Genomic DNA, 60,948 nt, shown 5'->3' with positions numbered 1-60,948 from the left:
AATAATAATAATAATTGTTGTGTTTGAATTGTTTAAAAGATAAAGAAGCCTTTATTTCTGTACATACATTTTTTTTTTTTTACTTTCCTGTTCATTCATATTACTATATTATACTATAAATTTATTATTATTATATATATTTTTTTACTATTATTGTTTGTTAAGTAGTTTAATTTTTTTTTTCTAATGTTTAATTATTAATTCCATTTTCTATATTATATCCCGCAGTACAGAGTGCCTTATGGCAAAGGCCTCCTCTAATTCCTTCCAGTGTACTCTATTCCTTCATGTGTTTGAATTGTTTACCACCGTAAAAAGGGAGATGTAATAAATATATACATATATATATATATAATAATAATAATAATAATAATCTCAGGACAATTACATGTTACTTATTGACTAAAGTACGATATTAACATGACATGTTAGCATGATACTTTAGTCTTCAGGAATAGAAATGTACGCGAAATACAATGAGTATTAGAATAATCATGCTCGCTATAAAGTTCAAACTTCCACCTGGTGTTGTAGTGCAGCAAGACTCTTAAGGGTGAATTCCTGAAGTTCAAACTTGTGGAATAGAAAGTCGCAAAATCCTCGGCTATAGCAGTCGTGTCGGAATTTGAGGATGAAGCCTTTTGGAGACGTTTTTCAAATTCTTCCATCCTCTGTGCAAACTCTGCTCTGGTGTCTTGTAAGCTCAGTTTTTGATTATACATCGTGGATTTACGTGAACCAGTGAGAAATATGTGATAGTGAAAGTTGGCAGGTGAAGTGTACTCTTACTAGATTATTTTGCACATAAAATTAAAAGTTTTAAAATAGTACTACTATTTTTAATTATAATTTTAAGTTGGAGCACTTTTGAATGTATGTCACCGTTACAACCTCACCAGAAAAAAAAAAAAAAAAAGTACCATGTTAACATGACATGTTAGCATGATATTTTAGCTAATAAAATTCAAACTGATGGGCGGGTGGGCGATGTGCTCTCTAATATGGTTGAGTGCATGATGGCTGGCTCATCCGTCGTACTCGTGAACGGGTGCTGCTTGTGGGGACTGGTCTGTTCAGCTTGCGAACACTGATTACATTTTTTGTTTTTAGCAATAGCATATACTGGTGGTCACTTTATTCTCCCAAAAATGAATTTAAATGACTGTGGATTATTGTAAAAATGATCGATAATTTTTTGAAAGGAATACGAGTTGAGATTCTTGTCAGTTCTTCTCATCTCGAAATCATTCCGAACTGACCGAAGATTTGATGTATCATTAGAGTCTGTAATAGACCTACATGAATAAAGATACTTTGAATTTGAATTTGAATTTGAATAATAATTGTATATTTCAGATTTTTATCTATAGTATTAGCGACAATTTCTTAAAACTAATGTTAGTATGAGAAATACATAAGGTAACACTGTTCATAGACGACGGCTGGTACTCACCACCAAGAAGCCTGATATATTAGTCATCCAATTAAAAAAAAAACGTTCTTTTGGATTTACTAAATGACTACAGTTAGAGATTTTGTTTATAATACAGAGGACAATCGAGCATGCGGCTCACCTGATGGTAAGTGATTACCGCCGCCCATGAGCATCCACTACACCAGGGGAATTGCAAGTACGTTGTCGACCTTTTAAAAAGGAATAAGCTCTTTTCTTGAAGGTCTCAATATCGTATCGGTTCGGAAATACCATTGCTGGAAGGTGATTCCACAATGTGGTTATGCATGGCAAAAAGTTTCTAGAAAACCGCACTGTGGAGGACCGCCATTCATCCAGATGATTAGGATGTATTTTAGTTTCTGGCAGGTGGTACGGTCGTGGAACTCAGCAGCTGGTATTAATCCGAACAATTCCTCAGAACACTCGCCGTGATATATGTGGTAGAAAATGCACAGAGATGTAATATCTCGCCGCAGTACAGAAAATTAGATGATACAGAAACGCATGTAGAGATGACTTTGAACAAAGTCTCTGATAGACCAGAGGACAGAGGAAGACTTTTGTCCTTGGTAATCCAAAAGTATCCCCTGATACTTTTGGATTACCAGGGGCATTTTCTTCGGCAAATTTGGGCAGTCCCAAAGTACTTTATAATATTATCTCGATGATTTAACACCATCCTAATATGTACTTAGGATGGTTAAGACGTCGAAATATTATAATGCGTTCTGTGGTCAAAGATCAAAGGAACCTATACACTATCTAATCTGCCTCTCGACAGCCTCGATGGTCTAGCGGTTTAACACATCGCCTTACTTCTGATAGTAGCGGATTCGATTCTTTGCACGGTACTGACATTTGTATTCATGAGTATAATTGTTTGTATCGTTCTGGGTGTTTTATATGTATATGTATGTATTTACGAAAAAAAAAACAATGTATTTGTATCAGTTATCTAGTACCCATAACACAAGGTTTAGCTAGCTTTACTTGGGTCTAGATGGCTCTGTGTGAATTGTTCTTAGATTATTATTATTATTATGCGATAATTAGCTAAAACGGCCATTTTGCCAACCTTGTATATAAATATTTTATTTTATTTGTATTTATACATACAATATATAATACATACATATTGATATTTTTGTAATTGTTCTGCATGTGTATGTATGTATATGAGTGTATATATGTATATATATACATGTGTATATGTATCTATAACTTTATATTAATAATGGTTGGCAATAATTAATATTCTTTCTTATTCTTTCTTTCTTTCTAAAGTAGAGGATAGTTTTATACTCTTATACAGTTCCTAAAAAAATATAGAATTTTTTTATATGTTATTTGGTAAAATAAGCCCTTTATTTGTAAGTAAAAATAAAATATCATACGAATACCCTTAAGCCGCTTCTAAACAATATACTTAATTCCATCCATTAATATCAGTTTGTGAGATTTCAGCTCTGTTTATTTCCTACACACGTTTGTACTGTAATAATGACGCATACATTATTTATGTTTGTTTGTTTTAAATCTATACATATAAATAAAATTGGAGTGTCTGTTTTTAATATTGAAATAATCGTTTTTTACTATATGCATATGAATACGGTACATACACCAAAATAACATTTTTTTATAATCTTTGTCTGTCTTTCTCTCTGTCTATTTGTTTTGTTTTATAATACAGGGGACAAACAAGTATGATAAACAAGTACGGCTCACCTGATGGTAAGTGTATACCGCCGCCCATTAGGCTAATCGGCTAATTTCTGAAATGGATGGACCGATTTTGACGGGACTCTTATTGGCATTGATGTAATAAGGAATAACTATTTTAATTTTAGAAAAATAAAGTTAAATTCTATGTGGATAAAATCGCAGGTATAGCTAGTCTAAAATATACCTACCGAAATAAACTACATATATTAAAAAATACTCCTTACTGTTGTATGAAGTTATACTGTAAAAAGACATCGCCGTGCTCTGCTACGTAAAAGGTAAGAGTAAGGTACCCAACATGTCTACCATACCATATACCATAAGGTCTAGGGTTGCCATCCATCCGGGTTTCACCGGATTTGTCCTAGTTTATCCTAGGCATCCGTGGAGCATCCGGGGTAATATATTTTTTAGGTTTAATATTAAAGTATATTAAAAATTTGTATTTTATTTTAAGAACAAAAAAAATCAAACTGATTATTGACAATCTATTATAAGATCTTGTTGTTACAAACTGTAATAAGTTTCTTTTTGTTAGGTACATTTAAAATAGCAATAAAATAATACTACATTTAATTTTAAGGTCTGAAAATAAATTGAAAGATACGATTTATGACACACACTGACTATGTTTAAAAAAACCAGTCGACATAGCCGGGTTATGGAGTCTAAAATCCGGAGATTTTCACGCGTCTTGTCCTGGATTTTAAATTTTAGAGATGGCAACCCTACCTCAGTTTCATTTATTTCACCTGTCAAGCAGCTTGCTGTGTAAGCTATGTCGATTGGACAGTAAAATTACTGGATAACAGATATGTTATCTTAGTCCTTAGAATGCAACGCGTGAGTATCACAGGTGTCACATGATAACGTGATGTTCGTAGGTGTTTATCTAAGTAGGCGATAGTTACAGCTTACCGTCCCATCATCTGGTTTGCCATTGTATAATTGGACTTTTAGGGGTTCGATTCTCAGTTCAGGTTGTTGTCATTTTTATTCCCTTTGGAATGGGGATGAGGGATCGATTGGACGAGCTTTAGTCCAGTGCATCATTTAAACGTTCTGCAGTTTGGCTAGTCAATGTGTAAAAATAAATGTACTTATCCTTTTATTAAATATATAAAAAAATATATATTATCCTTAAAATTTATATGACGGTCTAACGATTCTGTACTCTGCTGTATTTCCGATGGTCGCGAATTCGATTCCTCGCATGGTGCAAACATTTGAATTCATGAATATATTTGTTTGTATACATACATTAATACAATACAATATGATTAAAATGCATCAGCAAATATATCTATCGGTTGTCTAGTATCCATAACACAAGCTATACTTAGCTTGGAACTAGTTGGCGCTGTGTGAATACACAAACATCTAGTCCCGATTGGACAATTATCCAGGAATATTTATATTAATATAAAAAAAATATATCTCTGTATCTCCGCGTTATATTTAACTAAGATATATATACAACCAGCCCGCGGTTTAAATTTCAATAAAAATATAGCCTATAAGCTATATTACTATAAAGTTTCATCAATATCCGTTCAGTAGTTTTTGCGTGAATGAGTAATAAACATCCATACTTACAAACTTTCGCATTTATAATATTAAAAAGATATATTGTGGATTCCTTTTCATATCTGTATCATTACATCTTGTCAGTGTATAACTGATTTTCCCTAAGTATAGGGAAAATCACGGGGATGTCTCAGTAATCCATCAGTCGGGATCAATGTGGATTGAAAGGAAACTCCTCTGTCAATTTTCAGGATTACCGTTATCTAATGATACTAATCTATACAGGTTTAGTAGAAGTGAATTGATTGGGTGTGTATAATGATATACATTCACGACTATTACCACAGATAGGGTAGACAGCGGCATTTTCTATGGACTTTTTGGTTATGTTTTTACTACTTAAACAGTTTAATAGTCAAGTGAGTTGTCTTTTATTATATATCATATGTCTCTGCAGATTTCGCCAAGCAGAAGAGGAAATGCCACTGCACATCTTATGTGGCTGTAGCCCTCTCATGCATAAACGAAATATCTCCTTTTGAAAGTATACGCTATATCCTGAGGAGATAAAAACCATCGCTCCTAAGAATATCCTTCAATTCTTGTCCCACCGGGTCTAGGTAGAATACTTTGAATAAGGGCGAGCACAATAGATCTATACAGGTCGCAGTGTTACAGGTAAATAAAAAAAATAAGATAATATATGTCATATCATAAGAGTCTGTAATAGACCTACATGAATAAAGATATTTTGAATTTTGAATTTTTGAATCTTTTCGTGTCTGTATCTGTCAGTCTGTCTATTTGTGTATCTATTGTTACTTACCTTTTTACCACCAAATGGTAAAGAAACCACCATCAAAGTTTTCTACAGACGAAGGAACACATTTTTTTTTTCATTTAATGAAATAGAACTTTAATATAATGATTTAACAATTATTATTTATTTGATTGTAATTTTATATTATATCATTAATATATACTAATATAATATTTTTTTTTTTATTATGGGATTTGGGCTATGATTCGGTGCTGAAGACATCTGTAATACTGCGACCTGCATGGATCTATTGTGCTTGCCGTTTTATAGAATTTGCTGTCGAGGCTCGTCAGGGACAAGAAGTGAAGGATATTCTTAGGAGCGATGATTTTTATCTCCTCAGGATGTAGTCTGTACTTTCCATAGGAGATATGTTTTTTTATTGAATGAGTGAACAACCACATAGAATGTACAGTGGCGTTTTTTCTTCGATTTGGCAAAATCTGTAAATTATTGTTAAACACAAGCCTAAGTTATTAATGATATATTTTTACACTACTTACTTGCTCATAAAAAGAAATTTATACTAGACGTTTCCGCGACGTCGTCCTTGTGGAATTTAACTTTATTTTTTAAAATAAAAGTACTCCTTACTACATCAGCCACCTGCCAAAAAAAGTCCGTCAAAATCTGGTCCAGCCATTTCAGAGATTAGCCGGAATAGACAGACAGTCATATAAAAATTGTAAGTAATGTTATTTTGGTGTATGTACGGTATTTGTATTCATTTGCATGAAGTAAAAAACGGTTATTTCAATATTACAAACAGGCACTCAAATTTTATTTATATGTATAGATGAAAAAGTGTTTTTTCCAACAGAACTAATTTCTTATATTAACAAAAACTGATGTACTTTCTTTAACACCGTATAACGTAATAATATTCACACAATCTTATATTCCAACACGAGTCTTGTTATAGCTTATGTATTTCTAAACAATAGCCTTGTTATCTTGTTAGGGGATGAAAGGGATGAAGGGATGAACGTAAACATTTAGTAATCTGTTTTGTCTGCACCCGTGTTATTTACCGTCGTAAAATGAAGAGTGATTGTTATATTTGTATGTATTATTTTTCTGTACTAATATATAAAAAGGACGCATTTGATTGTTTGTTTGTCTGCATTGAACTGGCTCCGAAACTATTGGACCTGTTTGAAAAATTGTTTCACCATTAGAATCCTACATTAATTTAAAATGTTAACCAAAAAAATAATTAAAATAATAATATCCTGACATAATTCATAACTTATATAATTAAAAAAAAAATTGAACGTGTGAAAATTTAAGTTATTTAAAATTTTTCTACAATTAACACAGCGCCATCTAGTCACACGGTAAGCTGAGCTTATGTTATCGGTACTACTAGGCAACTGATAATAATTACTTAGATATTTATTTTGTATATAAATACATAATGTACATAGAAAATACCCAGACCGATACAAATAATCATAGGCATGAATAGAAATATTTGCACCGTGGAATCGAACCCGCGACCATCAGAAGTAAAGCGGTGTGCTAAACCGCTAGACCATCGAAGTTGTCGAAAGCCGGAGCGAGACTGAAATATTGTCATTTTCCAATATATCTCTAATTGCAATTTATATGAAACTCTCAAGTGGCATATAGAGAGGAATCGACAGAGTCATTAGCTCCGAGCAGAATCAAAGTTTCTATTAAAAATATGGGAAGCAATTTGTTGCCGTCACACTGCTGTTAATTGCTGTATATAATAATATCTACAACTACATATATTGCAACAACCTCGGTGGTCTAGTGGTTAAGCACGCCGTTTTACGTCCGATGTTCGCGGGTTCGATTCCTCGTACAGTGCAAACATTTGTATTCATGAATATGATTGTTTGTATAGGTCTGGGTTTTTCTATGTATGTATTTACAAAAAAAAATATGAGTATTTATATCGGTTGTCTAGTACCTATAACATAAGCTTCGCTTACCGTGGGACAAGATGGCGCTGTGTTAATTGTTAAAAAAATTGATGTAGGAAGGGGATAAACATATAATAATAAAAAATCAGGACAATTCACACAGCGCCATCTAGTCCTAATGTTAGAAATGATTGTAATCATTTAACAAACAATATTTTTGAACAAAATATCAAATTAAATAACAAAAAGTCCAAATCTTAGAATTTTTAACTCACTATTTACTATTTTTATCAACCAATATTATCGGTTTTTATTTTTGGACATTTTGCATAGGATCATATATTCTCAAGCTGAGCACAACTCGTGTTATGGATATTAGACATCTGATAGAAATACTTAAATACATTTTTTATATAAATACATACATAATATACATATTAGAAAACACAAGACCAATACAAACAATCATAAGTTAAAATTTTTCTACTGTACAAGGAATCAAACCCGTGACTATTAGAAGTGAGGCGGTATGTTAAACTGAAATACTGAACACACAATAAAAACGAACAAAATAAAAAAAAAATATAAATGGATAATGAAATGAAGACCTGACCGATTTTAAAAACTCTTTCAATGCTATATGTATGTACTGAAGAGGAAACGCCACTACACATCCTATGTGGTTGTAGCCCACTCATGCAGTTTATACTCTTTCCCGATGAGATAAAAACCATCGCTCCTAAGAATATCCTTCAATTCTTGTCCCTGACGGGTCTAGGCAGCGAACTTTGAAAAAGGGCGAGCACAATAGATCTATGTAGATCACAGTGCTACAGGTGCTACAAACATCTGACAATAGCCCAAACAACCTTATAAAAAAATAAAAAAAAAATTGCTATGTGTATCATCAAGTAATCACGGTTTGTACCACGCAGGCAGCGGTTAAGAATGTAACTAGTTTTCTATTAAGACAAATAAAGAAAATCTTATCTTAATCTTATTAATATAATAATTAATGTTCTAAACGCGAAAGTTTGTAAGTATGGATGTTTGTTACTCTTTCACGCAAAAACTACTGATTTTGATGAAACTTTACAGTAATATAGCCTATGCATCAACACATAAGCTATATTTTATACTGAAATTTAACGCAGGTGAAATAGCAGGCACAGCTAGTACTTTTATATTTTTATATTTTATAAAAATCTTTGCTCAATAGTAACCATGAAGGATTATACTAAGAATTAATTATATCGGACCTTGTTAATGAAACCTTAAATTAATTTGGTAATAATTAATATTGTTTTAATTAGGGAAGAATCATATTCGTAATATTTGGACAGTAGAGAATAAAAACATTCATTCGTAATTAAAATATGTTCCATAAAATGATCATTTCAGCCGATCGGTAAAACAATATTGATGTACTCGTAAATTACTGGTTTATTTTTATAGGATTGATTAATTCAATATCTGCGTACGAATTGTAATTAATTATAAATATATAAATAATTATATATATAAACTGTGGCCGCGACTTTGCGCGCAATAGACAACGAATGACGAATTTCCATAGAAACTTTGAATGTAATGTTTATTTACATTTAATCCACAGCCTAAAAAAAATATGTAAAGAAACTTATTTAGACTTTAAATGATGACACATCTATACAACTTCTCATCTCTCATTTTAATCTCTTACAAACCTCTCGTCGCATTAAAATGTAGCCTTTCTCAGAGTCTAGACTACATGTGTACCAAATTTCATTTAAATTGTGTCAATAGCTTTCGCGTGAAAGCGAGACAGACAGACAGAGTTATTTTCACATTTCCAATATTGGTAAGGTTATTTATATTACCTAATTGTATTATATAATATTATACAATTATATAATACAATTAGAAATTAAATTATATATTGTATAATATATATAATATAATATATAATTTACCTAATTCTATTGTATTGTAATTATATGTCTCATCACGGCAGCAGGCCTATGCTGTCGTGCACTTATAACCTCATTGTGAAATCACCTTCCAGAAATGGTATTTCAGAACCGATATGAATTTGAAACCGGATGATTTTTTCGGACTACTCTAATGCTGTTGGCCGCAGCTGACTTTTACAGCTTTACCGGACGATAGGGGGCAAGATGGCATTCCAAACCCGCGGAAGGACTTATGGAGCGGCTGAAGGGTACAACGTTAGTCTGAGGGCACCGCTAGGTTCGAATCTTGGCACAGGCCGTTGTAATTTCGATCCCCGTTTGAATTGGACGGGGTATCGATAGAAGTTACAGACTACCTTTGGAAAGAGAGTATGAGTAGAAATAAAGTAGCCGTCACATGAGTGGAAAGAATTTTATTAACCATGACAATGTCACACATACACTTAGATTATGGAATGAACTACCTGGCTATATCTATGATCCCCAATGAGGTAGTCAGCTGCCAACTGTGGATGTTGTGGTGAACGCAACACTTGACAAGTCCACATTGCATATGGATATTTGAATTCAACGCGGCAGGTGATAGATCTATCTCTGTCTCACGGATTATATCTTTTTACTGGTGCGATATCGATGTTCCCTTCATTGGAAATCAGAAATCAGAAATATAAATTGACACACAAGGTTTATTGGTGTCAATCAAACTTGAACTCTCGACCTCTTATATGTCAGAAAACGGTAATCACTAAGCCAGTTAAATTCCCAATAAGCTTTGACTTTCTGAGCGTTACATAATGTATTTTGCTACATTTTCCGGTCCAAATCTGTTTTCAGTTTGTTCGGGTTATTCTGGCATGAAAATCCGAGATTTTGTGGTTCAAACATGTTTTCGGAATATTTAGATGTAACATAAACTTTACCACTAATTAATAAGTATTGTGCATTGATGCATAATAATAGGTAAGTGTAAAATTACTAACGGATATTCTGTTATATTGTACAGTGTTGCCAGTTTATGGTTTAAAATTCTTATAACAAAACAATATGGGTACATATTTTAGATGGAAATTAAATACAAACGATGTCTACTTCACATTCTGCCATTACAGCATCTATGTGTTATATATAATATAATTGTATTTAAATAATAAATAACTTGGTTAAAATAATGTTTGGTTAAAACTTGGTTAAAATATTTTAATTAATTAATAATTCGTCATTATAAAGTTCATATCAGCAAAATCTACTATATGTTCAATATAGAAGATTTTGCTTTAATTTCAATAATTTGTGTTTTATAATATTGTCTTTTAGTATTTTTGAGGTAGTACTGTTTGAGTGACTTTCATACGTGTCGTTGTAAAATATGTTTCGGTTGTAGGTTGAGATAAGGTAGTGAAACAACAAAAGATATGAAATTTTAGTTCTCAAGAACGCCGACCCATAAGTGGTATTGTGGATGGTCACATGACAACGTGATGCCATTAGGTGGGTAGTCAGTTTGTTGATTTTTAGTTTTGTGATATACGGATATTGAATCCTGCGGTGCTGCACGTTTGGAACATAGCAAACATATGTATGTAAAGTGCTTGTATGGATTTTAGTCTCCATAATTATCGGTACTTAGACATACACTACATTTCTCACTCGCCGTTCACAGCTTAATGACTTTATGACGCCAGCAATGTGCACTAGAGACGACATAATGCCTCCTTTTCTTTCCCACTTATACTTCAAATCTAATTACAAAATAAATGTTTCGAAGTTAAATTGATAATCCAAGAAAAAGTCACGTCCTTTAGAATCTCACGCTCCTGTCATACATTTGCACTACAATAAAAAATTACGACAGGACGCAAGCTGTGTAACTCAAAAACCAACCATTGTTGTACGGACACTGGGACTTGGGAACATAAATAAGAATTTTAGCACAACTGTAACACTGGTTATATCCTTTACACTATCATATAAGGGGGATTTATCGCGTTCTTGATCACGATTTAGGGTATTGATCAATTTATAAGCTCTGGCGATAGCGGATACTGAAGCGGAAAATTATAAAGAATAATATTAATTTCTTAGAACAATTTAAGTAGCGCCATCTAGTTCAAGTTTCAGTTCAAGTTCAAGTACAAGTTAAGCAGAGTTTGTGGTATTGATACTAGAAACTTGATATAAATACATTTTTTTTGGAAATACATAATATACATAGAAATGAACCAAAATAATGCAGTGAGGAATCAAACCCGAGACCATTATAAGAAAGACGGTGCGCTAGACCACCGAGGCGAGATAGATAAATACTTATATTATAAGAAAACGATTCCATGTCTGTAATAAAATAGTAACTAATTTAACACACCGATAATTGTTAATAAATAGTTGTTAATTGTTAGTATATATATATAAACTTCTGTAAACAATATCGCATGCCGCGGCAACCAGTAATTAAGTCAACACTATACACCTGAACTCTTTGCAAGTTATAGTAATTGTAACCTCATGGTCTATGTCTTATTGGTCGCTCAAATAAATATATAAATAAAAAATAATAATATTTCAGGACAATTCACACAACGCCATCTAGTCCCGAGCTAAGCAGACCTTGTGTTATGGGTACAAGACAACTGATATAAATACATGGATGCATTTACTTTGTAAATAAATACATATTACACATAGAAAACACCCAGACCGATACAAACAATCATACTCATGAATATAAATGTTTGTACCGTGCGAGGAATCGAACCCGCGACCATCGGATAGTAAAGCGGTATGCTAAACCACTAGACCACCGAGGCTGTCATTCTATTAATGTTTCTATAATTATAGCAGGCATTTGGGTATTTTGACTTCTTCTTAAGTTGCTTAGAGACTTTTGTAGCACAGTCGGTCGCCTTGTGCATTCTACCATTCTAATTACATAAGAGATACAAATGCGTGTTTGTTTGTTTTATGCCTTAATGACTTGAACAATTATTAGGAAATTTTTCGTATACACAGCGTATAGTTACAGCACCAGTTAATCATGGTTTAGTAATAAAATTATATGGAATATTTAAATAATAATTCTTATTAATATAGAAAAAAAATAAAAAAGCTTAAATATTTTACAATAGTAGTCTCTATATATATATAAAACGAAGTAAAGAAAATTTAATAATATTCAAAATAATTATTAAAATTTACAATCGCCAATTGCTTATACTTTGGACGGAAGTAAAGGGAAAACCAGATAAGGAAAGAAATAAACATGCTTTTTGTGACATTTGTGACTGGAATTCTTATAGTTTATCAGAGGTTTACTTTATGGTACTATATATTTCAAAAAAAGAACAATCAACTACAATAAATTAGTTTAAAAATATTTTTTTTTTTATTTATTTTGGTACAAACAGTCATTACAGTTATAATTAAAGGTATATGTATAGTTGATAGACAACGAGTACCGAAAAGTATTTAGTAGTATTATATTATATTATATAATTCTAGGTCTACACTATAAAACAAGGTTTGGCGCGGCTGTCTGTATTCATGATAATCTATCTAATTACCAAATATAGCAAACGAATTAATAATAGCAATATATTATTTACCAAATTAAAAAAAAAACATCAGGTTCTCAGGTACCTAAATTCAGTAGAAATCTGTCGTTTAGGAAACAGTTCCCTCTTCTTACAATTTACAATTATTGCAATTACAATATAATAAAATTAGAAACGAACATAATATGCTATGAATTAGTGAATTATTTAAAATAATTAGGTCTCTGTGACTGTGAAAGTGACCCAATTTAGTAAATTATTTAGTTACCAAATTACGCGAGGCTTTATTTTCACTCCAGAAAACTAAGGTGTTAAGCTAAAGTATCCTGTCATTTCACTGCTACATCTTAAACCAGAAAACATCTTGGTTCGGTGATTAAGACTAAAGTGTATGCGTGTAAGAGAGAGATAGAAAATAACATGTACGACAGATATACATTGTAATAGTCATCGAATACAAACATTTATTAGTTACAAGAACTGATATGCCTTTCTGTAACAGGATAAAGATGGCAACATTCCGCCATTAATATCCGAAGTACACAAAACAGCTAAGATTTATCCGCCAATATCTTCGAAATAAACAGATTTTTCAAGTCAAAGTACTTACATTGGAAGCAATCCGAGGAGGAAGTGAAAACTTTAACAATTGCCAAAGTTTAGTAAGTAATATAAGTACGACGGGAAATTGGAGACATCTTTCTTGTAATACGAAGATTAATTAAATTGCTATTTTTAAATATTCTCCATTTATTCAGACAACAGCTTGTTTTACAAGATAATGATTGCTACCCTGGAAATTCACACAACGCCATCTAGTGCCAACCTAAGTGGAACTTGTATTCTTGGTACTCAACAACTAATATAAATTTTAATTAAATTGCTATATTTAAATATTCGCCGTTTATTCAGACAACAGCTTGTTTTACAAGATAATGATAATAACCCTGGAAATTCACACAGCGCCATCTAGTGCTAAGCTAAGAAGAACTTGTATTATTGGTACTCAACAACTAATATAAATATTAATTAAATTGCTATTTTTAAATATTCTCCATTTATTCAGACAACAGCTTGTTTTACAAGATAATGATAATAACCCTGGAAATTCACAATGCGCCATCTAGTGCCAAGCTATGTGGAACTTGTATTATTGGTACCCAACAACTCATATAAAGATTAATGAAATTGCTATATTTAAATATTCTCCATTTATTCAGACAACAGCTTGTTTTACAAGATAATGATTGCCACCCTGGAAATTCACACAACGCCATCTAGTGCCGAGCTATGTGAAACTTGTATTATTGGTACTCAGCAACTAATATAAAGATGAATGAAATTGCTATTTTTAAGTATTCTCCATTTATTCAGACAAGCTTGTTTTACAAGATAATAATAATAATCCTGGAAATTTACACAGCGCCATATAGTGGCAAGCTATGTGGAACTTGTATTATTGGTACTCCACAACTAAAACTAATATTAATTAAATTGCTATATTTAAATATTTGCCATTTATTTAGACAACAGCTTGTTTTACAAGATAATAATAATAATCCTGGAAAATTCACACAGTGCAATCTAGTCCTAAGCTAAGCAGAGATTGTGTTATGACAAACAACTGATATTATATACATTGTGAGTACATAATATATATACAAAATATTCATACCGATAAAACACTAATGTTTGTACCGTTTGAGGAATCGAACTCGCGACCATAAGGAGTAAGGCTGCTAAACCGCTAGAACACCGAGATCGTATATTAAATGAATAGTCAATGTATGCACTCTATCTAAGTATATAGTTTTTTTAATCTTTCATTCATTTGGAATGCTCTTTAGTCCAAGATTAATGAAAAACTCCTTGATGCCTAAATCCTCGTAGCAAATGCTGCTGGCATCATTTAATGACGTGATATCCGCAGTCGTGTTTATATATATACTAGTAGAGATGGTCACGAGTTGCTGTAAGATTCTTGAATAAAATAATATTGTGACTATAAATTGAATATAAGCTATCCTATCTTTCAAGTTGGATTAAATCTCACACAATGTGCAAATCAAATTTGCAATCGGTTCAGTAGTTCAGGAGTCCGTCCCGGACAAACAATGTTACACATTATACATACGACCATCACCAATTACCGTCAGGTGGTCTTTTAATTAATTTGTCAGTCTAGTTATGAAACCACTATTTTAATATACCAATTCTCATAAAAGCGAACTTAAAGCCAGCATAATATAACCGGTACATAACAATACCATTAGCTAGCAATATGTTCCATTATGGTTGAATAAATCTAGAAATATTCCCGTAATTGGTTATAAGCTTACCACAAGCTGAGTAAGTGAAACGCGAAATCGTTTTCTTATAAGAATATTGTGGAGAATACGTCACTGTGAGAAATGTAATATAGTTATATGTAATAAGTAATAAAAGAGAGACCGTTACGGCGGAGTGGTTGATTGACCTGAAATTATGTCCATTTTTTAAATTTGGAACTTCTCTGTCTTCTCCATAACGGTCAGTCATCATGAAAACATTTTTTTTCGGACTACTCTAATACTGTTCGCCGCGGCTGACCCTTACGGCCTTATCGGACGATAGGGGGTGAATGCAAATTGCACTTCAAACCCGCGAAAGGACTTAGAGCGGGTAAAGGCCAACTCCCGCCTGACCTCGACTCAGACCATTGTAATTTCGATCCCCGTTTGAATTGGACGGGGAATCGATCGAAGGGGAAGAAATATATTTGTATAATTTGCTTATCATACTCAATGGAAAGAATTCATAATAATAATAAGCTCAGGACAAATCACACAGCGCCATCTATATAAGTTAAGTTAGCTGAAGCTTGTGCTATGGGTATTGGATAACTGACACAAATACATAGTTTTTTTTTGGTAAAAACATACATAGAATACATCCAAACCAGTACATAAAATTATACTCATGGATACAAATGTTTGCACCATGCTATGAAACGAACTCGCGACCGTCAAAAGTGAAGCGCTGTGCTAAACCGCTAGATCACCGAGAGCCGTCATATTGTCAGTATATTTGTTTAAACAAATAAAGTTGCCTGATAAATAAATACACAAATAAGGTAACTACACAATAACCAGATACCCACAGGCGTGATTCTGTCTGGGTTCACTAATTCGACAGTGACACGCCAATTAGCAACGGTTGGTTGTTTTACATCCATAGCCTGATTACTCGGTGTACTCCAAATGGGATGCAATAACGGTCTATATTCTAATTAAGCTGAAACAAAATGGCCATCCCTCAATGTATGTAACATTATGACGGTCACCGTGATCTAGTGGTACACCAGTCCAGCATACTACCAATAGCGCTGGTTCGTTACTCGCACGATGCTAATGTTTGTATTCATGAGTATGATTGTTTGTATTAGACTGAGTTTACTTGTTTCGCTTTCCTTTAAGTATGAACACTGTGCTCTCTATTATTTGACCTTTGATTGACCCCGCCCAATCCCTTCCGATTGATTCCCCGTACAATTTAAAACTGGGATCGAAATTACGAAGGCCTGAGCTGAGGTTCGAAGCCCTAGCAATACCCAGACTAAAGTCGTATCCGTCAGGCGGTAGTTGGCCTTCAGCCGCTCCATAAGTCCTTCCGCGGGTTTGGAGTGCCATCTGCACTTACCCCCTATCATCCGATGAAGTTGTAAAGGGTAGTTGCGGCCAACAGCAATAGAGTACTCCAAAAACTATTATTTGAATTCGATTTACACCATTATAGCTTCGTACTGTACTGTACAGTTTATTCTCCTCATAACGAAATATGCTCTCTCTCTGTCTTTATACATAATATAAGTATTTAATATAGATAAATAAAATGATGGCTCATATAAAATTAATGTTTTCACTGAAAATTTTGTTTCAATAATCCCCATACTTGAACGCCAGTGGCGGAGTTAATTAAAATTTCTATTTTAATAATCAGTAATTACTGGGCTTTGAACCGGAATTTCGTGAGGCCGTGCCGGTTTACTTGTGTTTATGTTAGTGAGCAGGTTCATTTATTTTCATTAAAATGAGAACAGTAATGATTTCATATAATACATATATATTTATATATACATACATACATATATGTAGGTACTCGTACATATACAAATCTTTATGTCTTTTTCTTTAGTCAAATCAAGATATATTCATGTATATCTATCACAGACTCTTCTGATATACCAAATCTACCAGTTCGGAGTGCTTTCCAGCTAAGAAGAACTGACGAGAAACTCAGCTCTTATTCTTTTCAAATGAGTTTGTATATGATTACAAAAGTACAGATTCATTTTTTAAATTCAATTATAGAATGAGTATGTATTGGTTTTGTCAGGAGGCAATAATGAATCAGTGGCTGTAACTCGAATAGATCAGTCTCTCCTTGTTTAGTTCTGCTATATTTTACTTTATTTATTTTTTATTTAATTTATTTAACTTTAATGCACAGAAACAATGTGTACATATAGCGGACTTAATACCATAATACTTTATCTGCAATATCATATTTTTTTTAATTAAACAATAATTCTTTCTCTACTTTGTTCTGCTATTTTTTACTAGCTATTACGTTATAAACATATATTATATGTTTTTTTATACACGTTAACCTCAATTAATATATTTAGAGTATCGATTTAGGTTGCCTATAGGATTTTAATGATTTTTTTTGACAGAAGTTTCATGCTCTTCTTCATGTGAACAGTGGCCTCGGTGGCGCTGGACCACCACTGCGATCTTACTTCCGAAGGTCGTGAGTTTGATTCCTCTCACAATACAAACATTTATATTCGTGCATGATATTGTTTGTATCTGTCTGGATGTTTTTTATGTATAATATTACAAAAAAATATATATCTATGCCATTGTATCAATTATCTAGTACCTACACCTCAAGTTATAGCTATATTATATTGGAACTAGATGACGCTGTGTGAATTTCTCTGAGATATTATTATCGTTACTGTACAGTACTATCCATCAAGATAAATATTAATTGGATTAAGCGTGTTCTAAAGACAATTAAAACAAATTATAAATTAGACATTTTATTATACAAGAACACAACATTTGTAATTATCCGGACAGTCCGTAGCTCTCGAGAAGATAAGGCGTGGATTGCAGTAATCGTCAGGGGCGATGCAACTACCTCCCTGCTTGCTACACCTTGTCTCTTTCACGGACACTGGAAAGAAAGGAGACGAAAGATGTTTTAACAGAAAAATAGTATTGCCAGTCTTAGAGGTCTAGCGGTTTAACACTTTCCTTCCGATGTTCACGGGTTTGATTCCTCGCACGGTAGAGACATTTGTATTTATGAGATTATTATTATTATTATTGGGTATTTTCTATGTATATTACTCGGTGATCCAGCGGTTTAGCTTATCTTACTTTCAATGTTCATAGGTTCGATTAAGACGGTAAAAACGTTTGTATTCAAGATAATATTCATGTATTTTATGTTATTCACGGGTGTTTATGTATATTATGTGTATATTTAAAAATAAAAATCGAACCCGCAACCATCGGAAGTAAAGCGATGTGCTGAACCGCTAGACCACCGAGGCCGTCTAAATACATATATTATGTGTGTATTTATAAAACAAATGTATTTAATTATTTGTATCAGTTGTGCTTGTAACATAATACAATCTCTGCTTAGCTTTGGACTAGATGGCGCTGAGTGAATTGTTTTGGACTATTATTATTATTACCTCCATAACAGCATTCGACTCCAACACTTCTCTGTTCAGGACATAGTCCTCGTTGCTCTGCCAGTCTGCCCTTGGGGCAGTCATCAGCTATTGTGCATATTCCACCAGCACTGGAACAAGGACTCTCTTGCCTAATTGAATCGATTCTGGAAACTATAACATATATTAGGATTTATTTATGACCTGCATTTGTATGTATTTTAAATCTAAACATATATAACTCAAAGGTGACTGACATAGTGATCTATCAACGCACAGCCCCAACCACCGGACGGATCGGCCTGAAATTTGGCATGCAGGTAGATGTTATGACGTAGGCATCCGCTAAGAAATAATTTTGATTAATTCTACCTCCAAGGGGATAGAATAGGGGTTGAAAGTTTGTATGAAACTTTGTCAATTTTAAACTGATCGGCTTTAGACTTTGCTTGTACAAAGCTACTATGACGTAGGCATACCCTAAGAAAGGATTTTGATAAATTCCACCCCTTAAGGCAATAAATTAACGCGAGCGTCAATTTTAAACTGATCAGCTTTAGACTTTGCTTGTACAAAGCTACTATGACGTAGGCATCCCCTAAGAAAGGATTTTGATAAATTCCACCCTTAAGGGTATAAATTAACGCGAGCGAAGCCACGGGCAAAAGCTAGTCAATATATAAAAATCAATTGCTGTTCGTTAGTCTGGCTAAAACTTGAGAACGGCTGAACCGATTTGACTTATTTTAGTCTTGAAATATTCGTGGAAGTCCAGGGAAGGTTCAAATGGATAAAATATGAATAAATTACATGTAAAGCAGTAAAAAACAACAATTCTCGTTTCATACAAACGGCTGAACGGCTGTTCGAGGTGTCAGCTAGTAGATAATAAGGGAAGGGTGCGCTCGCCTGTGCTAACGGTATACACTGGCGGGGCACCAGTGTAGGATGATAAGATAAGCATGAGGTCAGGTCAGTTAGATGATCTACCTATATTAACACTGGTTCAAAATATACCACTTTTTTAATGGATGATAATAGAATGGTTCTCCTGCAAGCATGGTAAATGATACTAGAACACCAGTGATAGATGATATGCTTCCGCCTACAATAATAGTTTACGCTGACGGGGCACCAGTGGAGGCTAATATAATGAGTGTGAAGTCAGGCCAGTTAGTCCAAAGTGGCGAATTAACCAGAAATTACGGAGCATTTTTTTTATATGGCATACAACGAATTTGCAATTTCCCTGGTGAGCCGCAACTCAACAGGGAAATTGCAAGTGCGTTGCAGGCTTTTTGAGAAGGAATAAGTTTTTTTCTGGAAGGTTTCTATGGTTCTAGAGGCGACCGCATTGAAGAGATCATACCGCCTATTCTCGTATTTATTTTGTATTGTAATCGGTGTTTAAGTCATCAGAGAGTCAGTTGAACAAAGTTTTGTACCTGCCAGATTCGAATTTACCGCATATCGATGTTATTTATGATAGTAACCTCTTGACCACGACATACCTTACACATAGTATGTACTTTTTTTATATACAAAGTCTAAAAATGTGTAGTAGTTTAGTAGTTTTTTTTTTCTTGACAGGCCGATCACAATAGTTCTATGCAGGTCGCGGTGTTACAAGTCTTAGGACCTGACAATAGTCCAAAAGTTCCAATATAAAAAAAAATGTTTTCTGGTGGTGGATGGCAACGGTGCCTTATCTTCATACAATGAATAAGTACAATGCAATCATTACATCAGAGTATAGATGTAACAATAGGAATACATGCTTTGTATACGAATGTCAGTTTGTCAATGAACTGCGTTTGTAGTCCAGGAGCCGACTGCTAAATTATTAAATGTCTGTTTTTTATGGATGATAATGAATTGCTTGCGCTAACGGTTTACGCAGACGGGGCACGAGTGGAGGGTGATAAGATGAGCATGAGGTCAGGTCAGTTAGCCCATAGTGATAAATTCACAATAAACTTCTCAGGATGGTTTCCAGAGAAAATCGCATGGTATATTGCTAGCAATGAGGTCATTAATCACATACTAACTATCTAGGCTAGGATAATAAATGAGACGAACTTTTGTGGCATTAGTCTAGTATTTGGCGGTCGTGTATTACTTGTTACGAGCATTTACATAACAAATACTTTATTATATAAATTTAAGTTTGCAGAAGATTCCCTGTAAAGGGTATTTATAACAATCAAGAGATAAATTAATGGATCTTTTAAAAAATAGTATGTAATAGTGTGTAATAGTATGGAAAATATATTTTTTTATATCCGTATCGTATTAACGGTCTGGTAAGTAATTTAGTATGGAATACTTCAATGTAAATTATTATTTGTCATTTTAACAAAAGTGAATAATCATTCAAATGAGTATATTTAAAAATCGTTTAGTGCACAGTAATAAAAAAAATATTATTTTACACAGTGAAAAAGATAATATCAGAACTGACAATAATAAACATTTTATATACAGAACGTGATAAATATTTAACTTCTTATCGTCTCTATCCGAGGGCATTGTTATTTGCAATCCGATACTTGGTCATATATTATTATTTTTTACATTTTAATATTCTGATAACATTTAATTTCATGCATTTCATTTTACAATATAGTAATTTTTAATTGTATGTATATATTGAAATATATAATTGCTTACGTTGGCGCTCTGATTATAATGGATTGGTCATATATAGTGTGCCGTCTAATTTCCGCATCGAAACAAATATTATAAATGCAAAAGTGAGTTTGTTTGTTTGTTTTGCACGTTATAACGGTTTCCTATGCTCCATTAATTTTATATACACATAGTGTAGGATTAGACATTAAAAAAAAACTCTTTTTATATTCAATGATAATAATTTTATATTATAAAAGGAAATGATCGCATGAAGATAGTTCCAGTATAGTAGCGAACACTTTATTTTAATTCTTTGCAAAATAATATTTAGAACAAGCGAAAGTGGACCGTATTTCAAAGACCAAAGCTTCTATAGAATTCGTAATAATTATAAGTTAATTGAAAATCGTAAAATTATAGACATGTGACCGACTCTATACATGCCTAGTTACACAATCACAAACAGGGATTGAAATTACATGGCCTGACCCGAGGATCGATGCCCTAAAGTCATATTAATCAGGCAGAAGTTGGCCTTCAGCCGCTCCATAAGTCCATCCGAGGGTTTGGAGGGCCATCTGCACTCGCCTCCTACCGTTCGGTCTGAGCCAAGGATCGAGCTCCTAGCGGTGGCCTAAAAACTAAAGTAGTATCCGTTAGTAAGGAGTTAGCCTTCAAACAAAAGCTTACTATAAAATTGACGAATTCGTTAACGATAATAATGTTTTTGTAGAAAAATTTTAAATACATAGCACTGACAATATTATCTGATTACACTAATAATGAGTGCGTAGCGATTTCTATGTTGATTGTCGCATGCCTCTTACTTGTTACACTGTAATTATTTATATAAAAAAAAACATCTATTAAAAAGAGCAACACACAAGTTTCTTGCTCATTCTTCTTGTGATGAATCTGCTTTCCGAATGAGTGGTAGAATCAAAATATGACTATTCAAAAGTGCTTGTAATGAGTTTATTTGAATAAAGATTATTTCTATTTCTTACCGCTCCATAAGTCCTACCGCGAGTTTGGAGTTTCATCTGCACTCCTCCCCTAACGTTCGGTCTAAACCAAGGATCAAATTACCAGCGGTGCCCTAAAAACTAAAGTAGTATCTCTCAGTAAGGAGTTGGCCTTTAATCGCTCTTTGAGTACTTCAGTGGATTTGGAGTACCATCGGCACTCGCCTCCTATCGTTCGGTCTGAGCCAAGGATCTAACTCCTAACGGTGTCCCCACACTACAATCGTATCCGTCGAGTTGGCCTTCAAATGGAATTGGCCTTCAACCGCTATAAGTCCATCCACGGGTTTGAAATGCCATCTACACTCGTTTTCGTTAAGCTGTATAGACCAACAGCATTAGAATTTAAAAAAAAAATGTCACAATTCGGTGACATCAGTTTTAAAATTTAGAAAATAAATAAAATCATAAAAGTTAAATAACATATATCAAAACGTGACCTACGTGATCTAATTACATTAGTATGCAAATTCAATAATTACTTGACAATTATTCAGCGTTCGCTTAATGTTGGTAAATTGGCTAATTCACTATCATTTAGGTTAGAAAGTGGGCCGTTTATTAATTATATTGTTAGTTCTAATTTATTATTATCATTTTCTATATTTCCATAGCTTTAGGTGGTTTATTACGCATTTTGGTGTATATCACACTTTTCATTTTTTTTTTATTTTTCTTCTCAGTTTTCACAGATATCTTTGCTATGTATGGACCTAAGCCAAGTACATAATATAGTACATAACAATGTTGTATTTTTATGTCAAAATCTATGAGTCTGTGAGTCTATGAGTGCATAGCGGTTTCTATATTGATTATCGCATGCCTCTTTCTTGTTATACTGTAACTATTCATATATATAAAAGAAACATTTATTCAAAAGAGCAACACACAAGTTTCTTGCTCATTGTTCTTGTGATGAATCTGCATTCCGAATGAGTGGTAGAATCAAAAACATGACCATTCAAAAGTGCTTGTAATAGAATATTATTTGAAGAATATTTCTATTTCTATAAATATAGGACTAATCCGTTTAAAGGAATTTTCTAGAATGTATTTAAAATTACAGCCCTGTTGGTAGTATATACTAGATGGCAAGTATAGGGTATGTATAGATTGATGTACCTTTTTTGGTATGACACCTAAAGTTGAGTTACTTATATTTATGTTTTTTTAATTCATTCGTCTACTATTTACCACATTCTGTCTTTCTCTTTTCTACCCAAAGGTTGCCTAAAAGAGACTTTAAGCTTAAGCGATAAGATATCTTTTAGTAACTACATACTATATTAATTCTGTTTTTTTATTTGTTTAACGTGCAAAAAAGGGTACAAAAAATACTTCCCTGCAATTTTTGTATCAAATCATCAATCTTTATTCATGTAGGATTAATTTTATTACAGACCCTTATGATGTGTCAAATATACCGTCAGTTCGGATTGCTTTCCAGATGAGACGAACTTACATAAAACTCTAATATATAAAATTCTCATGTCACAGGTTCCGTCCGTATTTACACTCCTCCGAAACCGCTTGACCGATTTTGATGAAATTTTATATGTATATTCAGTACATCTGAGAACAGTTTTATAACTAATTTTATATCCCTAAGCGTTAATAGTGGCTCACCACAAAAATGTTTTATACATTTTTTCGACAAACTTTTTTCTTTTTTTTTCTTTTTATATAAAATTAAGATTATTATTATTAAATAATTGTATGTAATAAATATTTGTAAATAACAGTAAATAAATTTATGAAACTGTATATTTATGTGTGGGAATCGCCTACAGTAGCAATAAATAATACATACAACCCAAAACTATCACCCTTCTATCACCAATCCCTATTTTTTAATAGCGATTTTAATTTCTATGACAAAACAACGTCGGAACAGCTAGTATACATATAAATGTTACTCACAATCATCGCCGCACAAACACACGCCTATGAATAATAAAACAACAATTAAACACTTCATTGTTAATTTAAACTGCCGCGTCCAACCGACGGTAAGTACTTAGCAATACTGAATTGTAAGTGACAACGTGTTGATTCATATTAAGTCTCTTATCGTTTGCAGTTTGTTTAAAAGTATTTATTATACGGGCGATACAGTATTCATTACGCCAATATTGATAGTAATTAAATACGAAACGTGTACTAATTAACGTGTTTTTTCGGTAGCTTAGCGGTAAGACTTGCGACAATGATGCGGGATCGATATTGCATAGTACAAATTTTATTTATTTATTTAATTCAGACATGGCCCATATTATAAATATCTTATACACTAACATAAGATATAATAACAAAATTGTCTCTATGGTCGCGGCACTGACGACGGCAAACTGCCACGGTGGCGCCGATAGATCAACAGCTTGGGCCAGTAGTCCTTCTTCATGAAGGTGGGCAGCATGTAGGTGGGGACCCGGGCCAGGAACGCCTTGAAGCTCGCGTTGTGACTCCATTCCTGGGTCACCCTCAATGTCAGTTTATTGGTCTGGATATAGTCGATATCCTGTTCCTTGGTAGCGTAGTGTACGCGGGACATTGCTGTGGTCAGTATTGCGGCACTATTTACTTATTCATAACTAGGTTTGTCTTTTTACATGATTCATAGAATGCTGCACCCACCTGCGCTAACGGTTTGCGTTGGCAGGGCACCAGTGGAGGATGATAAGATTAGAATCAGATAACCACGATAGTTTCCAGGGATAACGTGGAGGTCGACCTAATATGATATATTAGCAATAGACCCTTTTACTAATAATCACCTTTCCCCCTGTTTTTAATAATTAAGTTTTGTATTTATGTTATGTAAACGTTTTATCGATATTTAAAAGTAAAAACATGGTGTTTTAATTTATTTCTTCTGGTCAAGGACATACCAGTAACAAACCAAAATCTAAATAATCCAAGAGACAGCGGTAGGGTTGCTCTCTTCCATGATGGATTCAAATTTACCCTGGGTAATTATTAATTATTATTTATTTCAGAAACCCTAATATTGTAATATAACAATACTTCTTATATACTTTAAGGACTAGCATATATAGGAAGTAACAAATCATAAAATAAATATTAATATAGACTTTTGGGGTCATCACTCTAGTTGTTTATTGTTTATCACCACACTACTGCTTGTTTATGGTATCAAACCTGGAGACGTCGTCCGCTCTGGAAAAGTACCAACTGCTAACAGGTCAATATTCACGAGAAACCCATTGAAATATGAACAGAATTTTAATCAAAATCAGTCCAGTCGTCGTAATAGTCGTCTTAGCATTTTGGTGATAAACGCACGTATAGAATTTAATATATTATTTATTTGAAAAAATCGATTTTTTTTTTCATAAATTGAACATGTCTGTCTAGAATACGGTAATAAGCGATTTTAGAAAATTCGAAGTCGTTTTAAAGATACAGCAGGTAAAAGAAAGAGCGGTTCGGAGCAAGTTAGAGACCGGGCCTATTGTGTACTTATATACCTGGCCTCCCTATTAATATATTTGTTTATACAAGTTTAGACACGTTTCTACATATATAGGAAAAAGGAGCAGGTAAACTTACTGATAAATCATTGCAAAATTCTAAAATTCGACGCCATCTAGATATATACTTTTACTATCACAAATGTTCTTCTGATGAAAACCCTCAGCATCAATTTTGTCCAGAAGGCGAAGACAGTTGGTTTGGCGTATTGTTTATCACGATACACCACCTCTAATTCCGCAAGTCCAAGCTATCAAACCGGTTTTCGAAGTTTATCGAAAGACGAATATCAAGAGACACAAAACAATAACGAATCTTTGAATTCTTTGATTTGGACTTTCGCTCCTAAACATCTTCATTCTGGTCCCAAAATTGTTGAAATTGCTAGCTACTTAGCAGTTATTATCTTTAATGAAGGTTTTCAACTGCTATTTTAAAAGTTATGTCGATTATGGGATGCCCTGTTGGTCGTGATAGAAACGGGATGAAAAGCGAATATTACACGGCGCGTAAGATGTCGTTAAACAAGCCAGGATTGACTCAAGAGCTGAACAATCTGCTTTAAATTTCAAGAGGAAGAGGAAGGAATACTCTATGGACCAGATCGCCGATTGAGAGTAAGTTATATTTTAATAGTTTTTAACAAAATTTAAACGCGTTTTTCTCAAAACTGTGTTTTTCAAACTTTCCTCCATTGTATCTCAGAAACGGCTGGACCGAATTACTTGAAATTTACAGGGCACACTCAATATATGTAAACGCATGGAATGAACTATTATCAATCGAAAACAAAAACAAAAAACGCCTAATTTGCAACTTTTATTTCAAATGTCTATCAAAAATCCAATTTTTTTTATATTCATTTGATTATAGGTCATTCCGTGCTTTTAAGCCTACAAATGAAAACGCCGTTTTTTTTTTTTTCAGATAAACGATCATCGTGGAGGAAGATTTATAGAGCGCTATATATACTGAATATTTTTAGCTGATAAAAAACTTGATATATGAAAAAAAAATCCTTATTCAATTAATATATTCAACTGTTAGCTGATGAAATGACATTAACGCATCATCTGTGAGGCCAATTACAGGACTTCTAACAGATGAGGCTATTATAGTGTCCAAGTCCAATAATTAGATTCTTCACAAATTAGAGATTTTTTTTAATAATTTTATTCCACTATTATTAAACTTGATTTGAAATTAAGTTCTAGGTATAATAAAGTAAATAAACTAAATGCATATGTATATTGAACTAACTAAGCTGTGTAACTATAATCCCTTTGCCTCTCCCTAATAGAGAATAATTGAGATCAAGGGTCAAAGTTTTCTCCGTCTACGCTCAAGGTCAATTACTGAGTCCTGTCCAAGGAATATAAATATATGTTTATATAAATTTATACTATGTTAGTATATAAAGCCACGAGCAATTTAGTTATAGTTTATTAATATAAATCACTAGCTTCTGTCACTATCATAGAGTACATATTAAAACTAATTTAGGTAGACTTTGTAAAAAGAGGTTTGCGTGGGTACCTTAGGCGCCAAGCAGCTTGCTTTATAAACTGTGTTTTTTTTGATAATTCACAATTCACACAGCGCCATCGAGACCCAAGTTAAGGTAGCTGAAGACAAGCTTCAGTTATGGGTACTAGATAACTGATACAAATACATTTTTTTTTGTAAATACATACATAATATTAAATAACTAATATTTATATATATACATAGAAAACACTCAGACGATAGGAGGCAAATCCTGATGGCACTTCAAACCCGGGGCAGAATTTGTGAAGCGGATGAAGGGCAACTCCCGCCTGACGGATACGACTTTAGTCTGAGGGAACCGCTAGGGGTCCTAATTTCGATCCTCCTTTGAATTGTACAGGGAATCGATCTGACGGAGATTACATAGAAAATGTCTACCACAGTTATATGTATAACTATAAAACGAAAACATATCCCGTTGTAAGTAATGTATAACGCCATCTAGTGACAAAAATAAAGAACTGAATTTATAAAAGAAGATTGAACAGTATGTGTAACACGGAACTGTTTCTCTATAACTGCCGATTGGAATTGGGAAAACAAAACTCAACGGGGCTATTTCTTTTTTATGCTTCGTCTATATTGGGAGGAAGAACATAAAATATGTAGGTGCAATATTTATCCGGCCAGTAGGTTTTATTCGACGAATAAAAGGTTATGATGCTTTAAAAAAAATGTAGTAATATATTGATTTATCTCTATTCTGATTACTTTACTCGACTTATAAAGTAGAGTACTCCACACATCATTTTTTTTTTGTACATACATATTTTACATAGAAAACACCTAGACCGATACAAACAATCATACTTTTGAATACAAATGTTTGTGCCGTGCGAGGAATCGAACCCGCGACCATCTGATGTAAAGCGGTGTGCTAAACTGCTATACCACCGAGGTCGTCAATTCCTAATATGTACCTTTAGACTCGATATATTATATTGCTAGTAGAGTGTGGTCTTAAAAAAATTAAATTGAACATGTTGTGACTAGTTTTGGCGGAATATATGAAAATAAGGTCGTGAGTAATAATATTCAGAAAGAAATTTTGATTTAAATTAACGGAAAAAGGATAAAAAAATAAAAAAAAAGGTTGAAATACACCTTTTTTCAAAATAACTCGATAACGGTAAGAAATATTAAAAAATGTTTTAAATAAAAGTTGCAGAGGAAAAAATTCTGCACAACACAGGTCCTCTTCATGTTTTCATTATCTGCTGTTATTTAGCTACAAATTTAAAATATTACTGGTGGTATTACTACAAGTATTGGTTGTACATTCAATTCTTTTTATTAATCATATTTTAGGGTCATTAATTCAGTAACTTGATCATTGATGCAATACCTATTAAAACTGAACTTTATAGTACATCACTGGATGTCAGGTTGACCTCCACGAGGTTCCCCTTGGAATCCATCTGACTTCATGCTCCACCCATACATCCTCCACTCCGAGAGAGTAAACCGCTAGCGGAAGCTGAAGCATCATTCCATTATCATCCACAAAAAAAAGAGTAGGGAAGTCTTATCTATAAGCAATTTAAATGAAAATATTTTCTTTAATTTGTTTTCTAGGTTTATTATTTAATTAGTTAATATACAGCAGTTCTCATCTTCAGAACAGTCCGTTGCCTCCCGGTGTAAAAGAAATTCAGGACATTGAGAGGTCTTTGAAATACACTCGCCACCGCTGCGACGACAACTGTTCGCGGATTCTGGAAAATAGGACAACTTTTAAAATATTTTTATATTTTAAATAAAACGAAAGAAAAGAAGACATAAATATTTTAAAATATTTATATTTCAAACAAAACGAAAGAAAAATAACGTAATAAATCTAAAAGTGAGAACACTTCTAGATTAATTACGCATTTTTTCCTTTCTTACCTCTTACCAAATAATTCATATGCTTTTATTTTCTTATTTCCTTAACATAGTTTGAATATGTGCATCCAAACTCTTTTTGGATTTGGAAATTGTGATACTTCTCCGAAATGGCTTAACCGATTATGATGAAATTTTATACGTATATATCTAACAGTAGGCTGTTATCTGTTTTTTATACCACAAGTGATAATTAGTTACTATTTCACGTAAAAAACCACTGAACGGATTTTGATTTTAACATTTATTTTTATAGAACGGAATTTAACATACAGGCTATATTTTATATTGAAATTAAATATTAATAAAAGTATGCATATAGGAAGATTACTTACTGGAGTTTCTTTTATTATCTGAGTAACAACATTCTACATTATCCTGCTGCTGTATTGGACATAGTCCAGTCACCTGAGTTCGCCTTATCTCAGGACAATCGGACTCATGAACACATTTGCCGCCAAAAGACAGACAAGGCAGCTCGTTGAATAAATCTTTGGAGACTGAAAAATAAATTATTGTGTTAATACTTAATTCAAATCAAATCAAATTCGAATCAAAGACCATTTATTCATGTTGGACAGTTTAGCCGCTTATGAATGTCAAATGTTTTGTATTATCATTTTTTCACGGTTCATCTAAATATATATACCTCAAAGGTGACTGACGTAGTGATCTATCCACGCACAGCCCAAACCACTGGACGGATCGGGCTGTAATTTGGCTTGCAGATAGATGTTATGACGTAGGCATCCGCTAGGAAAGGATTTTGATTAATTCTACTCCCAAGGGGATAAAATAGGAGATGAAAATTTGTATGAAACTTTGTCAATTTTAAACCGATCGGGCTGAGATATTGCATGCATAAAGCTACTATAACGTAGGCATCCCCTGCTCTAGATGCCCTAGCCCTGCCGTAGATATCCCCCCCTTAAGGATTTTGATAAATTCCACCTCTAACAGGATAAATTAACGCGAGCGAAGCCGCGGGCAAAAGCTAATTATAAATATACGTACATAACAGTTATAAATAAACTATTGCTTACCAATTTCTTCATCACCTTTGCACACACAAATGATTAAAGAAACAACAAACACCGACTTTAAAAAGGAATTAATCATTATTATAATATAATTAAATGTATAATAATAATTTAATAATGCAATATTGTCGCTGGTATGAGTGATGGATATAAACACTTGCGAAACTGTCCTCTAACAATATATATCTGTGGACATCATGTTATCTGTTACTATCTACAGTTTGCACAGTATTCAATACGAGAGTCCATTTACATATTTACATTTACTTTGACTTAAGTCACTTATTCATTTGCGTATTTATCGTAGAATTACATTCTCATTGCTACATCTCATTGCTAGCAATGTACCATATCAGGTTGACCTCCTCGTTGTTTGAGCTGGAAACCATCGTCAGAAATTAAACACTGAATTCACCAATATATATCTGACGTCATACTCACTCTCCAGCGGAAAGAGCAATGACGGATCAACATACACCTGGTAAATAAAATAATGTTAGTGGTATTGGTGTATATGACAACTTCTCTAAAATATTTAATTTACGCAAAGATGCATTTATTTGTATATATGAGTATGTTTGGTTGTATCGGTCTGGGTATTTTCTATGTATATATGTATACTAGCTGACCCCGTAAATATTTCTTTGCCATAAAAATTTAATCGCTAAAAAAATAGGCTTTGATGGTAAAAGGGTGAAAATTTGGGGTTATATCTATGTATGTTTCAATACCATATTATGAAAAAAAAATTGTCCAAAAAATAATAAAATATTAGGGGTGGACAACCCTTATTCCTTAGGGGTATGACAAATAGATAGTAGCCGAATCTTAGATCTACTGAATACGCGTATAAAATTTAATAAAAATTGGTCAAGCCATTTCCGAGCACAATGATAACTAACATTTGTGACACGAGAATTTTATATATAAGAAGATATATACTACCTATCCATCACGACTTAGCACGGGTGTACATATATTATACATATAAACCTTCCTCTTGAATCACTCTATCTACTGCTAGATACTGCATTAAAATCCGTTGCGTAGTTTAAAAGATCTACGCGAACAGACAGCGGACGTGACATTTTTGTACTATGTAAAGATAATATGTATTTACAAAACGATAACTTTTTAAATATTTCTATCACTTGTCTAGTACCCATAATATAAGTTCTGCCTATTTGGAAGAAGGGGACTCTTAGTAATGTGAGCCAATGATCCCATTACTAGCAATGTACCATATCAGGTTGACCTCCTCGTTGTTTGAGCTGGAAACCATCGTCAGAAATTCCTACTGAATTCACCATGATACCTGACGTCATACTCACTCTCCAGCGGAAAGAGCAATGACGGATCAACATACACCTGGTGACGCGGTAAATAAAATACTGTTAGTGGTATTGGTTGGCATTGCATTATAATTATGTTTAAAACCCATGGAATTACGAATAAGTTGGCAACTTTACAACAACACATTTGTTAGTGTAAAGGCTTCTTTAGACTGAATGAATCATATAACATTGAAGACTGGGGATATTAGAAAGTCATATGACTTTTCTACTATGTCTTATTTAGGTTAATAGGTATTTTCTTTTGCCTGTGTTAATAAATTACAATGGCAATTTCACCTTTAATTTATCACGATGGTTGCCAGAGGGAACTGCGTGGAGGACAATCTAAAATGGTACATAGTTACGGTTAATACATGATGCTGAATTGTTCAGGGTTTTTTTTATTGTCAGTTTCCATAACCAGTCAGTCATCTGCCATGGAATCAAAAATAGATACTTTGGTAAATACACATACACCAAATGTATATAAGAATAAAACTTTAAACCGTCTTCATTCAGAATTGAATCAATATTGAAGCATCAAAAATGTCGTTACCCAAAAAAAAGAAATCTGCCAAAAATCGAAACGTTACTTCATCAAGACAACGTCACAGTATTCATAACATAAAAATAACGAGCATAAAAAATCTAAACTAATGATATTAATAACACATTTTCATGCAAGGTTATGAAAATATTGAATGTTTATACGAATATTTTTAAAACAAATTAAAAGAAGGTTTTTCATTAGAATGAGGTCAGACGTAATAAATACAAGGTTTAGGAAGTATATTTAGCATCGAGGTCGTATAATTTGTAAAGATAATTTTCACAGTAAATATTTTCAATGTTTTCATGTAAAAATATATCCTGCTCAACGTTATCTAAGTCTAATATAGATTAATACGATCTTAATAAAACATAATATATCCTATAAAATAATTATTTAAAATTCGAATATAGAATTCAAATTAATAATGTTTGTACTTAAATACGTACTTATTAATTTTAAACATATGCAAATACTGGTTGGTAATTTGAAATTTCGAATGCCATAATTCCAAATTCAAATTATGTATTATTTTACTCCTATGTACTATTATACTATTTTATAATTGAATTGCATTAATTACTTAACAAGAGACTTTTAAGTAATAATTGGGAGATGAATTTTAAAATTTGAAACATTGAAAATTATTTAATTGTTTTAAAAATTAACATAATAATATAATGAATAATCTTGATCATTTGTATTATAAGGGAATTACGAATATACGAGTTTCTTTTTAATGCATTATAATGGCATGGTGCACCTGTCTGCGCTAACAGTTTACACTGGCAGGGCACCAGTGGAGTATAGTAATTAATATGAATTAGGTTAGGTCAATTAACATCATTACATATTCATCAGAAATTTATCATGATAGTTTCTAGGGGGAGCCACTATAATATAACCTGACATTGCTAGCAATGGAGTCAACAGTTCACATTACTAACAATGTCCTTTCCCCAAATATGTATATATACATATATATACTCAGGCCATAAAATATACTAATCAGATTTTAATTAACTGTGCACATGTCAAGTATTATCTTTAAAACATCTTCCTTCTATAAGTAGGCTACAAAAACTGTTAATAAAAACTATATAGTAGATATATAAATATAATATACAACTAAGTAGGTAGTTAAAAAGTTTTAAAAATGGGTTTACTCTGTGTTCTGCGCAGGATATGTTTGTATAATATTAAGTTGTCACATTATAATCATTTCTACAAACAAATACTTTATACACTAATCTAGGCTAGAAACTGAGTACTACCATATGTTATAGTGGTCTATAGATCATCATAATTGTGTCACAATAATCCCTTATCGTTTGTAAATGATGGAGCCCGCATCACGCCCGTGTCTTGTATCACCTGAGCTGAGTGATTAACGACGCGGGAGGATTGTTGTCATAGTTGAGTTGGAAGGTATAGCCGTGTTTTTGTAAGGCCACGACTAATGTGACCAGAAACGCGACTAAAATAATATAATAACATTCGCAAAAAGTCATTAAGTGTTCAATAAAAATGAAATTTATAAATTTAAATATCGAACATCGATTGTAGTACAGAGATATAGTTAAATTTACTTTTTTATTCATATGCACATCTTTTTGTAAACTATGGAGTCGGTATCACGCCCGTGTCTTGTATCACCTGAGCTGAGTAATTAACGACGCGGGAGAATTGTTGTCATAGTTGAGTTGGAAGGTATAGCCGTGTTTTTGTAAGGCCACGACTAATGTGGCCAGAAACGCGACTATAATAATATAATATATGCAAGCAGCCAACCAACAACAGCATAATAACATATGCAAACAGCCATTAAGAGTTCAATAAAAATGAAATTTATAAATTTAAATATCGAACATCGATTGTAATACAGAGATACAGTTAAATTTACTTTTTTATATATATGCACATCTTTTTGTAAACGATGGAGCCAGTATCACGCCCGTGTCTTGTATCACCTGAGCTGAGTGGTTAACGACGCGGGAGGATTGTTGTCATAGTTGAGTTGGAAGGTATAGCCGCGCAGACCTCTATAGCCAGAAACACGAGTACGCGGCTAAAAATATTAATGATTGTTTTAAGTAAGCTATTTAGTATTCATCAAAAATAAAATTTACAAATTTCAAATATCGAACGCCAAATGTAATGATATAATAATGTTTTATTTCTTTTTAAAAAATTATATGCATATTCTTTTGTTATCAGATCATAGCCTGATAAATTCTAATACATGATTAAAAAAAAATTCACAGACTCATACTATTTCTCTTATTTATATATATACGTATTTAGATAGATAGATCTTTTTTATACTTAAACTCGTAGATCTAGGAAAAATAATTTTGTAGACAGATCCTATATTTCATATGTTTGCATATGTCACATACAAGCGACTCGGAATTCTCTGTTTTCTATGAGATTTAAATAGAAATAGACAAAGCAAAAAAAAACGCTTACGCTTATGACAATAAAGCATTAGTCTTAATCTCCTTGGACGTGACACGTACCGGACAAAGAGCTGGCTTTCATCTAAACGTAATACGCTATATTCACAGTTTGTATGTACACACCTGTTACACGTAAGTGTAATTATAGTTCAGTAGGAATATGTAATATTATATTATCTGTGGTAGGAATAAAGGAAAATCGTGGACCACTCTCATATGTCTTTTTTTTTTAAATACAATTTTCCACAGACATATTCGTCCGTGCCTTTTTTAATTTACTTTAATATTATTATATTTATTTAATTTCCACTTTTGTACAACTCCAGCCAAGATGTTACAATTTGCCTAACAGTGGCACCGAGGCAGACCTTATCCGTCTGGTCCAGAACCACCGCTGGCCGGCCGGGTGAGTTGACAACATGCAGTGTCACCTATCTTTAATTATATAAATCTTACACTACTACTAATTTCACAGTTTTCATTACAGTAACAACTGTAACAATACAACACATTGTTACATTATGAATTCTTACATTGCATATACAATTATATGTTATGAACGATCTATGCGCGATGGGAGGTATGTTGCTTTTCATGACATTTCAAATTAGATACTCGGTCAAAGGGCAAGTGGTAAAGACAGGAGACTGAGGTATGCTTTGCAAGCAGTCATTTGTGTGTCTTTGTCACACATACTTATGTGTGACAAAGACACTGCTTACTTCCAAATGGAAGTAAGTAGTTTCGTTTGAAGCATAATGTATATCAGTGAAACTACAGAATACTGAGGTATGACCTCTTGGTTCAAACCATCTAGTTCCTAGGTAAGCAGAGCTTGAATTATGGTACTACACAACTGACATAAATACTTTTCGTAAATACATACCTATAGAAAATACTCAGACGGATATAAACAATCATACTCATGGATACAAATGTTTGTGCCGTGTATAATCGAACCCGCGATCATAGGAAATAAAGCGGGGTGTTAAACCGCTAGACTACTGAGGCCGTCAGATTTAATAAGAAGTCAGATAGAATAAGAAGAATCCCCTTACCCTCCAGTGGAGGGTAAGGGGATTCTTCTTATTCTAAGTATATATATATATAGTTGCTGGCCAACTGAAATAGGTGAGGCAGAGATGCCCATGCAGATGACTTTAATAATAATAATCTCAGGACAATTCACACAGCGCCATCTAGACCCAAGCTGGCTAAAGCTTGTGTTATGGGTACTATACAACTGATACAAATACTAATAAATATAGATTTTTTTTTCCTAAATACATACTATTATACATAGACAACAGCTAGACCGATATAAACAATCATACTCATGAATACAAATGTTTGTGTAGTGCGAGGAATCGAACATGCGACCATCGGACATAAAGGGGTGTGCTAGACCGGTAGACCACCGAGGTCGTCGACTTTATAAAAGTCTAACTTTTTTTTTTACTACAATGGAGGCAATCAAGCATACGGCCTATCTGATGGTAAATGGTTACTGTAGGCTATGGACGCCTGAAACACCAGGGGTATCAAGAGCGCGTTGCCGATCCTTAAGAAACCTTAATACACCCTTCTTAAAAAACCCCATGCCTAGTAGTCTCATGAAAAAACCTCGACAGTTCATTCCACAATCTAAGTGACCCCGTGCTGTAGTCTCGTGTAAAAACCTCGGCAGATAGTTCATTCCACAATCTAAGTGACCCCGTGCTGTAGTCTCGTGTAAAAACCTCGGCAGATAGTTCATTCCACAATCTAAGTGACCCCGTGCTGTAGTCTCGTGTAAAAACCTCGGCAGATAGTTCATTCCACAATCTAAGTGACCCCATGCTGTAGTCTCGTGTAAAAACCTCGGCAGATAGTTCATTCCACAATCTAAGTGACCCCGTGCTGTAGTCTCGTGTAAAAACCTTGGCAGATAGTTCATTCCACAATCTAAGTGACCCCGTGCTGTAGTCTCGTGTAAAAACCTCGGCAGATAGTTCATTCCACAATCTAAGTGACCCCATGCTGTAGTCTCGTGTAAAAACCTCGGCAGATAGTTTATTCCACAATCTAAGTGACCCCATGCCGTAGTCTCGTGTAAAAACCTCGGCAGATAGTTCATTCCACAATCTAAGTGACCCCATGCTGTAGTCTCGTGTAAAAACCTCGGCAGATAGTTCATTCCACAATCTAAGTGACCCCGTTCTGTAGTCTCGTGTAAAAACCTCGGCAGATAGTTCATTCCACAATCTAAGTGACCCCATGGTGTAGTCTCGTGTAAAAACCTCGGCAGATAGTTCATTCCACAATCTAAGTGACCCCATGGTGTAGTCTCGTGTAAAAACCTCGGCAGATAGTTCATTCCACAATCTAAGTGACCCCGTGCTGTAGTCTCGTGTAAAAACCTCGGCAGATAGTTCATTCCACAATCTAAGTGACCCCATGGTGTAGTCTCGTGTAAAAACCTCGGCAGATAGTTCATTCCACAATCTAAGTGTACGCAGGAGGAAGCTCCGTGTAACCGCACTGTCCGAGTAAATAATACAAAAAAATAAATAACTAGGTAAAGATTTATAAATACAGATAGTTACATGTTGAGCGCCTGCGAATAGAGCAGATAAACCTCGGCAGATTGTTCATTCCACAATCTAAGTGTACGCAGGAGGAAGCCCGTGTAACCGCACTGTCCGAGTAAATAATACAAAAAAATAAATAACTAGGTAAAGATTTATAAATACAGATAGTTACATGTTGAGCGCCTGCGGATAGAGCTGTAAAAACCTCGGCAGATAGTTCATTCCACAATCTAAGTGTACGCAGGAGGAAGCTCCGTGTAACCGCACTGTCCGAGTAAATAATACAAAAAAATAAATAACTAGGTAAAGATTTATAAATACAGATAGTTACATGTTGAGCGCCTGCGAATAGAGCTGTAAAACCTCGGCAGATTGTTCATTCCACAATCTAAGTGTACGCAGGAGGAAGCTCCGTGTAACCGCACTGTCCGAGTAAATAATACAAAAAAATAAATAACTAGGTAAAGATTTATAAATACAGATAGTTACATGTTGACCGCCTGCGGATAGAGCTGTAAAAACCTCGGCAGATAGTTCATTCCACAATCTAAGTGTACGCAGGACGAAGCTCCGAGTAACCGCACTGTACAAGTAAATAATACAAAAAAATAAATAACTAGGTAAAGATTTATAAATACAGATAGTTACATGTTGAGCGCCTGCGGATAGAGCTGTAAAACCTCGGCAGATAGTTCATTCCACAATCTAAGTGTACGCAGGAGGAAGCTCCGTGTAACCGCACTGTCCGAGTAAATAATACAAAAAAATAAATAACTAGGTAAAGATTTATAAATACAGATAGTTACATGTTGAGCGCCTGCGAATAGAGCTGTAAAACCTCGGCAGATAGTTCATTCTACAATCTAAGTGTACGCAGGAGGAAGCTCCGTGTAACCGCACTGTTCGGAGTAAATAGGATGTCCGCGTTCAAGAAGGAGGGAAGCCGCTGAAGACGGAGTACTGCCCGGCACCGAAGCTGTGCTAGTTTCGTCCGCTGCCCCAGAAGGGGGAGAAAGCGACAGAGGGAACAGGAGTTGAAACAATTTGTAGGGGTCAAGAGAATGCGTGCTTTTCAGCGCGCATTCCCCGCAGATTTGGCCAGTATAACCGAGAGGTTGGAATGGCCATGGGTTGGTGGAGGGTTATCCGAGTACATAATACAAAAAAATAAATAACTGGGTAAAGATTTATAAACACAAGTAGTTACATATTGACCGCTGCGAATAGAGATATAAAATTAGTGAGATTAGTTAGAACGGGGTGATAAAGTTGCAGTAACAACAGACTAATGCCGTTCTAACAACAAAATGTACCGTTTATTTATACCGCCGCGAACAGTAAACTTAACGCCTGTACCAGATTGTAGTCTGAATAATAATGAAACATACTCGCCGCGGACACATAAACCAAACTGTATGCACCTCATCTGCGAACACTAATTGATGTGACAAGTTTTTGTAAAAAAGACCTAACTCTAAATTTATAGTGCCGACAATATTATCTGATTGGACAAAGATTTCGGTGTAGCGGTTTCTGTTGATTATCGCATGCCTAATCCTTTTGTTGTGTACTTATAACAACATTTTTTTAAAAGAGCGATACGCAAGTTTCACGCTCGTTCTTCTTGTGGTAGAATAAAATAAAATATGACTATTTAGAAATGCTTGTATTATGTTTAATTGAATAAAGATTATAATTTCTTCTTTTTGTAATTGGAATCGAAATGATAATATATATATATATTTATGTAGGTATCACAGTCTCTTATGATATGTCAAATTTACCGTCATCGGAGTGTCGTCGTGGAAAGGAACCTGAGAATAAACTCAGCTATCTCTTCAAATTAACTCTTTTCAAATGAGGTTGCGTATGATTACGGAAATACAATAGTTTTAAGTTCGAAGAATACAATAGTATAAAAATATCTTGTAAACCCGATGCTGATGTAATGCTAAATAAAAATATGGTTTTTTTTAATTGATATCATTTTCCAATGTTACCGCATTGTAGCGTTGGCGCAGAGATAATATATCTGTATCACTTCTGAGTCACTTAGGATAACTCTCAGATGGGGTAATCAGAAGAATTGTCAAATTTGGATGACCATCTGTTATTGAGTATATTTCAATTCAATATAATAAAAATGAGCCTACTGCTTCAAGCTACTTCTTACTGCTGCACGACCTTGCTCATCGTGCCATGAGCATAAAAAATAACTATAGATTACCTTCTCCGTACAATTTAGCTAGCCCAGTCGCATCAACAATGTCTCCTTCGACAATGTTACATGGAAATTATATCACAAGTAGTTTAGGATAAATCCCTGAAGAGACATTGTCACAGCACTGTGCTTTTATAGCGTTCGTTATCACCAAATCTTTTATCTGTTACATTATACGTTCTTAAGCAAATTGAGTTTGTTTGGGGTTTTTATTTATTTATTTCGGATATTCATACATATTTAAAATGAATAAAATCTCTTTATTGTTCCTCTCACAGAAAATATATACACAATTTTATATAAAACTAACCCGCATCGCCCAACCGCCCCGCACACGGGTGTACATGTATGATATATAATCCTTCCTCTTGAATCATTCTATCTATTGCTAAAAACAGCATTAAAATTCGTTGCGTAATTTAAAATATCCAAGCGAACAACAAGACAGCGGAAGGGATTTCATTTTATACACGTAAAAATAGTAGAGAAGTTTTATATGTATATGTAGAGAAGGTAAAAAACACATTTATAAAAAAGATAAATAAGTAACAATAGATAGCCGTTATCGTAGTAACTTAACATTTTTAAGTCGAAATATGTGAATACTAGCATATTTATTAGAGTCGAAATAAACACACATTAAAATTAAATCACTCGTAGTAATTAGAGCAGACCAGTTCTTTGGCATCGATTGGTAGCAACGAACCTGCGACATTCGACAGTAAGGGGGTGCGCTAAACCGCTAGACCACCGAGGTCGTCAACTCCGGCTATTCGATGTAGGTTTATATATATCTTGAGATATCAAATAAATGTGCTGTCTACCTCATGACAGGGGAATATTAGATTTAAGGGTGCTGGAACACAATTACATGTCAAGTGCGAGTGGGCGGCGGTGTTGCTTATGGAAAAAAAATGAAAATATGTCTAAAGACACTTGTATACTACCTTTATGTATGTATGTACTACCTAATACCTTTGATGTATGCAGATTTCTTTAAAAAAAAAATAGATGATCTCTAAATAATGTTAATGCTAAACCTTCCTCTTGAATCACTCCGTCTATTAAGAAAAACCGCTTCAAAATCCGTAGCGTACTTTTAAAGATTTAAGCATACATAAGGACAGACAGCGACAGCGACTTTGTTTTATACTATGTAATGATGTGTTGTTCTTATGTATAAGCTATATTATTGTAAAGTTTCAACAATATCCGTTCAGTAGTTTTTGCGTGAATGAGTAACAAACATCCATCCATATCCACAAAATTTCGCGTATATAATATTAAAAAGATATATAATTATATCGTTATACTTAAACACTGCCCATTAACCTAGGGATGTTTCCACAATTATTCCAGTATCGAATTGGGTTCGCAACTAACTCGCTCTCCCATGGGATCTTGGAAGGAAATTAATAGCTCCACAAAGAGAATTGTGTGGTACAAACCTACTGTTTCTATTCGATTTAGTAAACCTACAAATATAACATAAAATATAAGATCAAGTTTCATTACATAGTATAAAACAAAGTTGCTGTCGCTGTCTGTCCGTACTGAATATAAAATTTCATAGAAATCGGGCAAGCCATTTCGGAGGAGTATAGTAACTAACATGGTTGTAAACATTTCCGTCTACCACGAAAAAGAATCATCGAAATTTTTCGGGTTAACATACATATGAAAATGAAAAAATGTTTATTTCTTTAAAAACAATTCAGTTACAATAACATAGTGTTGGGATGCCTGTGTCAGGTACATACCGCTCTTCCATATACATTGTCACATGTGTTTGTTTTTTTTTAGATTATTTAAGACATTAGATAACTAGTATTATAAACTAAAGCCAAAGTTACTTTTTAGTATAACAAAAAAAAAATATTTTTTATAATACATATAACCTACAATACTCACAAATAACGTGGTTTTTGCCAAAAGAATATTCAAAATAGGGTTAGCAGATTAAGAGATTACCTACAACCACAAAATCTCACAAACTTTATCTCTCTACAATATTAGTGCTCAGTCATATCAGTACAATAGGTATGCTCATATTTCTAAATTAGCGAATAGACTTAGTTTTGCCGCTTATGCGGTAAGAAGAATTAGATAATTAACAGACGTGGCAACGGCTAAACTCGTGTATTTTAGCTATTTTCATAGCATTATGTCATACGGTATTTTATTATGGGGCAAAGATATAAATACAGTATTTATTTTGCAAAAGAGAGCCATCCGCTCCATTTACGGTATGGGTTCCAGGGAGTCTTTGTGTGAATGTTTTAAAGAATCAAATATCCTCACCGTTGCTTCTCAATACATCTACGAAAATATTATGTATACCAGGAAAAACAAAAACAATTTAAAAAAAGTAGGTGATTACACTAATAAAAGCTTACGTAATGTCAACAAACTAGTTTTACCCAAGTGCCGTTTGACGAAAGTCAGTAATTCGTTTTTGGAAATTTACAGGTTTTACAACAAACTCCCAGAGTCTGTAGTCAATTTGCCAGAAAAAAATTCAAATGTATCATAAAATATTTGCTTTGTAAAAGAGCTTATTATAAAATTGAAGAATTTATAAATGATAATAATGTTTTTGTAGAAAATATCTAATTTAAAATTCATAGCGCTGACAATGTTATCTGATTGAACAGAAATTAAGTGCGTAGCGGTTTCTATGTTGATTGTCGCATGCCTAATCCTTGTTTTTAATTAAATATAAGTAAATCAATATTTATTTAAAAGAGCACCACACAAGTTTCTTGCTTATTCTTCTTGTGATGAATTTGCATTCCGAATAAGCGGTAGAATAAAAAAAAACTTGACTATTCAAAAGTGCTTATATTAAGTTTATTTGAATAAAGATTATTTCTATTTCTATTTCACAGAAGTAGGTGCACTTGGAGTCGTGGTAACAATAGAGCAATTCAAAAATGTCAGAATTGAAGTTTATTTATATTCCTACAAACAAAAGATTTACATACGAGTATATTTTACGTTTTCTTTTCCAGTTTGTATTTCAAGAAAAGAATTCAAAAGAACCAGCGAATAAGTGTTAAAGAGGGTGAGTAGTAGTGAGTGTATTTTTTTTTAATTATTTAGTACTTACGCGGAGAGGGTCGTAAGTGCTAAAACTCATACCATGAATAAGGAATATGTGTCAAGGCCCGCCTTATATTCACCATTTCACCATATCCTGGTACAGTACGTTCGTAAAGCGATTATTGCCGTACTCAAAAGTAGGACTTCTAATATATCTTCTATAAGTAGGACTTTTAGTCCTACGGGAATTTTCAATTCAAAATATCTTTATTCATGTAGGTCTATTACAGACTCTTATGATATGTCAAATCTACCGTCAGTTCGGAATGATTTCGAGATGAGAACTGACAAGAAACTTCAGCTCGTATTCTTTTCAAATAAATGTTGTAAATGTTTACAATAATATAGATTCATTTTTAAATCAAATTTGGGAGAATAGAGTGACCAATAGTCTAATATATATTATGGAACATAGCACTGGTTTTCAGGCAGCCCCTATTTATATTATATATTAAGGATATTTAGGTATAGGTGCACCCCACTGAGCTTATGCTTATATAAGCAACAACTGAGGCAGCTTCTACCAACTTTATATATATATATTTATATTTTCTTATTTAATTTGGTAATGTTTGCAATTATATATCTATGTTATATGTCAAACTACTGATTTTAAAGCCGTCAATGAAGTAGTGTTGGACCGTTCTGCTTTTTTATAGTCGTGGGTTCGGTTCCCGTATACACGGGAGAGTCCCGTGTAATATTTTGTATGATATTTGTGTGTTGTAGGTATGTGTGTCTTTTATTTATTTATTTAATTATACTCAAAGTTGTATACACTACAGACTTAATCATCATCATCATCATCTCAGCCCGGAAGACGTCCACTGCTGAACAAAGGCCTGACAGATTTAATGCCTGATGGTATTTTTTACCAGTCAACCGTTGCGCTGATCACTGATATTAAAGCGGTACCTTTTCATAATAGATATTAAAATATAAGTACAGATAAATAAAGAAAATCCAAATATATTAATATACATATAAATAAAATTGGTGTGTCTGTTTGTAATATTGAAATAACCATTTTTTACTACTTTTATACAAAACTAGCTGTTCCCGCGACTTCGTCTGCGTGGAAAACAGACAGACAAAAATTGTAAAAAATGTTATTTTGGTGTATGTACCGTATTTATATTCATATGCATGTAGTAAAAAACGTTTACTTCAATATTACAAACAGACACTCCAATTTTATTTATATGTATAGATAACATTTTTTTCAATTGACCGTCTGTCTGTCTGTTTGTTCCGGCTAATCTCTCAAATGGCTAGACCGATTTTGACGGGACTTTTTTTAGCCGGTAGGTAATGTAATAAGGAGTAACTTAGGTCACTTTTATTTTAGAAGAAATGTTTTATTTTAGAGTACAGCTAGTTAAATATAAAATTATTTATAACTTGGGCAACAATTTGGCTACAATAAATTTCATCTGTTTTGAAACAATAACACCAACATATAACAAATATTACTTACATTATTAAATTATACATCGGATCTACATAACCAGTGTACAATATCCAAACTAACAATTAACAAATAGTTCACTCCAACTATTTTGCATATCACAATTCCGGTATTGCGTTTGTGAAAATACAGATAACATTCACGGAGCCCTATGACAACATTGCTGTGAGCATCCAGGAATATTCCAAGTCAATCTGCTGGTTGAAATGAATTTGTGATCGTTTAGAAAAGAATAGCGAAACCTAATGTATTTATATTATTTAGTTTAATTCCGCTACAATAAACTTGAGTGACATCGCAAATATTCAGTGCGGAAATTTTACTACCATTTGTTTTAATTTTGGGAGAATAGAATAGAATAGAATAGAAAATCATTTATTCAAATAAACTTACATTGAAGCACTTTTGAATAGTCATAACTATTTTTTTTTTAATCTACCGCTCATTCGGAATGCTGTCTCATCACAAGAAGAATAAGCAAGAAACTTGTGTGTTGCTCTTTTAAATAATTTATTCTTACTTACAATTTAAGTTTAAGTGTGTGAATACAAACCACCGATTAGCACTAATTCAATTAAATACTCAAAAAGAAAAAAATATTGAATACATAACCAACTGGTTAAACAAATAATAAGAGGAAATCAGTCTTAGTGATTAGAGCAGACCAGTCCCTACAAGCAGCACCCGTTCACGAGTATGACGGATGAGCCAGCCATCACTGCGCTCGACCATATTTTAGGGAGCCCAATGACCCGGCCCACCACGCCGCCACAAGTCTGGACAATTTAGTGAGTATGACTACTCAAAACACCAGACCACGTCATAGCTACTCACAATTGGAGTTTTTTATTTTTTTTAATTGGGGAGTTTGAGCTATTGTCAGGTTCTAAGATCTGTAACACTAAGACCTGTATAGAGCTATTGTGATCGTCCTTAATCAAAGTTCGCTATCTAGGACCGTCTGAAACAATAAATTAATGATACTCTTAGAAGCGATGGTTTTTATCTCCTCTGGATAGAGTGTTTACTTTCCAAAGGAGATATTTCGTTTATGCATGAGTGGGCTACAAGCTACTACCATATAGGATGTGTAGTGGCGTTTCCTCTTCTGTTAGGCAAACTCTGCAGATAGTTGTGCAGCTGAGGCCTAATTTTGCCATATGTTTATTCAATTTGCAGTGTCCAGTGACGGCCCTAGTTATAATGCGACCACACCCATACCGCGACACGTGTTTCGCCTCTGAATGAGGCATCATCAGGTCATCATCTGCTTCTTCCTTATCCCATTTACTTGGGGTCGGTGTTTTTCTCTTCCATTCATCCCTGTTCGCAGTCATCGCGTTATTTACGGGCTGAGGCATCATCAGGTATTAAAAAGAATTCAGCTATAGCTTCGAAGCCTAGTGTTGACTGTTCGACTTGCGACTAAACGTGACTGTCGCAGCGTAGCGGTTTAGTACCCCGACATAGACACTAAATGTCGTGATTTCGAATTTGTCTGATACAAAAAACTTCGTGCGTCTGTTTATATATGCGAAGGACTATAGTGATGTAAATACCGGTTTTATTTAAGGTAATTTCAATTTTTTAACATTAATATTAATAGGGTTACCTTATTAAATTAGATTTAAATATTTTTTTATAATATCAAATGTTTTGTTATTTTAATATTCCTTCATTCATTATCTTAGCTACCCCATTTAAAATTACAGTCGTGAATGTATTAGTTATTATATGTAATATATGCAACTTCAAAAAGAATCATCTAAATTAATAATATTTAATATATCATTAATGACAATTTATCAACATTTTTTAGCATTCCCGACTATATTTATCCATATACGAATATTCAATGAAAAATATATTTCCAATAAATTCTGCAAAAAGAATCATCGGAATCAGTCATTCGTTAACACTTTTATTATGAACGATTTAGCAACAATTTTTAAGTTGCTTGCAAAGGTAACTTAGTTTATAACCTAATTAGTAGAAAATATTAAAAAGAACTCGATCTCCCGAAATCTCAGGTTATGGAATGAGTTCTCTGCAGTAAAATTTTCACGTCTGACTTTATGTCCATGAAATTTTCTCTTTTAAATTTATGAATTTACTAGCTGTTCACGCGACTCCGTCCGCGTGGAATTTAACTTTATTTTTCTAAAATAAAAGTAGCCTAAGTTACTCCTTATTACATCAGCTACCTGCCAAAAAAAGTCCCGTCAGAATCGGTCCAGCCATTTCAGAGATTAGCTGGAACAAACAGAGCGACAGACAGACAGACAAAAATGGTAAAAAATGTTATTTTGGTGTATGTACCGTATTTATATTCATATGCATGTAGTAAAAAACGGTTATTTCAATATTACAAACAGACATTCCAATTTAATTTATATATTAGTATTATTATTAGTTATTTTATGGTTATAAGTGTTCACATCAAATTTGTAGAAAAAAATCCGATATTTTAAAAAGATATTAAAAGAAGGTAATTTGTGTTTAGTACTAATGAAGTACCCAATGTAAAGATTATTGCAAATATTATAAATAGCGCCATCTAGTCTTTATAGATCGACCTACTACACTGACTTCGGTCTATAAATATGGAGGTCGGTAGTTGAATAATCCTCTTACGTTGCGTGAGCCGCGGCATTCAGTCGACGAGCGCAGAGCGTGCCGGTTGTGTTTTGGATACTAAAGTGAATTGTATTGGAATGGGTTTATCCCGGTCTTAGTTGGGCCTGGGGGGAAGCTGCAAGTAGTCAAGGTGAGTGTTAATGCATTCTAAAAGGGCCTTTTAAACCTACATCCGTGTCACAAGCCCCGACCGCTACTTGGGGTTTCCCTTGCGATAGCCGGCTTCAAAGCCTAAAATGGGATTTAGAATCCCATATTTTCCCCCACTTAAGTTCAGACGCCAATAATAAAAAAAACTATTCATGGATATTAATAACGATGATATCTCATAAAAGCTGAACTTTCAATCTTTCAAATGACATATTATTTTTATTTAAATGTTGTATACTTGTATTTAGAACAACATTTGTATGTAGTGCTTCAAATGCTTGAGTTGTTTTGGCTGGTCGTTAGTGTAGTAGGTCTGTTGATACATGAATAAATTAAAAAAAATCGTACGAAGCCGTGACTGGTCGATAGTATTATATAACTAGTAACACAAAACAGCTGTACTTTGCATTCCCACGATGCGTTTCTGAAACTTATGACTCGTGGTACACCTTCATCAAATACTCCTTGTTTAAGGTTTAAGTTTTGACGTTGAAATAACGAGGGTCTTCATTATCTACCATCTCGTCTCAAACTATTGTCAACTGTTATTAATCTTAATTCACTTTGAGTGGCGAAGTGAGTAGTTTTGTTAATTAGGAACTATACTCGCTGGACGCAGGGTCGGCTGAGCATCGTATTTACAAGCAGTTGCGTTGGCGGAAATAATTTTTGTGTTTATAAATTTATTAAATTAAAAACAAAGTTAGTGTTATGAAATTATCTCTCGCTATCATTGCAGTATTCATTGTTGATTTGTATTTAGTATGTATGTATTTGTGTATAAATATATGTATATGTGTTTTAATATATTATGTATTATATATAAGTATGTATGTATTTGGATATTTATATTTAATTTTCATGTTATTTACTTAAATGCACCGCCCAGTAATCTCCATTTACCCTATGTTTGTGTTTATTTTTAATTATGGTAAATTAAGTTTAATTATATGTACATTTTATTTGCTCTTTTTTTTCGTTTGTTGTTTATATTGTATTTTTTACATTGCATTGAATAAAATATTTTTCTTTCTTTCTTCTTTCTATGATCAAGTAGGAGAAATGCCTTATGGTGTTAAGTCCGCCATATGTACCTTTATTTTTATATTTATGCATATGGCATAGGCATAAATATAAAAATATATATATGCCACAAAAGGTTAAAAATTTTGATAATTATGAACTAGCTGGACACAAGGGTTGGCTGAGCATCGTATTTACAAGCAGTTTGCGTTGGCGGAAATAATTTTTGTGTTTATAAATTTATTCATTCAAAAACAAAGTTAGGTATTTATATATACCTAGTTTTTTTGTAAATACATACATAATACACACAAAAAACCAATACAAAAAATCATACTCGTGAATACAAATATTTGTATGATACAAATATTTGCATTCACGAGTATGAATTTTATCGAGAGGAATAAAACCCACAATCATCGGAAGTAAAGCGATGTGTTAAACCTCTAGACCACCGAGGACGTCAATTTATGAACATTTTTTTATTCAATATTGTTCCTTTTACCTTTTAAGTTTGTTTGTCACAGACATAAAAAAAACAAATAAATGCTATCCACAAGTGCCTATGAGTAGTTAAAATGATTGACTAGAAATTCAATTAAAGAATTATCAAACCCGGAACATTTAAATATTTCTAACCATTATGTCAATAAGCCATTGTCGAAACCGAATGTCTCCAGAAAATTAGAGATACAAATTTACTTATAGTCAGAATTCATTCTGGCTGCTACTTCATTCGAGATTGGAAATCTTGTACGTAAACGGAATACTAATACGGTTTGTAAAATGTAGGTGTCCAGACTGGAGAATTTTGCGAACAAAAGAAGCACCGAGCCGCCATTTCATGTTTGAGTAAGCTGCTAAGATATTTTTCTTTTTCCACTTTCATCGGCCTGAATTTTGATTAGTCACATATGAGAAACCTCATTTATATTTACCATATTTACTTTACTAGTTGTTGGAAACTCCAACAAAAATAGGTATTAAAACCTCTTCAATTATTTATTTCATAATATCTAAATATATATAACTCAAAGGTGACTGACATAGTGATCTATCAACGCACAGCCAAAACCACTGATCGGATCGGCCTGAAATTTGACATGCAGGTAGATGTTATGACGTAGGCATTCGCTAAGAAAGGATTTTGATTAATTCTACTCCCAAGGGGATAAAATAGGGGATGAAAGTTTGTATGAAACTTGGTCAATTTTAAACCGATCGGGCAGAGACTTTGCATTTATAAAGCTACTATGACGTAGGCATCCCCTAAGAAAGGATTTTGATAAATTCCACCCCTAAAGAGATAACATTTACGCGAGCGAAACCGCGGGTAAAAGCTAGTTTAAATATAGAACGCTGTGTTCTCTAGATTACGATTGCCATTTGTTTTGTTTTAATGTTCTTCAATATTTTGTTACACCGCTAATTATATCGACATTTTAATAAATATATATATAATTATCAAATTAGGTGTTTTATAATTATTTACAACGAATACATCCACGCATCTCGTTGAGATTCACACACTAGCTGTGACCGCGATTTCAGCCGCTTGAAATTTAAAGCCTGTGTTATTGTAATGTATATTATATAGGCTATATCATTGTAAAGTTTCATAAAAGAGGAACAAACATCCATCCATTCATCCTACACTTGTACCGTTAGTGCCTCTCCAGATAACATAGTTTTAAGATCAGTGTAAAGTCAGTTCACGGTACGACTTCGCGTCGAATGTACGCGTTACTAAGCAATGTAGCACACTATCCAATCAACTTAGTAATGTGCAATAAATAGTACAATTATTACACCTGTGTACTCGCTATCTAGATATTACAATATACAAATAAAAAATTATAAATTATGTAGCGACACCTCATCACATCACAACGATACAGTGATGAAGTGATAACCACCGTGCAAGAATAAGTATAGACTAGGTATATCTAACGGCGCTTCAAAATAAATCTGTATTATTGTGAACATCATCATCATCATCATCGCAGCCCGGAAGACGTCCACTGCTGGACATAGGCCTCCCCCAAAGATCTCCACGACGATCGGTCCTGCGCTGCTCGCATCCAATGCCTTCCAGCGATCTTGACCAGATCGTCTGTCCACCTTGCTGAACATGTATAACATTTATTTGAAAAGAACGAGCTGAGTTTCTTACCAGTTCTTAAGAATAAGTATAGACTAGGTATATCTAGCGGCGCTTTATGCATTTAATTCCATTTCCTGCACTGTCAACACTACACCTCACAAAGAGCAATTACTATTATTGTACCTCTATGAAATTAGTCTATTATTGTACGTCTTCGGTCGACAATATTTGAGGTAGTCGACGATCGTTCGATGTTTCTTTTTATTTTACATAAGTTGTTAATTCAATAATAAATATGCTATAATACGATTGAGTGCAATATTGGCTGGCTCATCCTTCAAACTCGTTAACGGGTCTGTTCGGGTTACGAACCCTGATTAGACTATTTGCTTTTACAGTATCCTATGCTGATGGTCACTTTATTCACACAAATTTGAATTTCAAAATAAATCTGTATTATTGTGAACATGTATAATATTTAGTTGAAAAGAACGAGCTGAGTTTCTTACCAGTTCTTCTCATCTCGAAATCATTCTGAACTGACGGTAGATTTGACATATCATAAGAGTCTGTAATAGGCCTACATGAATAAAGATATTTTGAATTTGAATTTTTTGAATAATTGCAAAACTTATAAATATACAGCGTGTAATTACGCTGTATCCTCAATTGATGACCTCTTTGTTTCTGAAGTTGGTTGAATATAAATTGCATCATATCTAAGCAAACAGCAGTGATAAACGTTCAACCATATTCGCACGCCAAAGTGAGGTTGGAGTCTCATTACGTCCTGCCTGCCTCAAACCGCAGCCATAATAGTTTCTGTGGTCCCATTTCACTCCATTGAGGTATTATGTTCTATTATTCTAGATAAAACGCAAGGACATATGTTCCGAACTATATATACATGTTTGCATTAATGAACACCGTTACTTAATTCCATCACTAATTAACTTATATAAATACTTTATTTTAATTTAATGAATACTATGGAGATTATAAAAACATTTTAAATTTAATTCTTTTTATACTTTCACATTTTGGTCACATTATAAGTACAGTTAATCAGATCTTAAAATGAAAAATTTTACGGCAAAAAAGATATTTACCTCGCTCAACAAATTGTATTAGCCTTGGTAAAGTACACCGATGTCAATATCGGTAGGTGCCCGCAGTTTATTCAACTATCGTCTAATGAAAAATTGAGACACGTAACACTACGACGACCGTACAAATATAAACGTATAAATACGTTTATACAGGATTTGATAGCATTGTTCAATAAGAGATGACTCTGCATTACAAATTACAAATTTGTTAAAAATTACCTATTTTAATTTTCTTTACAATGGATTATGATATAACATCTTCTCTAGTATAATCATGCGTAATACCCCAATGGTTCACGTACACGATTGGTGCCGTGTCTCATACTTCAGCGAGTTTTGTTCCATACAACCATTAACTGTGATATTAATGTTGGACATTAATAATTACAGCGTTGTTGTGGGTCAGCTAACTAGTATTAACGTTTGGGGCTTCTCGCAGGATTAGTACATTAGGGACCAATAAAAGTTGATTACGTTTCAGATTTTTGACGGCAGGCTGTTGTAAGGGTTTAAGTTTCATTATTACTTATTTCACCATAGAGAGATATTTGACATCGTCTGCGTAGGTAATGTGTACCTCTGACATTCTCGGTTGTTTAGCGGATTCCAACGCAGTTTTGTCTTAATTGAAACTTAAAATTGGTTTTACTTAAAATTGGTGTTTTAGATATTTTTTATTATATATGTACTAAACAAAATATCTGCAAGTACATATGTCTATCAGTTGTTATGTACACATATAATATGAGAACTGATCTGAGTTGTGCTTTTTACATTGTGTGAGTTTTTATAAATATAATTACAATACTTAATTAACTTATTTTTTTTGGCAAACATTCAATACAGTTAGGGAACAGTGGTAAAAATATGGTAAATATATAGAGCCGTTTCAATTGTTATTTTTAAACTACCATATTAAATACATATTATTAATATACTTAACTTTAAAGGTGGGGGGTTCGAAATTTCGCACGACTCAGTCATTCGTATTTATAAATATGATTCCAAACATACATACAGTTGTTTAGTATCTATAACATAAGCTCTACTTAACTTTTCTATTAAATCTCAACTTCCCCGAATGCCAAATTTCAGGCTAGGTACTTTTTAAGTTTATTTACATTTCACTCATGACTACAGAAACTTGTAATATTGAAAAACAGTAATTCTTAAGAACTGAGTCTAGATGGCTCTATGTGAATTGTCCAGATATACTTGGAGTTTCTTTGCGTATCAGAAATGAGAAGAAGAACCAGATGGACAAATATTGCCCGAATAGTACATACATAGCTCGTAGGATAGATGATCGTTGGGGCAGTAAAGTCCTCGAGTGGCGACCGCGAACTGGAAGACGCAGCGTGGGAAGGCCTCTGATAAAGACCGACGATCTGGTCAAGATTGCTGGATAGCGTAGGTTGCGAGCAGCGCAGGACCGATCATCGTGGAGATTTTAGTTCTGCAGTGGACTTCTTCCGGGCTGAAATGATTATGTTGTCCAGGGTTTTTGTAAAAATAATAAATACTGGAATTACTATTATAGTTTCAGCAATTGCAAGGACAGATTTGTTATTAGAGGCTTATGTTCTGTAGTAACTGTCATTATTAACAAACGTAAAAACGAACATTCGTGAAAACTCTCAGAAACTAACTCGTGGCCATTCTAACTTTTTTTGTTGGGCCCCTTACAATGCTCCACGGTCATAGAATAAGCTTCAGTGCATAACAGAACCGACATATATATTCCATTACAATAAAATTTGGGTGTCTGTTAGTAACTTAAAATTAATTTCTTACAATAGGTGCGTCAAAGTATAAGACACTTAAATAAATAAAAAAAATTGTCTGTTTGCCTGTTTGTCCATTGTAATCTTTAAAGCGGATCGACTAATTTTAGCTTTTGGATGAATGTTTCTTTCTCTTACACGCAAATACTACTGAATCGATTTTACTGAAACTTTTCAATACTATAGCTTAAAATTTAAATTTGAATTTAATTAAATTAATGTATTGTACATTCAAACGACTATTTAAATGATATTAAAATTAATTTCATTCTCAAATCTACTTTCGATTTGCAAATGAACTTTTATCACCGCATCAATAACCATTATTCCTCCCTGAATGAGTACGTGTTTCTCCCAAAAGAGTTCCGTAGCCGTTTTTAATGTATTACTCAGGGAAGTGTCTACACGGGGGATTCTGAAAGGCGTTATTTATGGGAGCACGCAACGAGGCTAAAACGTGCACGGTCGGTCATTCGTCAATATTTTTAACGAATTTCTATGTTTACTACCGTTGGGAATTCGTACTGGAGCAATCCCGGGGATAACTTCGGTTGGAGATTGGATTTTAAATCGAAATCAAAGTGTATATAATACTAATTCTATTTTATGAGATTTATGTACCGTAAAAAATAAAAAATTAAGAAATAAAACTCAATTGGGATACCTCAACAAACTCAAAATATAGAAGACATAATTCTGATTCTGATTTTTTTACTTCAATGAGCGTAAAAAATAAAAAATTGAGAAATAGATATCGTTTGGTATACCTATATAAACTCATAATCTAAAAGACTTAATTCTGGTTTTGGTTTTTTAACTTCTAGGTACCGTAAAAAATAGAAAATTGAGAAAAAAACTCGATTGGGACACTTAGATAAACTCATAATCTAAGAAAAGTAATTCTGTTTTTTTACTTCTAGATACCGTAAAAATATGTAAAATTGAGAAATAGAACTCGATTGGGATACCTCATAAACTCATAATCTAAAAGACACTTCCTGATATTTTTGTTTGAGATGATCCAGTCTTTACTTCTGATGTCCACAACAAAACACCTTTTTACTGAGGCTTCGATTTAGAATTGCTACAATTGGCGCAAGTTTGGATGTTTTCATTTGATAATTTCAGAGATTACTCACGTTTTTTTGAGACACTGATTTAAAATTACTCCCACGGGCGTAATTTTGAATATTTTCTTTTGATAATTTCAGAAAATACTGTTGAAATGTGACCAAACAATACTTATATTTATTTTAATTATGTTGCCTGGTTCAATAATAAAAATTCATGACAGTATGTCATTCTTCATAAACTTTTGCTCTCGTTTAAGTGTACTGTAGGTATCAGACATTATTTCATCAGGCACATATTTTTTTACAAAAGTACCTTGAGTAATACAAATAGTTTTGCCCTTGAATCAAATACATGTATTGTGCTGGAATAAAGAATCGACATTGAACTAAACTCGTCGTGGTCACCAAAGATTCTAGGAGGATGAATATGCGAACAGATGCGATATTGAAACCTTAAAAAAAAAGAGCTTAATTCATCTTAAAAAGCCGGCAACGTACTTGGAAATCTCCTAGTGTTGCGGGTGCTTCATCTGTTGTTGCGGGTGCTTATGGGCGGTGGTAATCATTTACCATCAGCTAAGTCGCAAGGAAGTTTGTCATCTATGCCATAAAAACCACTAAACAGTGCTTAGTCTGTGAATGTCCATATATTCTTTTATTGCCTATCTGAATTTCTTATTCTATGTTCCCACTTTTTTTTTGGATACTTTCAAAGAAAAACTGAGATCCGAACGTTTCATATTACGTCGTCTTTTATCTTTTTCACTAGTTCCGTTTAACGCGAATTCTCTTTAGTGCGATATACGATCTGAATGGAACAAAAAATGTATTCTGAGAGAAATTTAGTTGTATGATATGATTGTATTATAGAATACGATCTGTAATTGTTAATAACGACAGGAAATTGTTTTGTGGACTCCAGCGATATAACGTTGCCTAGTGCGGAGTCCAATGTACAATCAGCTTTGTTAGATTTGTTTTCAAAATAAATAAAATTTTTATTTTCAGACTTTTTAATAGTCTATGTAGGTACCTCAGTCTTACCTATTTCAGTCAGTAAACAGCTAGCTTTCTAATCTATGTTTCACTTGTAGAGATTAGGCAGTGAAATTACTGGAGAGGGATGGCATGCATGAACACTATTGCCATGCATGTTTGTCTTTCAAATAATCATTTAATGAGCAATATATAATTGACAACCTCGGTGGTCTAGCGGTCTAGCACACAGCTTTACGTCTGATGGTCGCGGGTTCGATTCCTCGCACGGCACAAACATTTGCATTGTTTTATCGGTCTGGGTATTTTATATGTATAATATGTATGTATTTACATAAAAAATATCTATGTATTTGTATCAGTTGTCTAGTACCCATAACATAAACTTTAGCTAGCTTAACGTGGGTCTAGATGTCGCTGTGTGAATTGACCTTAAAAAAATAGGCTTTGCTCAATATGATTTAACTGATGTTTAAAGGCAATTTTAATTTATTGTAAATTTTTGTACCCATTCCTATTAAAGACTTTTTCTAAACGATACTTAGGAAGAGCAAGTTTGTCTTTAAATCTAGTGCTAATGTAATTGTAATGCATTAATAATACAATTACATTTACGTAAATGTAATAACTAGAATTAAATCTGTCATAATTAACGAGTATGACCACACATTCACGAGTATGACGGACGGGTCGGCCATCTTTGTGTTCGACCACGTTCCACAGAGTCCAACAACCCGACCGCCTGCCGCCAGTCTGATCGATGTTTTTATTTGCCATAAGGAAAACTTTCATAATGTTTATTTTGATAATATTTACACGGGCTCTTGGCCTGAATAAAGTTATCATTATCAATATTTATGTACAGTACGCACAGTATAAATTGATCTGAATACGAGTGACGGCAGATGAGAGTAATTTTGACTTCTAAAATCTCCTACAAACTTCTTCTTGTGATGAGTCTGCGTTCCGAATGAGTGGTAGAATAAAAAATGTGACTATTTAAAAATCCTTATATTTTGTTTATTTGAATAAAGATTATTTCTATTCTTATTTCAGAAACAATCCACTATCCCAATCAAATGGATGGCGCAAATACTATGGTCTGAGCTAAGCTTCGAATACCTGCTAGTACTTTTAGATTAAAATAGTATAATTAGGCAGTAAAGTTACCCTTCAGGTACCCCATAAGTTCTTCGGCGGATATAGGGTCGAGCGCAGTGATGGCTGGCTCATCCGTCATACTCGTGAAACGAGTGCTGCTTGTAGGGACTGGTCTGCTCTTATCACTACGACTGATTTAATCTTATTGCATATTTATATTTGACCCAAAAATTAGTGCTTGTTGGTAGTTTGTATTCACACGTTTCGACTTGTAAATGTAAACTTACAAGGATTATTTAAAAGAGCAACACACAAGTTTCTTGCTCGTTCTTCTTGTGATGAGACAGCTTTCCGAACGAGTGGTAGATAAAAAACAAATTGTTATGACTATTCAAAAGTGCTTAAATTAAGTTTATTTGAATAAATGATTTTCTATTCTATTCTATTGGTATAAAATATATTGGTAGTAAAGTGGCCACTTCTTCTTATTGTAACAACTCTGCCTTCCTGCCCCTCGCAGTCTGCTTGTATATAATTCCATTGTCTTTTGGTTGTGAAACTGCTGAAAGTACTAACGACGCAACGGTAGGAAGGGAATTGTCAGTAATATGGAACAATAACCCCATAGCAATGTACCATGTCAGGTTCAACTCCACGCGGTTCCCCTGAAAACCACCGTGATAAATACCTGAATTTAACATGATGGTCTAACTGATTACATTATCATTCTCTACTGGTGCCTTGTCAGCGTAAACTGTTAACAGGCAAGTGCAGCATTCCATTATCATCCTTTAAGAAAAGTACTACAAATGTACAAATAAATTTCTGATAAAGTCTGGTGAATTTATGGGGTAATTGACCTGACATCATGTTCATTTTATCATACTACACTGGTGCCCTACTATCATAAACTCTTAGCGCAGACGGGTGCATCATTTCATTAATATCCTTTAAAAAAAGTACTACAAATGTACAAATAAATTTCTGATAAAGTCTGGTGAATTTATGGGGTAATTGACCTGACATCATGTTCATTTTATCATACTACACTGGTGCCCTACTATCATAAACTCTTAGCGCAGACGGGTGCATCATTTCATTAATATCCTTTAAAAAAAGTACTACAAATGTACAAATAAATTTCTGATAAAGTCAGGTGAATTTGCCATGACGGGGTAATTAACTTGATTACATGTTCATTTTATCATTTCATTCTCCATGGTGCCCCGCCAGCGTAACCTGTCAGCGCAGGCGGTCGCATGATTCCATTAACATCCTTTAAGAAAAGTACTACATTGTACAAATAAATTCCTGTTAAAGTCTAGTGAATTTGCCATGATGGGGTAATTAACCTGACTACATGTACATTTTATCATTTCATTCTACATGGTGCCCCGCCAGCGTAATCTGTTAGCACAGGCGGGTTCATCATTCCATTAACATCCTTTAAAAAAGTACTACATATGTACAAATAAATTCCTGTTAAAGTCTAGTGAATTTGCCATGATGGGGTAATTAACCTGACTACATGTACATTTTATCATTTCATTCTACATGGTGCCCCGCCAGCGTAATCTGTTAGCACAGGCGGGTTCATCATTCCATTAACATCCTTTAAAAAAGTACTACATATGCACAAATAAATTCCTGTTAAAGTCTAGTGAATTTGCCATGATGGGGTAATTAACCTGACTACATGTACATTTTATCATTTCATTCTACATGGTGCCCCGCCAGCGTAATCTGTTAGCACAGGCGGGTTCATCATTCCATTAACATCCTTTAAAAAAGTACTACATATGTACAAATAAATTCCTGTTAAAGTCTAGTGAATTTGCCATGATGGGGTAATTAACCTGACTACATGTACATTTTATCATTTCATTCTACATGGTGCCCCGCCAGCGTAATCTGTTAGCACAGGCGGGTTCATCATTCCATTAACATCCTTTAAAAAAAGTACTACATATGTACAAATAAATTCCTGTTAAAATCTAGTGAATTTGCCATGATGGGGTAATTAACCTGACTACATGTTCATTTTATCATTTTATTCTCCATAGTGCCCCGCTGAATTTTTTTTTACGCTGAAAGCGTAATCTGTTAGCGCAGGCGAGCGCATCATTCCATTATCATCCTTTCGAAAAAGTACTAACAATGTACAATTTTATCTGTGGACGTTGTATTGTTGCAATGCATTTTATTATCGCATCATACTTGTACGGGCGTGTCGTCAAATCTCTGAATAGAACAGCACAGAACAGCAGAGAACAGCACACCTGCGGTGAAAGTTGTAAATAAAACCTGCGCTCGGAACTAGCTGTTGCTACTACGTTTGGGCCATAACACTCGTGATTTTGAAGTCAATTTAAATAATATATACCTTTGCGACTATCATACTGGATAGGTGTTATGTGGTGTTCCAGATTATTATTATTATTAAGAGACAGGATATAGGATTGACTAATTATATTATAGAACATATGTAGATCACTACGACGTTCAATTATGAACGATAAAATACCGGATGGAAAAGAGAACGAACACAATACGATTCTAATGACATTACAATTGACAATGAAGTTCACATTTGACGTCAGTGTGAACTATTGATTATCATAACAATAGTTTAGTCAAAGGCAATGAGAATTTTCAATAATGCGGTGAACGCAATAACAGCGTTGTTGTTCTATATATTATAGAATAGAGTTGAAACGCGCGCGTGACAGCACTGGTGCTTCAGGCGTGTGACTGTTTACCATCAGATATACCTTACGCTTTTTCGCCAATATCTAAATATAAAATAACTCAAAGGTGACTGACATATTGATCTATCAACGCACAGCCCAAATCACTGGACGGATCGGGCTGAAATTTGGCATGCAGGTAGATGTTATGACGTAGGCATCCGCTAAGAAAGGATTTTGATAAATTCTGCCCCCAAGGAGATAAAATACGGGATGAAACTTTGTCAATTTTAAACCGATCAGGCTGAGACTTTGCTTGCTTAAAGCTACTATGACGTAAGCTAAGAAAGGATTTTTATAAATTCCACCCCTTAAGGGATAAATTAACGCGAGCGAAGCCGCGAGCAAAAGCTAGTCGTAGTATAAAATAAAATATAACGCTTACATATCCTGTAATTTCAATACTATATATCTTTCAACTGAAACATAGCTCATAACTTAGTGGCTGAAATAGGCAAAAGCTGAATGACTTTATAAAAAAAATATTTTTAGTTATATAGATAGTTAACAGTAGTAAGTAGGTACAGAGGTAGGGGAACTGCACGATGGACTGATTCATTTCGAGATGCCGTCGACCTAAATATGCAGTTGGCGATCTACTACGCACATGCCAAGAGAGTATTGGTTGAAAGAAGCATTCCCAGTGGTCACGACCCACCATTTAAAAGCACGACCTTAAAAACTCAACAAAGAAGATGAGGGTATATATAGTTACACTAGCAATTTGTCACGATGGGCTAACTGACCTGACCTCATGCTTATCATCCTCCACCGGTGCCCCGCCAGTGTAAACCGTTAGCGCAGGCGGGTGCACCAATTCATTATCATCCCAAAAAAAAAAAAACCGGCCACACATTGCTGTGGTTAAGGTTAAATAATAGAATTATCTTTCCATTTTGATCAATGTGCACACAATGTGCAAATCAAATTTGCAATCATTTCAGTAGTTTAGGAGTCCATCGCGGACAAACAACGTGACACGTAATTTATTTATATATGAAGATTATCACTTTGTAACATGGTCTATACTTCACACTGGCAATGAAGAATACAGCTGTTTGAATAAATAAAAAGATACAAAAAAAGAAGAAAAAATATTATATTTCCCGCCAAATTTCCCCGCTCAGCTAAGGGCATGGCCACACACTGAGCCTAATAAAATGGGCCGAGTAAACATTCCCTCCGCTAGAACTACGCTTTTTAACTAGTATTTTTGTTGTTTTTATACCAACAAGCACTGTCTCGCCCGTCCGGTCGTTGCTTCTTTTTTTGTCTGCCTCATTCTCTTTCACGCTTACTTGACACAAATAGTGGGATGGACCGAATTTGCTGCTTTATTAATACGAACGAGCTAATTTCAAATAAATCTCGGCATTGCTAATATTTTAAGGAGTGTATGTAGTAGCGTTATTAAAAACTCTATCAAAATTTGTTTAAGGCCAGCAATTTTATTGCGCATTAGCTGTGCCTGTGGCTTCACTTGCATAAAAATTATAGACTATGTGTAATTCTGTAAATTTTCAAATCATTTCAATGGTTTTAGCGTGGAAGAGTAGCAAAGATTTAGCATTCATAATATTAATAAGATTGCAGAAAATTTCTTCGTTTTTGATAAAAACAACAAATAATACTGAATTTAAACAAATAAAAAATAAACAAACTTTAACGCATTATTAAGGATAATAAAAAAAAAACTACATAATGGTTTTTATTAAATTTGTATGGAAATCAGAAGCTCCAATTTCAGCTTTTAATTAAAAAAACAATCATCAATATTAATTTAATTAGAAACAAGTTAGGAAGTTCCACACATAAAAAAATCCAATTAAAAACCTCTTTCTTTAATTATTATTTAAAATGTAATGGCTTATATATAAAAATTAAATTTCCGATATTCATGTAGCTAGCCTAGTTATTAATAATGCGTACCTAACTTATTTATGTTCACTTTTAAATAAAGTTCTCAAGCTCCATTTCTACATACAGATAGATGCAGCTACTTTTCAAATTTCACAATAAGTTGAAGGTAAAATATCACCTATATAAACAAGGCTTAACTACATACATACAAATTTCGAAGGCATTCTATTTTTTAAATTTTAATACAAACAATATTTACGGCGGTAATTTAAACCAGTACATTTGTGTGCGGGAAAATGGGAAGGCTAAAAAGAAAACACTTAGAGAACAAGAACACCAATTCCGCGGCGAGAAACTTTGTGACCACCACAATAAGCATTCCAGAGTCA

At 33.7% G+C, this 60,948-nt stretch overlaps 2 protein-coding genes across 2 annotated transcripts; both read right to left on the bottom strand.

The window, feature by feature from the left end:
* Nucleotides 1-18,009: 18,009 nt before the first annotated feature.
* Nucleotides 18,010-24,318, bottom strand: LOC131844536 (U-scoloptoxin(19)-Sm1a-like). The gene is made up of 3 exons (XM_059193450.1): nucleotides 24,228-24,318; nucleotides 18,673-18,825; nucleotides 18,010-18,143 (listed from the first exon to the last, which is right to left on the bottom strand). The coding sequence occupies exons 1-3, from the start codon at nucleotides 24,283-24,285 to the stop codon at nucleotides 18,010-18,012; spliced, it is 345 nt and encodes a 114-aa protein (XP_059049433.1). The 5' UTR covers nucleotides 24,286-24,318.
* Nucleotides 24,319-28,923: 4,605 nt separating this feature from the next.
* LOC131844604 (carboxypeptidase inhibitor-like) lies at nucleotides 28,924-30,368 on the bottom strand. Its single transcript, XM_059193535.1, has 3 exons — nucleotides 30,275-30,368; nucleotides 29,567-29,731; nucleotides 28,924-29,062 (listed from the first exon to the last, which is right to left on the bottom strand). The coding sequence occupies exons 1-3, from the start codon at nucleotides 30,348-30,350 to the stop codon at nucleotides 28,932-28,934; spliced, it is 372 nt and encodes a 123-aa protein (XP_059049518.1). The 5' UTR covers nucleotides 30,351-30,368; the 3' UTR covers nucleotides 28,924-28,931.
* Between the last annotated feature and the right edge of the window lie 30,580 nt (nucleotides 30,369-60,948).

The sequence above is a fragment of the Achroia grisella genome, unplaced genomic scaffold, assembly GCF_030625045.1.
Source record: "Achroia grisella isolate CSIRO2021 unplaced genomic scaffold, CSIRO_AGI_Agris_v1 utg402, whole genome shotgun sequence".
Taxonomy (NCBI): Eukaryota; Metazoa; Arthropoda; class Insecta; order Lepidoptera; family Pyralidae; genus Achroia; species Achroia grisella.
This window is presented reverse-complemented; position numbering and strand designations above follow the sequence as displayed.

What these genes read in the sequence shown, in the direction of transcription:
- LOC131844604 (XM_059193535.1), bottom strand. Translation starts at nt 30,350, where the DNA reads ATGATTAATTCCTTTTTAAAGTCGGTGTTTGTTGTTTCTTTAATCATT. An exon ending in CAAAGGTGATGAAGAAATTG is followed by an intron (nt 29,732 to 30,274) that starts GTAAGCAATAGT and finishes TTTATTTTTCAG; the next exon opens with TCTCCAAAGATTTATTCAAC. An exon ending in AGATAATAAAAGAAACTCCA is followed by an intron (nt 29,063 to 29,566) that starts GTAAGTAATCTT and finishes CCTATTTTCCAG; the next exon opens with AATCCGCGAACAGTTGTCGT.
- LOC131844536 (XM_059193450.1), bottom strand. Translation starts at nt 24,285, where the DNA reads ATGAAGTGTTTAATTGTTGTTTTATTATTCATAGGCGTGTGTTTGTGC. An exon ending in GTGTTTGTGCGGCGATGATT is followed by an intron (nt 18,826 to 24,227) that starts GTGAGTAACATT and finishes TATATGTTATAG; the next exon opens with TTTCCAGAATCGATTCAATT. An exon ending in AGTCGAATGCTGTTATGGAG is followed by an intron (nt 18,144 to 18,672) that starts GTAATAATAATA and finishes CTTTCTTTCCAG; the next exon opens with TGTCCGTGAAAGAGACAAGG.